General features: G+C 55.5%; 3 protein-coding genes across 3 annotated transcripts; 1 reads left to right on the forward strand and 2 right to left on the reverse strand.

Annotated features, from left to right (window-relative positions):
* Positions 1 to 1417: 1417 nt before the first annotated feature.
* ENDOU (endonuclease, poly(U) specific) lies at positions 1418 to 8438 on the reverse strand (the record flags this gene model as incomplete). The annotated part of the gene is made up of 9 exons (XM_080360716.1): positions 1418 to 1532; positions 2343 to 2485; positions 3078 to 3184; positions 3267 to 3380; positions 3638 to 3837; positions 3975 to 4146; positions 4637 to 4672; positions 4872 to 5006; positions 8381 to 8438. The coding sequence occupies 9 exons, from the start codon at positions 8436 to 8438 to the stop codon at positions 1418 to 1420; spliced, it is 1080 nt and encodes a 359-aa protein (XP_080216842.1).
* Positions 8439 to 13056: 4618 nt separating this feature from the next.
* On the reverse strand, positions 13057 to 30387 carry RAPGEF3 (Rap guanine nucleotide exchange factor 3; the record flags this gene model as incomplete). Its single annotated transcript, XM_080360494.1, has 27 exons — positions 13057 to 13175; positions 14503 to 14574; positions 14661 to 14715; positions 14943 to 15007; positions 15134 to 15221; positions 15585 to 15635; positions 16381 to 16471; positions 16557 to 16738; positions 16822 to 16947; positions 17279 to 17376; positions 17486 to 17632; positions 17706 to 17787; positions 18430 to 18469; positions 18720 to 18802; positions 18887 to 19037; positions 19797 to 19875; positions 20802 to 20890; positions 21105 to 21214; positions 22119 to 22265; positions 22355 to 22431; positions 22637 to 22697; positions 23203 to 23287; positions 23539 to 23713; positions 23821 to 23942; positions 24077 to 24183; positions 24836 to 24889; positions 30130 to 30387. 27 exons carry the CDS (start codon positions 30385 to 30387, stop codon positions 13057 to 13059), a joined length of 2814 nt encoding a protein of 937 aa, XP_080216620.1.
* Positions 30388 to 43037: 12650 nt separating this feature from the next.
* On the forward strand, positions 43038 to 58181 carry SLC48A1 (solute carrier family 48 member 1). Its single transcript, XM_080360502.1, has 3 exons — positions 43038 to 43184; positions 53472 to 53639; positions 55993 to 58181. Exons 1-3 carry the CDS (start codon positions 43046 to 43048, stop codon positions 56127 to 56129), a joined length of 444 nt encoding a protein of 147 aa, XP_080216628.1. The 5' UTR covers positions 43038 to 43045; the 3' UTR covers positions 56130 to 58181.
* The last annotated feature ends 11307 nt before the right edge of the window (positions 58182 to 69488 follow it).

The following is a 69488-nucleotide window of genomic DNA, read 5'->3' on the forward strand; positions in this document are numbered from 1 at the left end:
CTCAGGTGATGCTGGGGAGCTGCTCAGAAGGAACCCCCTCCATGGGGGGCAAGGACGGCCAAGGTGGGCACTTCTCTGGGTCATTGCTGGGCTGATGAGCCCCTTGCCCACATCAGCTCAGGCTGTGGGGGCGTGAGGCTGCCCAGACCAAGGGGGTCCAGGTCGCACCCAGCAAAGCAAAGCAGAGGAAAACCAGCCATCAGCGGGTCTCCCCGTACCCCAAAATCCCTGTCTGCGCTGGCGGAGACACCACAGCATCCTCCACAGTGTCACCCTGCAGCCCTGGAGCCAGCGCATCCCTCTGCATCTTCCCACCCTCGGGTCCATCTCCCAGGACAGGCTCCTTTCAGATACAGGGAGCAGCACCACGGGACCCTCCAGCTTCACCCAAAGTGCCGGGAAATCGAACAAAACGAGTGGAGAAAGAAAGGGAAGGGCAGGAGTGGGGTGGAGAGGAGGGGCAGGTGTCAGCAAGCTGCCTCCAGCCATCTGTTGCCAGCTCGGGGACTCCCAGCTCTGCGCCCGATGGGGACGACGCTCGCTCTCGAGGCAGGGGACACCGCGTGGTCGCATCCCCCACCTGAGCGCAGCCGCGTTGGGGACTTTGGGAGGGGGGTGCTGGCCCTCCCTCCGTGGGGCTCCTGGGTGTCCTCGGCACAGCTGAGCTCATGGGGAGACTCAGGAGACTATTTGCAGGGAATAATGCATGGAGGGAATATTGGGGTATCCCCTCTGTTCCCCCTCAAACTGGCCAGATGTCCCTTCTTGCATAGGGGAGGGGGGTGCAAACCAGCACTGGGGCTTGGGCTCCTCAGGGGACAGGACTGAAAAATACTCCTCAAATACTTGAATCCTGGGGGCAGTTTTGGGACCCTCACAGCAAGAAACACTTGAGGTGCTGGAGCGAGTGGAGAGAAGGAAACAGAGCTGGTGAGGGGCTGGAGCACAATGTGATGGAGACTGAGGGACCTGGGGGTTCAGCTGGAGAACAGGAGCTGAGGGGAGACCTTCTGATCTCTGAACTGCCTGAAAGGAGCTTGGAGCCAGGGGGGGTCGGGCTCTGCTCCCCAGGAACAAGCGCCAGGAGCAGAGGAAACGGCCTCAAGTTGTCACCATCCAGGGTCAGTATTTATTCACTTGGGGGTGCTGCTTTCCATGGCAAGTCCCCCATTTTCCCTCCATCTGCTGTGACCGGGGAACACGACAATGATGGCACCGGGATGCTGCTGCTGTCTCCATCCCCCCATTGCCACCACACTGGGCACGACCACCACTGTCCTTCCCAGTTCCCTGCAGTGCCCTGCACTGGTCCCGCAGCACAAGCACCAGCAGGACCAGTCCTGCCCAGTGCTGCAGACCTCAGTGTGGGGCAGCCCATGGCCCCAGCGCAGGCTTGGGTTCCCCCCCTCTCCCAGCCTCAGGGTGAGATGACATAGGCAGTGGCGATGTACTTCTTGCCATCGCCGTAGGTCGACTTGGTCCAGGTGTAGGTCTGGACGCTGAGGCTGTAGCCACCCAGGCTCAGGTGACACCTGTGGGGACACGGCCTCTATCATAGCCCTGCTCCATCCCAGCCCCACAATCCCATCTCCAGACACTCTTGGTGTCCCCACACCAGCGCTGCTCCATCCTCAGCCCCACAGTCCCATCTCCAGATGCTCCTGGTGTCCCCACCTCAGTGCTGCTCCGTCCCTGAGCCCCACAATCCCATCTCCAGATGCTCTTGGTGTCCCCACACCAGTGCTGCTCCATCCCAGCCTCACAATTCCATCTCCAGATGCTCCTGGTGTCCCCAAGTCAGTGCTGCTCCATCCCCAGCCCCACAATCCCATCTCTAGATGCTCTTCGTGTCCCCACACCAGCGCTGCTCCATCCCTGAGCACCACAATCCCATCTCCAGGATACATATGGTGTCCCCACCCCAGTGCTGCTTCATCCCCAGCCCCACAATCCCACCTCCAGGATACTCTTGGTGTCCCCATCCCAGCCCTGCTCCATCCCTGAACCCCACAATCCCATCTCCAGATGCTCTTGGTATCCCCACCCCAGTGCTGCTCCATCCCTAGCCCCACGGTCCCATCTCCAGATGCTCCTGGTGTCCCCATCCCAGCCCTGCTCCATCACTGAACCCCACAATCCCATCTCCAGGATGCTCTTGGTGTCCCCACACCAGCGCTGCTCCCTCCCCAGCCCTTCCCACCCACACTGACCCAGGGCTAAGCCAGGCTCAGGGGCCAATCCAGGCTCAGGGGCCAACCTGGCTGCTGCTGGAGCTCAGGAGGACACTGCTGACCCCACGGCCAGAGGACAGAAGGACAGACGCACACAGACAAGGTACTTACGCCCTCCCAGGCCGCGCGATGAAGCACAAGGTGTAGAGGCCGAATTCGAACTCGGGGCTGCAGCCGATGAAGGCAGAGCCCACCTCCTTGTAGAAACCGTCCCAGCTGAACTGCAGCCCCAGCACGTCAGGGTACGTGTCCCACTAGAGAAAGGGGGTTCAGGGATCAGCCCCCTGGCTCCACTTGCCCCTGGGTGCAGCAGGGCAGGGGGTTCAAGCAAAGCCCATCTGCACACAAACCCAAGCATCCTCCCGCCCTCTCCAGGGACAGATCCAGAGCAGCTCTCACTGCTCCCAGGGGCCACCAGACAAAGCCCCAGCGTCATATCGCTCACTTCTGCTTTGGGAGCCCCTTTTGCCCATCACATCCTCTATTCTGGACCATCCCACCCATCTTCATCCCCGGGTCACACAGGGAAGCAGAGGGGATGTGGCAGGGTGAGCATCTCTGATGCTTCTGATTTGCCCTGTTCGGGATGCAGCTTATCTGGGATACAGCTGATCTGGGATGCACCTGATCTGGGACAAAGCTAATTTGGAATGCTGCTGATTTGGGATGCAGCTGATTTGGGATGCAGCTGATTCGGGATGCAGCTGATTTTGGATGAAGCTGATCCAGGATGCAGTTGATCCAGGATGCAGCTGATTTGGGATGCAGCTGATTTGGGATGCTGCTGATTCGGGATGCAGCTGATTTGGGATGCAAGCTGATATGGGACCCTGCTGGACCACTTACCGGTCCATTGAAGTTGTGGCTGAAGTAGTTGACGATGCCCTGCTTTTCCAGGAGGTAGAAGCGAATCCAGTTGTGAAATCCCGACACCTTCCCTTTTTTCACCTCCCCTAAACACAAGCAAGAGCCCGGGGTGAGCCCCCAGCCCCCAGCCCCCAGCCCCCAGCCCCCGTCCCACGGCACGGGCTCTACCTGAGAAGACATGCTCGAAGCCGCTGGAGTCCTGCTCGCCATTGCCTCTGGAGTAGAGGCCGAACCACATCTCCTTCAAATCGGCAACGAACTCCTGCTCGGAGCCGTAACGGTCTGCGAGCAAAGCAGTGTGAGGTGGGAGCAGCATCACGGGGTGGGTGCATGGGGAGAGGTAGAGACACGGCTCCCCCATCCCACTCCTCTCCCTCGGGAACATCTTGGCTTTGCCCAAGATTCTCCCATGCTTGGCAGCTCGGTGCATCCCTCCCATGCTCCTCCAATCTGCATCCCTCCAGGTCATCTCCCACCCAGCTGGGACTTTCCTTTTGGGTGCCCAGCGCCCCATTCCCCCCGTCCTGCCCCACACTCACTTTTCTCATGGAGGAAGGCGAAGAGTTTCTTCATGAGCTCAGTTTTCATCACCTCCTTGAGGAAGTTGTCCTGCTCCCTCAGCTCCTCCGCCGTCACCTCCTCCTCCCTGCCCGTTGCCCTCTGGTAATTGTCCAGCAGTTTAATGAAGCTCGAGTAGGTGGGTTTGGAGAAGAGCTTCTCATTGACGTATTTGTAGAGCCTGGGAGAGAGCGGATCCTGCACTGAGCGAAGCAAAGATCCCTTCCAAAACCAGCCCTGCGCCCCACCCGACCGGCTGGTCCCTGCCGGGGTGGCCATGGGCTGCTGGCCACCCCAGGGATGCTGGTGGCCACTCACGGCTGCGGGGAGCGATCCTCCTGGTCACCTGTCTCATCAGGGGACGCCTGGTGCTGGGGGTTGAGGGTGACGTCGGTCGGCTGGGCTTTGTTGTGATCGGCCTTGTAAAGCTGCTCCGAGATGCGCAGGAGGTCCTGGTCGGTGATGGCATCCTGGCTCCTGGAGAAACCCTCTGCAAGGACAGGCGGGAGAAGAGAGGGGATGCAGCACCCGCTGCTGCGTCCATGCATGGGTGTCACGATCCTGTGACACCACGAGACCCTCATGCTCAGCATGGAGGGGTTAGGGGTGCAGGAGTGGCAAGGGGGTCCCAACGCACCCCAGCCCTGGGGACAAGAGCTGGACACAGTGTTGCAGGCACGGGAGTGTTTCTTTAAGCACTGGGGGAGCCAGGAAGCACCAGTCCGGTCTCCCACACACTGGTGAGGCCAAACCTCAAATCCTGGAGTCAGTTTTGGGGCCCTCACACCAAGAAAGAGCTTGAGGTGCTGGAGCAGGGACATCTTCAGCAGCTCAGGGTGCTCAGAGCCCCGTGAGCCTGGCCTGGGATGTCTCCAGGGATGGTTCATCCACCACCTCTCTGGCCAACCTGGGCCAGGCTCTCACCAACCTCGGGGCCAACAATTTCTCCCATATGTCCAGCCTGATGTGGAGCTACTCACCGTGGGTGTGAGCCACCTCCTCGGCCCCTTCTCCACCTGTGTAGAGCCGAAAGGAGAAGCAGCTCAGTGTGATGGAGACATGGGCTGGGGGCTGCCCAGGACCACACACACAAACGCACAGCCAAGCAGACAGACACATGCCTGCAGCCCACCCCCCTGCACCCCACAGATGAGCTCTGGTGGCTTCATGGGGCAAGCAGCACCCCTAGACCCCCCATGGCCCGGGGATGCTCACAGGGTAGGCAGTGCCTGTCGTAATCCTGGCAGCAGTTGCGGTACCTCCGGCACTCGGCGTTGCAGTGGCACTCGTCCTCCTTGTTGTAGGGCTCCCCGCATCGTCCCTCACAGGAGTCAGGGGCCGTGTACAGGTCTTTGGGACAGACAAACACCAGCGTGGTCCGCAGGACGGACTGACCACCCTGCCCATCCCGCCTGGGAGCATCCTCCTGCCCACGCTCCCCTCCTGGACCATATTCCCACCCCGCACCTATTTGGGATCATTCATCAGCGTTTCAAGGTGGCATTTTGACCAGCTGAATTGCCAGGATGCCCATTGCCACAGGTCAGTCCCCTTCGGCCAGGGACGCGCACCCCACCGTGGCCACTTCACACGAGGAAACGCGTTCTTGGCTCCCCACTCCTAACTGCTCCGTCTGATTCACCCTTTTAATGCCAGGTTTGCAAGAGTGTCCCAGGTCCCCGGGCCACATTCCAGACACCCTTATTTGTAACCCACTGTCTCGTCCTGCAACGCTGGGAAAACTGGGAGCTCGTTCCTGAACTATTTATATGACAAATGAGTTGCCGAGTATGTGCTTTATTACACATAATGCAAAGCTAAAAATAACCCAGCAACTCACATCATGCTTTGAATAGTGTAAGTGTCCTTTCTCAGAAGAACGAGGGACACGTGCCATCAAGCAAAGAGAGACTGTAGGGGACCAAGATGTTGGGTTTGAACTAAGCTCAGAGACTATGTGCTTTGGGAAGGTTCTTTTTCCTCCATGTTGTCCATGAGCTCCTGACAGATGAATGGGACAGCCTGGGGGTGACTTTCTCAGCATCACTTTGCTCCAGTCAAGAAGGTGACAAGGTGACAAAGTGCTGAGAAGTCATGTCCCAACCTGTAGAGCCATCCCTGGAGAAAAGGATGTTGCAATCACACAACATCAGGGTCACCAGAGTTTATCTCCAGCCCATGAAACACCCTTTGGGCAAATCCTGATGAGAGTGACTTTCAAGTCACCAAGCTTGCTGGCTTCTTCCTGCCCCCTCATTGCTTGGTCTGTTGTCTGGCCTTGCACCCAAACCATTTGTGCTGTTCAGAATCACGACATCAAGGTCTCCCATGTGCTGATGAGAGGAGGAAGAACCTCTTCATCCACTGGCCAATGCAGCTGGTTGGTTGTGCTGCTGAGTCCTGTTCGGCCACCAGGTCCTCTTCTGAAAATCCACTTTATGGCAAGAGGGAGGAATCAGTGGGAAGTAGTTAATAGGATATTATTAGTACGAAGGGTTTCCTTGAGGTGACGTGCCCTTGGTGCTCCTTTATTCCCACCTTTGCTTGTACTGATGCCTGGAGAACTGCAAAGAGCTGCCGAGGGGAGGAGCACCCGTGTTTTGGGTGGTGGGGGATGCTCGTGGTGTCCAGACATCCCAGTGTCACCAGTCCACGCAGTGCAACCTCAAGACCTGGAGCACCTGAGATCCCCGTCTCTGGGGCAGCATCCCCACTGCTCCCAGCGCAGCTGTGGGGATAACTCAGCCTGAATCATCCATCACGGCTCATTTTCCAGTGGCATTGTGCAAGGCGGGAACTGCCCACACATAAGTCACCGCCAAGACCTTCCCGGAACTGGGGAATGTGCTGCCGGAGCGTGTCCCAGCAAAGCACCGATACCGGGTGTGCGGTGACTCAACCCGTGTCGGAGCCACAAGAGCCCTTGGGGAGCGAGATCAGTGTCGCCCCAGCCCCTGGGGATCAGGAGGGGGTTTGCTCCTCTACAACTGCCTGAAAGGAGCTTGGAGCATGGAGGGGGTTGGTCTGTGCTCCCAAGCGATAAAACAAGAGAAAACGGCCTCAAGTTGCACCAGGGGAGGTTGAGGTTGGATTTAGGAACAATTTCTTCCCCAAAGGGCTGTTGGGCATTGAACAGGCTGCCCAGGGCAGTGCTGGAGTCACCATCCCTGGAGGGCTGGACAGACGGACACGAGGTTCTCAGGGACATTTTAGTACCAGGGGTGAGATAATGGTTGGACTCCATGGTCTTGAGGGGCTTTTCCAACCAAAACGATTCTATGATTTGGCTGGCCCAACTAGCAAATGTCTTCTGGCTGTACAAAGCCAGAAAAATATTTCGTTCTCATTTTCAGCCCTTCAGCCTGATCCATCCTCCCCGAGCACAGCTTTTTGGACAAGAACAAACTGATTCTCCTTGCTGCCAGAAGAGTTTCTGACCCAGGAAAATCGGGCTGTTTCCTGAGCAGCTCCATTCACCAAGGTGTGGGGAAACGCCTGAGACATGACAGAGCCCTCCCAGCGGCTCTTGGCTCCATTCAGTCCACGAACATGAGTTACAGCTGGTGTCAGAGCAGCATCCGCGTGTCCCTGGCCTGACTCAACACCTCTCTCCACTGTGCAAACACCATCCCCAAATCAGCCCTGCCTCTACAGAGACCCATTTGAAGGACAAGTTAACTTGCAGCAAAAGATCTATTGATAGCCTGAGCTCCCCAAATATTTAGTTACATGCTCCTGGCCCTCAAAACCATCCATAACCCTGGGTGCACAAGCTGCCTGTGAGATAACCAGGTAAAATCTCCCACTGTTGTCCTGCCTGGATGAGGACAAGCAAAGTCATTGCCCAGCAGAGGTGTCACAGCTCTGATGGGTCCATCAGGGTGATGCTCTGGTCCAAAGCACTGACCAAGGATGACCATGACACAAGCTGCTCTGTTTCCCAGTTTCTCCTTCAAGCAACAATAACTTCATGATTGCATCAAACAAGGTGAGACCACAACAAATCCACCTGTTTCAGGACAACTTTGCAGCAGAAGCAGCTCCTTGTCTCCGCTGGTCACCTCACGTCTGCTCTGAAACATCAGCTACAGCTTGTTGGCAGCGTCAGGAGTGACGAAACTCCCTTCTTGCACATAGATCAGCGCTCGCGTTTGGCACGAGGAGATGGTAACAACAGCATCGAGTCACAGGCCGGATCCTGGTCAACCGGGAGCCACAACCTGATGCCCGCAAGCCAGAGCTGTTCTTTAGCACCTCTCCTTACAACCACAATGTCATGAAGGGCAAAGCACCTGAGTTCACGCTACATTTCCCATTGCATCTGATTGGCTCCTCCGCTCACCTCCAGCGCCCACGGTGGGATTGGGGATGAGGTGTTAGAGAAGTATTTCCCTTGGTGGAGGAGCCAGAGGAAGGTGGGTTTGCATGATGAACGCACAGCAGGACACACCAGGACGCAACTGGTGGACCAGGCTAAAGACCAAGGGAAGTCTCAACCCATCGAAGAGAAGGATAAACCACCCTCATCACCACCTGGAGCTTAAGAAATGTTAAATCATCCCTCACTCTTTCCCCTGTGAAGTTCTGCTGGTCCACCCTAATGTGGAACCAGCTGTCCCCATCCAGCCGAGCACCCCCCAGCACTTCCAACCCATTGCTGGCCCCTTCCCACGGACGCACCGGCTGGCTGGGCCCCTCTGTCGCCGCCAAGCTCCATTACTCACGGCCAGACACGCAGCCCAGGGCTATTCCTGCCCCAACAAGGAGAATCCAGGGCTTCATCGTCGCCTCGATGCCACACCGGCTGCTCCGGAGCGTCCCAGATGGCAATGCCGGTGCTCTCTGCTATATGTGGGTTCCCTGGGGAGGAGGAGCATGATGCACCCACACTTCACCAACTCTCATTATTTGCACAGCTTAATTATAGGTTGCCCAGAGTGGGAGGAGGGCTGGTAAATCCAGTAACCCGGTATTGCTCCATTCCTCCCATGCACAGCCCTGGGGGGAAATTTGGGAGCATTGGGAAAACTTCTCCGTGGGGTTTTTGGCCACCCGGAGCCCAGCAGGTCCATCAGAGACTTGAGCTGGACATCAGGGCCATAAGCTGGTCCCTCCATGTACCACACGCTCCCGTGCAACTGGTGTGAACTGGGGGGCAACTTTCTGCTCCCCAGTTCATTGGAAGTGAAGATCTCTCCTTCCTCCGCTGCTGTCCCTGGATGTTGTGTCCCCCTCCAAGGACAAACCAGTTTCATTGGAGGTTTCAGGTCCTCCAGCAACACAAGGAAACCCTGAGACACAGCCACAAGCCAGGTTTTAGCACCAAGGCTGCTCAGGAGCAGGTTTTGTGGGCTGTCCCAGTGTCCCAGCCCAGAGCTGGTCCATCCCTACCCTTCTCCAGGAGCCCTCGTGGCCTCAAGTAATGCCAAGAGCCACCAGCCCCGACATCCCAGGCTCAATCCAGTGTATCCCAGTGGAAGATGCTGCAGGATGGGGGGGGTTGGGGTGTATTGGGCAGGAGAGATGCCTTCCCCTGCTACTACAGCTTGGAAGGGACCTGGATCCCACAGGTTCCCAGTCCTGGAGCATGTGGGACATGCTGACCAGTATACACAGAGGCACGAGGGTGACCAGCCTGGGACAGGTCAGTGTCCATCTTGCCTGCAAGGGCATCTTAATGCTGGCTCTGAACCCCAGAACAGACCCCCATTCTCAATGAGCATCGCAACCATCCCTGAGCGCATCTCCATCCATGTCCCTGCACCACCCGGCTCAGCCGCTCCAAACCACACCAGGAAAAGAACAGTGAGGAGCAGGACAAGCGACCAGGAGTGGGTATGAACCTCCTCACCCCATTCTGCTGCTGGAGGATGAGGAATCGTCGGATCATAGAATCATTCTGGTTGAAATGGACCCTCAGGATTGAGCTCAACCATAACCCACCCCCGGCACCATCCCATGGCCCTGAGAACCTCATATCTGTGTCTGCTCAACCCCTCCAGGGATGGTGACTCCACCACTGTCCTGGGCAGTGTCCACTGCTTCATGACCCTCTCCGTGAATAATCTTTTCCTAATATCCCATCTGAACCTTCCCTGAGGCCATTTCCTCTCATTGGGGAGATTCCCCAGCCAGCAGCTCCTGGACGTTCCGTAAGGAGCCCCGGGTGCTCCAGACTCCCATGCTCATGATGCTTCAACCCAGAAGCAGCAGGTCCATGACAGGGTCTCCCCACCCAGATAGGGGTCACCCCTGTGCATCTCCCCCTCAGTGGGCAATAACCAACCTCCCAGCACCATCCGAGCCAAGGAGAGACAATTTCTGGGCATGGGCAGAGCTGGCAGGAGCTGCCTGCAATTCCTGCTGCCAACACAGCATTGCGACAGCATCAACCCCCCCGGGGTGTGTTAGCTGGCACAGCAGAGCTGGGTTTGGTGTCACAAGGACCAGGTTTGGGTTCTTTGTCACTCCTCAGTCACTTCCTACCCTCCGCCCTGGGCTGGGGACCCTACTGACCTGTCTTTCTTGAAAACCGCCTTGTGTTCTCCAAGAGCTTTGAGTCACCTGGTGCTGAGGCTGCTCTGTGAGTCCATCCACCGGATCAGGCATAAGCCAATCCTTTTTCAGCTCAAGCCCTGTTGGGTTGAGGAGCTCATATCGTTGGGGTTGGATGTTGGGTGGATGGCTCCAGCAATTGTGCATCCCTCTTGCTCCTTTGAGATGCCCAGGAAGAGCAGGAACTGCAGTGGGAGATGGAGTAGGTCCCACGACGCCTGGGGAAGAAGGTGAGTGCCCACAATGGAGGAGGATGGAGATGGAGCCCATCCCTTCTTGCAGGTTTCTTTCCCAGCCTCACCATGGAGGATGATGCCTTTTGTCTTGGGATGAAGTGGCAGCATCACCTCCAGCCCAGGTGGTCAAAAAGGCCACCAGCATCCTGGCTTGTCCCAGTGCTGGTGTGGCCAGCAGGATCAGGGTAGTGACCAAACCTGTGCTGGGCACTGAGGAGCCCAAACGGCTAATCTTGAGGACAGTTTTGGGCCCCTCATGCCAAGAAAGAGCTTGAGGTGCTGGAGCGAGTGGGGAGAAGGGAACGGAGCTGATGAGGGGCTGGAGCACAAGTGTGATGGAGCAGCTGAGGGACCTGGGGGGTTCAGCTGGAGAACAGGAGCTGAGGGGAGACCTTCTGATCTCTGAACTGCCCTCGATGATCTTGAGGGGCTTTTCCAACCAAAATGATTCTGTGATTCTAACTCCTCCTTCCTCTCCCATGTCTCTCCACCTCCCTCTGCTGTTGGAGATACAAGACCAAGAGATGTCCCCAGCGGGCAACAAATGAGCGCTGCCAAGCCGGCATCACTGGGGGCTGCCTTGTCTGCTGAGCACTGAGCTCTTAGCACAACCCTTTAATTTTCCTCTATCATCATTTTGTGATTCTATTACCTTTGTTCGAGGAGGCATCCAGCCTCTTATTTTCGCATGGTCTATTCTTCGCTACAAGCTGCCCAACACTGAGCTTCATCCCCATCCTCACCCGCCATCCTCCTTCCCTGGACTCCTTGCTCTTTTCTATAATATTTCTCCAGCTCTTCCCTCACCCTCAGGACCTCGCGGAGCTTCTGCAGCTCCATGGACATCGCTGGTGGGGCTGGACCTTTATGCTCCTGGCTCCCAAGGGAAACAGCTTGTGGAGGACACGGGCTGGTGGGTTGTGGGGCTGCATGGACCACGCTGAGCCCCTAACAGGATGCTCTTCACCACCTGCGCCAGGAGAACCACACAAGGGTCAACTTTCCCACTCGAGAGGAGATTCCTCCAGCCGAACCAGCATCCCAAGGAAGGGAAAACCCCAAGACACATGCATGGACCGGCCAGCCAACCTGAAGGCAATCCTCAGGCCTAGAAACATCTGGAGAACATCCAGCTCCAGTTTAACCCTTCCTTCCCCACACACGAGCCCCTTCAGTTCAAGGCTCTTTTGGATCTTGAGGGCAAATACCTTGGAAAAGGCACCAGATTTGGGTCCAGATGCCAGGGAATTGCCATCAACTTGCTGCTTTGCATCGTCTTGTTGGACATGTAGCTGGGAGTTAAAACCCGGGAGATGTTTGGCATCAAAACCATTGAGCACGGCCACCCGCTGCCTTGCAGAGAACCACAAAGCCCAGTTTTATACTGGGGGCGACTGGGGTGGACATGCTTCATGCCAGGAACCTGCATTGATCGCAATGTTATTTAGGTGCAACGGGGACTCTTTTATTTGAAGCGACCCGTTCATTTGCACTGCGAGACTGAAAAGCGCAATTAATGCAGCAGCGCTTGGGTCCCTTGTCGCCCAACCTGGGGCAAGGCTGGGGTGGCTTTGGCTTTGCTGTGGCTCTGTGGTGTCCTGGCTGGGGAGCTGTGAGCCCCCCCATGCTGGTACCCAACAAATGTGGGAGCTTTTGGGGTGGCGATCGGCCCCCAACCCCACAGCTTCATCCCGGTTGGGAGGTTGTTGCTAAAACTGCTCCATGTGCATCCAGAGATGCTCTGGGGATCCTCACCCCTGGGGTCCGTCAGCTCTGTCCTCTTTGAAGACATCTCCCCCAAACCTCTGCTCAGGGCTCAGCAGCAACTGGTCGCTGGTTGGGGAGAGCCCAAGCAGGTCATCATCTCCATCATGAGGCCACCAGTGTCCTTCTATAAGAGCTGCTGTCCTGCCTCTGTGCCACAGCTGTACACAGCTATTCCTGCCCCATCCATGTGGGGAAACTGAGGCACAGAGAAGGTTGTGATCATCCCAAGCTCTGGCAGCACACGTTGGTTTAAACCCCATCAGTCCTGATGGGGATAAAGTCACTTTTCTCGTGGCTCCTGGGGTCGTGGGGGACAGGGGATGCAGCCAGCAGCCCCAGGGGACACACAGGACAGAGGGAAGGACAGGTCCCCTGTAGGGCTGCCCCCCAGATCTGTGAGTCAGCAGAGCAGCATGAGCCAGACCCTGAGCTCAGCCTGGGTGTCTGCGCCCCAATGGGGACAGCCACGGTGTCCCCCGTGTACAGGGATGCTCTAGCTCAGGACGGGACCTCTCCCAGGGTGGGCAGCACTAGGGGGGCAGCCAGGGCTCCATTGCCCCCCGGCTGGTGTGGGGAGGGAATTCCGGCTGCTGCACGGAGACAGGAGAGCGCAGCCTTGTGTACAAAAATATCTCTATTGCTCCCTGTGCCCACCCGCAGCCCCGCGGGCTCCCGGCTGCCTCGCGGTGCCGGTCCCGGCACCCACAGCACAGCTGAGCAGAGGCGGCTCCCGGGCGGCTCCAGCGCAGCCCCGTGCCCGGTGCCACCGGGAGCAGAGCCGCAGGGCTGGCCCTGCCACCCACACAGGGTGACGTGTCCCTGCTCTGGTCCCCTCCGGCCTGTCAGGACTCCAGGTCGCGGGAGAGCCGCAGCAGCTCCTTCTGACTGTCGATGGCTTTCAGGTGCTGCAGGTACGCCCAGGTGGAGACGGGGCTCCGCACGCTCAGCGACTGCTCCGAGCCTGCCGGGAGAGCCGGGATCAGGGCTGCGCTCACTGCCCAACCTTCGGCTGGTCAACCCCCTCCATCATCATTGGCCAACCCTCCCCATCACCTCTGGCCAGCTTTCTCCACCACCACTGGCAAACCTTCTGTATCACCACTGCTCAACCGTCTCCATTGGCCAACCTTCTCCATCACCACTGCCCAACCCTCTCCATCACCGCTGGCCAAGCCTCTCCATCACCGCTGGCCAAGCCTCTCCATCACCGCTGGCCAAGCCTCTCCATCACCGCTGGCCAAGCCTCTCCATCACCGCTGGCCAAGCCTCTCCATTGGCCAACCCTCTCCATCACCGCTGGCCAACCCTCTCCATCACCGCTGGCCAACCCTCTCCATTGGCCAACCCTCTCCATCACCACTGGCCAACCCTCTCCATTGGCCAACCCTCTCCATCACCACTGGCCAACCCTCTCCATTGGCCAACCTTCTCCATTGGCCAACCTTCTCCATTGGCCAACCTTCTCCATCACCACTGCCCAACCCTCTTCATTGGCCAACCTTCTCCATCACCACTGGCCAATCTTCTCCATCACCACTGTCCAACCCTCTTCATCACCACTGGCCAACCCTCTCCATTGGCCAACCCTCTCCATCACCGCTGGCCAACCCTCTCCATCACCGCTGGCCAAGCCTCTCCATCACCGCTGGCCAAGCCTCTCCATCACCGCTGGCCAAGCCTCTCCATTGGCCAACCCTCTCCATCACCGCTGGCCAAGCCTCTCCATTGGCCAACCCTCTCCATCACCGCTGGCCAACCCTCTCCATCACCGCTGGCCAACCCTCTCCATTGGCCAACCCTCTCCATCACCACTGGCCAACCCTCTCCATTGGCCAACCCTCTCCATCACCACTGTCCTACCCTCTCCACTGGCCAACCTTCTCCATCACCACTGGCCAACTCTCTCCATCATCACTGGCCAACCCTCTCCATTGGCCAACCTTCTCCATCACCACTGCGCAACCCCCTCCACTGGCCAACTCTCTCCATCGCCACTGGCCAACCCTCTCCATTGGTCAACCTTCTCTATCACCACTGCCCAACCCTCTCCATTGGCCAACCCTCTCCACCACCACTGGCCAACTCTCTCGATCACCACTGGCCAACCCTCCCCATCAGCAGCATCCAGACCAACTTTCACCCACCACAACCAGGTTGACATCCTCAGGATGTCCCTGTGGGACCCCCCCACCAAGGACAGTGGGTGCATGCTCTTCTGGGCAGGCCCCACGGGGTGGGGGTCCCCCAACACAGGGGTGGGAGGGCAGATGGGTGACCCCCAGACCTACATGTGGAGATCCTGACGGACTTGGGGTCCTCCGGCCGGTGCGGGGAGCGACTTCGCAGTGGGGACAGTGGAGCTGGATGTGGACAGAGAGCAGGAGCTCAGCCCCATCCCCACAGGAGCGTCAGTCCCCAGGGTCCATGCCCCGCCAGGGACACTCACCGTGCGCCTGGCCTCGGCAGCGCTGCAGGACACGCAGGGTCTTTGCCATCATGTGCTGTGGGCAACGCACAAAGTTCACTTGCTGTCACCTGGCCCCACTTTGCTGCTAAAACACTGTCCCCTCCAGCTTCACCGGTGGCTGCGGCTGCCCTGGGGGTCCTGGCTGGGGTGGGGGGATTCTGCCCTAACACCGCGGGGATGCTCTGGGTCTGCATCCCAGGGGACGGGGACACAGAAGGTGCCCCAAGGGGGGTCCCCGGGGAGCCAACCCGCCCCACTCACCATCTTCTCAAAGTTGATGAGGTTCTCGGCCATCGTGCGGTTCCCCTCATGGATGAACGTCATGTCTGCGAGGGGGGTTTGGGGATCAGATTTGGTCTTCTGGTCCCTGAGGTGGGCTGGGTGTCCCCAAATGGGTCCCTGCCCCCCACCCAACCCATTCCCAGCCTCACCCCCCAAGCCAAGACACTCACCTTTGAGCAGGAGGGGCATGAAGGGGATGATGGGGGGGCTCAGCTTGGCGACGGCCAAGCGATAGACCCTGTGGTTCCACGATGGGTCCTGGGGATGGAGAGGGACCTCAGCGCAGGGCAGGCAGGGGACGCAGTGTCACCCCTGGGACCTTGTAGCTTTTGGGAGCCCCAGCAAAATGGGGTGACCCTGTGTCACAAAACTCCCCCCAGTCTGCCCTCTGCTCCCCCAAACCCTCGGAGAAGGGGGATATGAGGTGGGAAGGGGACATGGGGCAGCAAGGGGACATGGGGAGGGAAGGCAAGTACAGTGTGAGAAGGGTGACATGGGGCAGCAAGGGGACATGGGGCGAGAAGTGGGATACGGGGCAGGAGAGGGATATGAGGAGGGAAGGGAGACGCGGACAGGAAGGGGACACAGGACAGGAAGGGGGACATGGGGGGCTGCGCTCACCAGCATCCGCTCCAGCGCTGAGTGCAGCTTTCGAATCTTGTGGGGCAGCCTCTGCGCAGAGAGAGGGTCATGGGTGCCGGCACCCCTGCTCTGCCACCTCCGGCTCCCCCAGCTCCGCTGGCACCTCCTGCTCTGCGTTCACCCCTTTGCACCCCTGGGCTCTGCTGCTCCAGGTACCCCATGGGCTCAGAGCTGCTCCGTTACGGGGGATTGTGGCCCCAGGCTGGGTCTAACTGGCCCCAAGGGCCAGTCACAGCTCCCTGCCCTCAGCAGGACCAGAGCTTTGGGCTGTAGAGTCTGATGGGACCCCAGCACCCGAGTCACCCCTGCCCAGGGGACCTGGCAATGGAGCTGGTGAGGGGCTGGAGCACAAGTATGATGGAGCGGCTGAGTGACCTGGGGGTTCAGCTGGAGAACAGGAGCTGAGGGGAGACCTTCTGATCTCTGAACTGCCTGAAAGGAGCTTGGAGCATGGAGGGGGTTGGTCTGTGCTCCCAAGTGATAAAACAAGAGGAAACGGCCTCAAGTTGCACCAGGAGAGGTTGAGGTTGGATCTGGGGAACAATTACTTCCCCAAAGGGCTGTTGGGCATTGAACAGGCTGCCCAGGGCAGTGCTGGAGTCACCATCCCTGGAGGGTTGGACAAACGGACATGAGGTTCTCAGGACATGGGGCAGTGCCAGGGGTGGCTTAACTCAATGATCTTGAGGATCTCTTCTAACTACAATAACTCTCTGACTCTCTGATCCCTGCAGAGCTCAGGGGAGCCGGCAGCAGCGCGCAGTTGGTTTGTTACCTCCCAGGTCCTGGCCAGGCGGCTGACGGCCGTGTTGCTCACACCAAACATCACCGCAAAGAAGGAATTCAGGTTCTTCTGCTCCTTGAGGCTGCAGGTGAGGATGGAGTTAGGCAGGGAGGTCACGACCGGTTCCACCCTCGCGGGACCGGGTGGCAGATGGTCAGGAGACTCACTGTGCGGCCAGTTTGATGAACTTGCGGAGGAGCTGGGCTCGCCGGCCCACCTCGGGGCACAGGCACAGCTCGGTGGCCACCCAGTACTGCAGCTCGTTGAACCGCCGCATCACCCGCTCCAGGTTGGCCGTGGTCACCTCGTGAAACTTCTGCGGCCCCACGATGTAGTGGATCATTTCCACCTGCAGAGCCCCAGGCGGTGGTTGAAGGGGACACCCAAAAGCCACCACCTTGGAGGTGTCTCCCACCCCCACACTGGCCCTACCTGGTGGATGCTCTTGAAGAGGTTCCAGTCGTAGTCGGTGAGGTGGCTGGCCAGGTCCTTGGAGCTGATGAGGTCCAGGGTCTCTGAGGAGCCGACGTGGGGGCCCAGCTGCTCAGGGTGGGGGGTCTGGGGACAGCAGAGGGGACGTCCAACCCCTCCTGCCATCAGCAACCACAACGGGGACGGTGACACCAGCCCCTTCCCCAGGGGCAGGGAGGGATGGACTCCCCCAACCCCAGCCCCAGATCCCACTCTAGGGGGGCCCAGCCTGGTGCTGCCCATCCCCAAACCACATCCCATCCCTGGAGACATCCCAGGCCAGGCTGGACGGGGCTCTGAGCACCCTGAGCTGCTGAAGATGTCCCTGCTCATGGCAGGGCTGGCACTGGATGACATTTGAAGGTCCCTTCGACCCAAACTATTCAATGATTTATGATTTTAAGACCCCCAGGCTTACCAGGCTGCCCAGCTCCTCCACGCTGACGGCAAAGAGCCGCTCGTTGAGCCCCAGTGCTGTGAACACCCCCACGGCGTCCGGCTGCAGCCCCACTTTATCTGCGGGAGACAGGACGGTGGGTGCGGGGACAGAGAAGGGACCGGATCCTGGCAGGGCAGGGGACATGGCCACCACGGCACGGTGACATCCCCGCGATGCCGTCCTCACCTCCGGCTGAATTCACCTTCACCAGGACGTGCTCCCCGTGCCGGCCAAGCCGCGGGGCGAGCGAGCGCAGGACGTCCCGCACCGAGGCGTTCACAGGCAGCACGGTGACCAGGCACGAGTGGTCGGCTCTGTAGATCTCGTAGGGCACTATGGGGGATGGAAATGGGATTTTGTGTCCTGCTGCTGGGGAGGGGACGGTCCCCACCCTGCGCGGCCGTACCTTTGTCCTGGGCTCTTAAGGCACAGCTGCTGTTCAATGTTGCCTCCTCCTGGCTCGCCAGCCAGCTCGCTGAGCTCCGAGCCTGCGGCCAAGGTGGGAGAAAGTGGGGAAGATCACAGAGTCCCAGAGTGTCAGGGGTTGGAGGGACCTGGAAAGCTCATCCAGTGCAATCCCCCCATGGAGCAGGAACACCCAGATGAGGTTACACAGGAACCAGGCGGGTTGGAATGTCTGCAGAGAAGGAGACTCCACAACCCCCCTGGGCAGCCTGTTCAGGCTCTGCCACCCTCACCATGAACAAGTTTCTGCTCAGATTTAAGTGGAACCTCCTGTGTTCCAGTTTGCACCCATTGCCCCTTGTCCTGTCCCTGGTTGTCACCAGCAGAGCCTGGCTCCATCCTCCTGACACTGCCCCTTTCCATCTTGATCCCCAGCAATGAGTCCCCCCTCAGTGTCCTCTTGTCCAGCTCCAGAGCCCCAGCTCCCTCAGCCTTTCCTCACACGGGAGATGCTCCACTCCCTGCAGCATCTTGGTGGCTGCGCTGGACTCTCTCCAGCAGTTCCCTGTCCTGCTGGAACTGAGGGGCCACAGCTGGACACAAGATTCCAGGTGTGGACACAATATTCCAGATGCCACCACAGTGGCCACCCCTCTGGCCAGAGGTCCCCAGAGGGCAAGAGGTGACCCAGAGCTCTACACCCACCCCGCTAGGGCCACCCATACCTTGGGCTGGGGAGAAACGCTGCCATCTCCGTTCTCCGTTCTGCAGAGAGAAGATACAGGTGCTGTTAGAGCCCCGTGATCATCACCTCGTGCTGGAGATAAAACTGGGTTGTGCAGCCTGAGCATCCCTGTGACCCCGGGCCCTGGGGTGTCCCTGTGGTGTGTGACACCCTCCCCGTGGCTGGGGTGCAGGACACAGGGGGTGCAGGACACGGGCACCAGTGGTGGCACTGGGGGACAGAACCAGACTCTGTTGGTTGGGGACACGTCTCCCTCCTCGGGGGACTCACGCCCAGGGCCGCCGCCGCTCCTGTCCTTGCTCCTGCACCATCCCGCCCAGGCGGGGGTCCCGGCTCGCCAGGTCCGCCAGGTTCTGCGGGAGGAAGGTGCCCAGCAGTCAGGATGGGGTTGTGACAGCCAGACCCCCCTGGGGACATCCCTGTCCCCCTTCCCGTACCTGCAGCAGGGCCGTGGTGCTGCGGTCGCCCTGCAACAGCCGCCCATAGAGCAGCACCCACTGGCTCACCAGCCGCAGGATCTTCCGGCGCTTGTGCAGGGAATAGGTGGCCTTATCCTGCTCCGACCCCTCCAGTGGCTCCGCACGGAAACTGGGACCAGTCAAGGACACCAGTGTGCGTATGGGGAGCAGGCAAGGACCCGCAGGATGGGATTGGAGATGGGGATGTGCCCTGTGCCCAAGAGCATGGGGGATTCATGGAATAACAGGAGGGTTTGGGTTGAAGCGACCTTTCCAGCCCCCCCAGTGCCCCCCCTGCCATGAGCAGGGACATCTTCAGCAGCTCAGGGTGCTCAGAGCCCCGTCCAGCCTGGCCTGGGATGTCTCCAGGGATGCTTCATCCACCACCTCTCTGGCCAACCTGGGCCAGGCTCTCACCACCCTCAGGACCAACATTATCCTTATTACCTAGCCCAAATCTCTCCTCTCTTAGTTTAAAACCATCACCCCTTGTCCTATCTCAACAGGCCCTGCTCAAAAGTCTGTCCCCATCTTTCTTCAGGCCCCTTTTAAGCACTAAAAGGCTGCACTAAGGTCTCCCCGGAGCTTCTCTTCCTCAGCTGAACACCCCAACTCTCTCAGCCGTTCCTCCCAGCAGAGCTGCTCCAGCCTCGCATCATTTCTGTGGCTCCTCTGGCCCCTCTCCAGCAGGTCCAGGTCTGTCCTGTGCTCAGGACCCCAGAGCTGGACGCGGTGCCCGGGGGGTCTCACAGAGCGGAAAATTCAGGGCTCCCCTGGCCACCCGCTGAGGTCCCACTGGGGTGACAAGGACCAAGGTGCTGGTCCCTGGTGGGGGGTGCATGGGGTAGGATGGAACCCATTCCCTCCAGTTCCAGCCGCTGAAGGATACTGGTGGAGCAGAGCTCTGCAGAGCTGCGTGGTTGGCATGAACACGGTGTAGGTCAGCAGAAAATCCCCCAACAGCGTGTCTGCAAGAGAGAAGCCACCAGTGGTCACCTGTCATGGTCCCCAGTGTATTTGGGACACAGTGGTCACAGCCAGGCAGCACGGCTGCCCAGGTAAGTGTCACCCATGCCCTGTGTGGGGTCGGTCTGCGGTGTCCCCCTATGGTGACCGTGCTCACTGTGGGTCACTTTTGGCTCCTAAATGTCCTGGGAAGGGCTATGGGCTCTGGGGGATGGAGGAGAATTAAGGGGTTGTGCTAAAGCTCAGTGCTCAGCAGACAAGGCAGCCCGGGTGACGCCGGCTTGGCAGCGCTGATTTGTTGCCCGCTGGGGACATCTCCTGGTCTCGTATCTCCAGCAGCAGAGGGAGGTGGAGACGTGGGAGAGGAGGGAGGAGATAGAATCGCACAATCATTGTGGTTGGAAAAGCCCCTCAAGATCATGAGTCCAACCATAACCCACCCCTGTCCCTGCCCCATGTCCTGAACCTCATGTCCGTCTGTCCAACCCTCCAGGGATGGTGACTCCAGCACTGCCCTGGGCAGCCTGTTCAATGCCCCACAGCCCTTTGGGGAAGAAATTATCCCAAATTTCTAACCTCGACCTCCTTCTCCAACTCCTTCCCCAGCTCCGTTCCCTTCTCTCAACTCATTCCATCACCTCAAGGTCTTTCTTGTTCTGAGGGGTCAAAAACTACCCCCAGAATTCAACATTTGGTCTCCCCGGTGCCCAGCACAGGGACGGTCACTACCCTGGGCCTGCTCCGGGCACTGGGGCTTCTTCCCTCTCCTTGCCCCAATGGGGCATTTTAGGGTGAGAGGACCAGCTTTTGGGGCTGAACATTGGTAATAAGGCGGTCTCGCAGGGTGCTGGTCCCCGTGCCAGCGCCCTGTCCCCACAGTTGCTCTGGGATGTGGTCCCTGGAGCAGGAGGGGACACCCCCCACCTACCCACGGGGTCATAGAGGGTGGCATCCAGCCTCATGAACTCCAGCAGATGCTCCAGGATCTTCTCCGGCGTCCCAGCCATCACAAAGTACCTGGCGGGCAGAGCATGGGGGACATCAGGGGAGGACGCAGCACCGCGACCATGGGCAGGGCCAGCATGCTGGGCCACCGGGCCACTCGACACAGCTCGTCAGCATGGCTTGATGTCCCCGTTCCCCTCTGGGGACACAGTCCTCCCAGCAAACTCGCTGCGGGAAGCCCGAGCGTGGCAGAAGGAGCAGGGGGATGGGGACAGGCTGCTGTCACCTGCTGCTCCGTGCTGGGGCTGGCTGGTTGCTGCCACCTTGCAGGTTCTTCTGCAGGACCAGCACCACCTTCCCATGCTCCTTCAGGCGCACAGTGTTGGCCTCCACGTCCTAGAGAGAAAAAACCAGCTCTTATAGTCACGGAATCACAGAATCACAGATGGTTTGGGTTGAAGGGACCTTCAACTGTCACCTTATCCACCCCTGCCATGAGCAGGGACATCGTCACAGCTCAGGGTGCTCAGAGTCCCGTCCAGCCTGGCCTGGGATGTCTCCAGGGATGCTTCATCCACCACCTCTCTGGCCAATCTGGGCCAGGCTCTCACCACCCTCAGGGCCAACAATTTCTTCCTCATGTCCAGTCTGAATCTCCCTCCTTTAGTTTAAACCATCACCCCTTGTCCTGTCTCAACAGGTCCTGCTCAAAAGTCTGTCCCCATCTTTCTTCAGGCCCCTTTTAAGCACTGAAAGGCCGCACTAAGGTCTCCCCGGAGCTTCTCTTCCCCAGCTGAACACCCCAACTCTCTCAGCCGTTCCTCCCAGCAGAGCTGCTCCAGCCTCGCATCATTTCTGCGGCTCCTCTGGCCCCTCTCCAGCAGGTCCAGGTCTGTCCTGTGCTCAGGACCCCAGCGCTGGACGCGGTGCCCGGGGGGTCTCACAGAGCGGAGCAGAGGGGACAATCCCCTCCCTCCACCTGCTGCCCACGGGGCTGGGGATGCAGCCCAGGGTACCACTGATCTGGTGCCAGCAAGTGTTGCTGTTCATGTCCCATCTTTTATCCACCACCGCCCCCAAGTCCTTTCCCGCAGGGTTGCTCTCCATCCCTCCATCCCAGCCTGGATGGACATCATCATTTGTCACCTCAGCCCAGCTCGGATCCAACAGGCAATGCTCATCTATCTGGTGGCACCCCAAACCCCCACGCTGTCACACAGAGAAGCGTCCTCCCCTTCCAGCACCCTGGGGGTGCACAGCGTGCCCCGACTGGCACCCAGTCCCCTATAGCCCCCGTCACCTTGAGGATGCGGTTGAAGTCCTGCTTGTCCACGCGGAGGAAGTGGCAGTTGTCCTCCCGCAGGATGATGGTGGCCGCCCGCGGCGCGTCGTTCACCAGCGCCAGCTGCCCGAAGTCGTCCCCTTCATGCAGGGTGGCCACCAAGCCCTGGCGGGGGTGACATGATGGGTGAGGGATGGGGCGGGAGCCCTTGTCCCCGCTGGGGGACAGTGAGTGTCTGGAGTGGACGTACCCACCTTGCCGTGGGTGACCACGTTCACCGAGCCCTTCCAGATGATGTACCATGAGGTGCCTTTGTCTCCTTGGCTGAACACTGCCAGGGAATGGTGACATCCAGCAGTCAAAGAGGGGGAGCCCCCAAGCACTCCCCCATCCTGAGCCCCCAGCTGAGGTGAATACTCCTGTCCCTTCCACCCCTGGGCCATCAGGAGACAGCAGGAGCATCCACATGGATGACGACAGCTCCAGGTGTTGTCCCCAGGCTGGGGACCCTTTGTCCTGGGACCCGCGATACTCACGCACGGTGCCTGCTCTCGGGTGCGACTCGAACATCAGCACGGACGCCAGTTCCCGCTTCACCTGCGGCAACAGGCACGTGGGTCACCCCAGCCCGGAGCTGAGCGAGGAGGGGACACAGGGGACAAGGTGGGAAGGGGACCTGGGGATGCTCAGAGAGGGACAGGAGAGGATGCCCAGGTGGGAAGTCATAGAATTATAGAATCACAGAAGGGTTTGTGTTGAAGGGACCTTCCCAGCCCCCCCAGTGCCCCCCCTGCCATGACAGGGACATCTTCAGCAGCTCAGGGTGCTCAGAGCCCCGTCCAGCCTGGCCTGGGATGTCTCCAGGGATGCTTCATCCACCACCTCTCTGGCCAACCTGGGCCAGGCTCTCACCACCCTCAGTACCAACAATTGCCTTTTACCCAGCCTGAATCTCCCTCCTTTAGTTTAAAACCATCACCCCTTGTCCTATCGCAACAGGGCGTGCTAAATGGAAGTGATGGGATGCAGGAGGGTTTGGGGACCAGGAGCAGTTTGGGGGGGACACACAGGCCACAGTGGGGACAGACACGGCCGCACTCACCGAGTTGGAGAGATGAGCCACGGCTTTGATGTGCAGCAGCTCCTCAAAGATGAGCTCCAGCTCGTCCTCCGTGCGCTGGGCAGGCCTGGGAGGGCAGCGGGGGGTGAGCAGCCGCCTGTGTCCCCTGTCCCCCCACCCCGGGGCACAGACACCCCTCCCCAGGCACAAACCCTGCCCAGGCAGACACATTCTCCCTCCCCATCTGCCAGCGGTGGAAGAGATGCTCAGGTCACCCCATCCCTTTGGTGCTCCAGATTCCCCCAGAGTGGGGTCCAAACGAGCCCCCCACCCCACTTTGTCCCCTCTACGTCCCCTGGGGACAGCCCAGCCACCCACGGTTTGCGCAGGGCCATGGTGAGCAGCGCGTCGGGGCCCAGCTGGGCTAGGAAGGCCAGTGCCTCCAGCAGCTCCTCCGCATCCCGCAACCCGGCGCTGGGCTCGGGGCTCAGCTCCAGCTCGGCAAAGCGATAAAACTGGGTGTCCTTGTCCTGGAAATGCCACTCCTGCTTCACTGCGGGGAGGGGAGAGCGCCCATCAGCTCAGCTGGTGCACCCATGGGAGAACTCAGGAGCCCCCAGTGCGCCCGTCACCCCGTCACCTGCCACCGCCTGTCCTCACCGTGGGTCAGGATGCCACCGTCCACCAGCACCTGGCAGATGCCGACAGCCTGGCTGCGCGTCTGCACGGCCAGCCCGGCGCTCAGCAGCCAGTCCACCAGCTCCTTCCCCGAGCAGCACTGCCTGCAAGGGGACGGGATGACAAGACTGTCCCCAAAACCAGGCGACAGCACCCAGCAGCCCTGTCGGGGATGGGCAGGACCAGCCCTGTCACCCTGGGAGCCCGTGGTGTCCCCCGGTGTGGCCGTGGGTCCCACCTGTGGTGCCGCAGGTGATGCTTGTGGTCCCGGATGAGGCCGGGGCGGGAGCTGGTGAGGTGGGTGAACAGGAGCTTTCCTGCACGCCAGATCTTCTCCGGGGATGCCTGGGGGGGAAGAGGATTAGGGAGTGGATTGGGAAGCGGGAGAAACCACAGAATCATTTTGGTTGGAAAAGCCCCTCAAGACCATCGAGTCCAACCACAACCCACCCCTGGCACTGCCCCATGTCCTGAGAACCTCATGTCCATCTGTCCAGCCGTCCAGGGATGGTGGCTCCAGCACTGCCCTGGGCAGCCTGTTCAATGCCCAACAGCCCTTTGGGGAAGAAATTACCCCAAATTTCCAACCTCAACCTCCCCTGGCGCAACTTGAGGCTGTTTCCTCTTGTTTTATCACTTGGGAGCACAGACCAACCCCCTCTATGCTCCAAGCTCCTTTCAGGCAGTTCAGAGATCAGAAGGTCTCCCCTCAGCTCCTGTTCTCCAGCTGAACCCCCCAGGTCCCTCAGCCACTCCATCACACTTGTGCTCCAGCCCCTACAAACGGGGAGGGCACGGACCCCAACATCTCACGCAGTCCATGATCCCCACCACCCATCCCCAGGAACAATCCATCCCAAGGGCACGAGCACCCAGGAGCTGAGCCCCAGGGCAGGGGGTGCTCTGGCCCCCCACCCCTCCCAGCCTTCAGGACATGGTTTTCCATCTCCCTCTTCCCCAAACCCATCTCCTTGTATGTTCTCCCAGCACCCCCCACCTGGGTGAGGCTGTGTCCATAGTCCAGGGTGGATTCAGTCTCCAAAAGCGGGGTCTGAAACATGGAAATACATGGGGGTTGGTGGCCGTGGGGGCTCCACTGTGTCCCCCCTCACCCCGCACACCCCACTAGCTGCTCATTGCAGTGGGTTGGACTGGATGACTTAAATGTCTCTTCAATGCAAACTATTCAATGATTCTATGGTGCATTTCAGCCTCATCTGGGCGAGGAGACGAGTGTCCCCGCATACGGGGGCCCGAACCCCCAGACACCCCCCGTGGTTACGTTGAGCTTCAGAAAGGGAAACGCATTCAAACGAGGGCGCCGGGAGATGAAAGGAGTTAAAAGGGATCAAACAGGGATCAAAGACGTCGCGTTTGAGATGGGAATTTGCCACTGGAGGTGAAGGACTTGAGAACGGAGCCCCCGGGGAGGGACAGGTGTCCAGCCTGGGGGGGTTTCCTACAGCTTTGAACCTGGGTTCAAACACAGAGGACATGGAAAAGATCCCAAACTCCTATTAATTGGGGGAAGAGCGCAAGGACCCTCCCCTGCAAGCATCGTATTGGGAGACAGTTCTCAAATCACAGCAGGAATGGAAACAACTACACATCTATATAAATATAATGCTATAATCTCTATATAAATATATCTAATAAAATATAAATCTATGCAATAATTCCTGAGAAATCGGCTGTAACAAACCACCGGGACATGGGGTCCCTGGTACCCAGAGGAGCGCGGCAGCGAAAGAACCGAATTGCTATGGGTGATGCGCAACCTCGCGCTTGGTCCCAAAGAGCTGGTGGATATGAAGCTGTTTTGCCAAAGGATTTTAGGGGAGATCCTGGAAAGGATGGACCAGCAAAGTCACCAAGCACACGAGTGGGTTAAATTCAACAAGAGATGCGCCTAAAACAGGATGAGTGTCAGTGGGAAGGGAGCGAAAGGAAACCTCGTAGATCACGGCACACCCGGTTCACCGGCAATTCCGTGCTCCCTAAAAGAGACAAATACACCCTTGGGGATGGAAAACCCCAGGAACACGCTGGGTTTTTTACTCTGTTTAACTTAAACCTGCACGTGGCGAGTTGATCCAGCGCTCTTTCCTAACCCGGCTCCTCTTTAGTGTCTATTGATCCTAAAAACACATCCCGCTCGTTGGCTCAGCGAGTCCCTCCTGGGGCAACCGTCACCTCAGTGGGGGAAGAGCAGGTAAAGGCAGAGGGACGGAGGGTCCTGCGTGGCCATGGTCATGAATAAATGACCTTTCATGTGCATAAAGCACAGGCTGGGGGGAGCCGAGAGCACCCAGCACCCATCAGACCTGTTGCCCCCCAGCCGAGGCTGTTAAAGCACTTGGAGCATTAACCCCAAGCTGCACCCCCTTCCGCGGGGTGTCTGCACCTCCAAGGGAAGGTTTTGGGGTTCCCCCCATTTATTTCTGGCTGCAAGGACCCTGCAGCACCCTGGGCTGCGGGTGGAGGTGGTGGGGATGTGAAACACGGCGTCCTCTGGGCCAGATGAGACTCGGATTTGCTGGCTATGGGTTGCTCATGGGGGTTGAGCAACCTCAGCAATCGGGACAGCCGGATGAAATCCTCAATTAAGGAAGCCGAGGGCAGGAGTAATTAGCCGCAGAAGCCTTCTTTGCAAATTAATTCAAGGGCAAAAGCACCTACCAGGAGGTGAGGGGAAGCAAACAGCCCTGGCGCCTTGGTGCAGGCAGGAGGGTGATGGAGATGGACACCTGATGGGTGCTCAAGTGGGTGATGTGTCCGTCCCAAACCATCCCTGCCTGTCCTAAACTGTGTCTGTTCAGCCCAAACCCTGCCTGCCTGTCCTAAACTGTCTGTTCATCCCAAACCCTGCCTGCTCATCCTAAACCCTGCCTGCCCATCCCAAACCCTGCCAGTGCGTGCCCAACCCTGCCTGTCCATCCTAAACCCTACCTGCCCATCCCAAACCCTGCCTGCCTGTCCTAAACTCTATCTGGTCATCCCAAACCCTGCCTGTCCATCCTAAACCCTACCAGTGCATCCCAAACCCTGCCTGCTCATCCCAAACTGTCTGTTCATCCTGAACCCTACCTGCTTGTCCTAAACCCTGTCAGCCCATCCTAAACCCTGCCAGTGCATCCCAAACCCTGTCTGCCTGTCCTAAACTGTCTGTTCATCCCAAACCCTGCCTGCCCGTCCCAAACCCTGCATGCCCATGCTAAACCCTGCCTGCCCATCCTAAACCCTACCTCCTTGTCCTAAACCCTACCTGCTTGTCCTAAACCCTACCTGCTTGTCCTAAACCCTACCTGCTTGTCCTAAACCCTACCTGCTTGTCCTAAACCCTACCTGCTTGTCCTAAACCCTACCTGCTTGTCCCAAACCCCTGCCTGCTTGTCCTAAACCCTACCTGCTTGTTCTAAACCCTGCCTGCCCGTTCTAAACCCTACCCGCCCATCCTAAACCTGCCAGCCCATCCCAAACCCTGCCTGCTCACCCCTGCCTGCCCCAAGCTGCCCCCTCATTCCCTCCAGCCCTTTCCAAACCCCCAGGGCTCCCCCATCCTGCTCCAGATGCTGCCTCGAGCCCCCAACCTGCCCCCCGCCATTTACAACCAGCTCAGGAGCGATTCGGGGAGCAGATGGCAACAAGTGGCTCCGCGAAGGCAGCCGGTCCCTGGGGACACTCCCGAGCCAGCCGCGCCGCCGCTGCGCTGGGGACACGGTGACTTACTCACTCTGCAAACTTTCCTGAGCCTCGTGACCGCCCCGTGGAACAGGAAACACCACGGCGATCGCTGAGCAAATGTTTGCAAACCGGAGCCGGGCTGCGGCCGGAGCGCGGAGCTGCCTCCCGTGGGACACGGGGATCGGTGTCACCCCCTTGGGTGCAAGGGAAAGCTGCTCTGGTCCCCAAACAGCCCGTAAGTGAGGTCTGTCCTTGAGGGAAGGAGCCAGGATGTGTCACAGTCCTGCCCCAAGCCGTGCTCACAAGGACACCGATGCAGACTTACAAAAACCCTGACCCAGGATTAGCGCTCAGAGCGATTCCTCCCTCCTGGGTTTTTCTCTTTGCCAGACCAGCTCTGAACCACGTGCAAAATCTCACGGATGGCCCCAAAAACCCCGAAGCATCCTTGCTCTCCATGCACAGGATGCCCTCCCCACCCTCACCCCGTCTCATTGTCGCAGCATCGCGCCCGCCGTCTCCAAGCAGCTTCCTAAGGAGTTGCCTTTTCCATCTTCCTGCTGCCGGGACGCGCGGCGCTGAGATCCTGCCTGTCTCCAGGAATCCGGCAGCGCCGGGCAGCCGGCCAAGGCCGCCCGCGACCGTTCCGCGCTCGCGCGCCGCTTTTGTTTGGGATCCCGAGGAAAAACAACGGGAGTTATTTTCAGGCTTTACGGCTCCGGAGAAAGTCCTCGCCCATCCGCAGCCTCCAAAGGCACGGCAGCTGGCCAGGGGTTTGCCGTCCCCCCGCCCCGGGACACGTTCTGTCCCCTTTGTCCTCTGCAGGGACGCGGTGAGAGCTGGCACAGCAGCACTTGTGCTTGGGAAGGGTGAAGGATGGAGCTCCTTGGGGACATCGGGCTGTGATGTTCTGCTGATGCCAGCGAACGGGAGCCAAGACGCCAGGAGGAGCTTCCATGAGCCGTAGCCTTGCAGCGATGGGGACAAGTGACAATATTGTTGCTCCAAGGCACAGCCGGCCGGTTGCCTGCCATCTGCCTCTCCCGCACCTGGTGGCAGCACCCTCCTACCTGCAAAAAGTGGGGAAAACACCCCCTCTCTGCAAAGATCAGAGCCCCTCCAATGGCCAGCGGTTGTCCCCAAGAACAGAGGAGCCACTCGGGGAGGGGACACTCGTGTCACGCTGTACGTGACTTGATCAGGTTTACCCTAATCAGTTCAGCGTGGTAACGCTGCAGCCCGCGGCTTTCCTGCTCTCTCCAAAATTAAGTTCCTGAAAGTTCTCGGGAGAAAATAAATCAGGAAGAAGGGGGGAAAAAGAGAAAAGAGCTTTCTTAAAAATGCTGAAAGGGGGTTGCTCCCTTAATTTCACTTTTGTTCCTTAAAAGCATTTGTCTCTGTTGTGAGAAGGGGAAGGTCACCCAGCTCAGCTGGGGCAGGGGAGGAGGCTCCAGGGTCACCTCTCAGCACAGAGGGGACAGCGAGAGGCTGAGAACAGGGACCAGGTGCCTTTTATGCCACAGAGACCCCCAAGAGACCAGCAGCTCCCGGCCAGGGGATGGCACGGACCCAGAGAGGAAGGACGTGATGTTGAGCGTCGTCCCGCTGCCAAGTGACAAGTTTCTCCTGCAGAAACAGCCCGATCCGGCGGGGAGGGAACGTTTGGAACCCCGTGTGCCGCGGGGCTGAGGGGGAAGGTGTTTCCTGTTCGCACGCTCGCAGTTGGGGTGTGCTGCCCGGCTGCCGGCTGCCCGAGCACAATAGCACCAGGCTCATTTCATGCCTGGGTGCCAGCTCCGCCTGGAGAAGGGGCGAGAGCAGAAATGCGCTCCCTGCTCGCCTCGCCTTGCTCCTGCACACTTCGCTTTGCTCTGTGCACGCTTTGCTTTGCTCCGTGCACACCTGGCTCCCTGCACACCTGGCTTTAGTCTGTGTACACCTTGTTTTCTCCCTGCACACCCTGCTTCCTGCTCACCTGGCTTGGCTCCCTGCACACTTTGCTTTGCTCTGTGCACACCTGGCTCCCTGCATACCTGGTTTTACTCTGTGTGCACCTTGCTTTGCTCCCTGCTCACCTCGCCTTGCTCACCTTGCTTTGCTCCATGCACACCTTACATTGCTCCACACACACCTGGCTCCCTGCATACCTGGTTTTACTCTGTGTGCACCTTGCTTTGCTCCCTGCTCACCTCGCCTTGCTCACCTTCCTTTGCTCCATGCACACCTTACATTGCTCCATGCACACCTCACCTTGCTCACCTTACATTGCTCCATGCACACCTGGCTCCCTGCTCACCTCGCCTCACTCTCCTCAGCTCCAGCGCTCCCGGTCCCTAATCCCAGCCTGCTGCCAGGTCCCTGGGAAGGCAGCCAAGGGCCAGACCTGCCCTGCCAGGCCGTGCTTAGTAAAGCGGGACTAGAGGTGGCGTTAAGCCTTAAGGGGCCCCACTTGGCTCTTGCTCCAGCGAACCCCATCCCCAACCAAGCACGGACGCCCAGAGCAAGGAGAGAGCCGGCAGCGTGGGGGCTCCGCGGCTCGGGGTCCGTCCCCGGGGGCTATCGGTGGTGGCCGGGGGGGGGGGTCCCTCCCTCCCAGCCCGCACTCACCCAGCGGATGCCCTGGATGGGGGGCCGGCTGCCCCCCTCGCCCTCCAGCCGGATCTCGTAGCTGCAGCTCCGGAACAAGTGCATCTTCTTCAGCAGCACCGGGAGCCGGTTACCGGCAGCCCCGGCGGGCAGCGGCGTTGCGGGGGTCGCAGCACCGCCCTCCGGCTCCAGCCCGTTTCGCTGCCGGCTCCGCGCTCCTGGGCCCCCCCGCGCCGCCTCCCCGGCCGCTCCCGCCGCCCCGGCCCCGCGAACCTTCATGCGGCGGCGGCGCGGGGGGGCGAAGCCATCGCGGCCGCAGCTCCGGGGCGGCTCCGGTGCTGCTCCGGTGGCGGCTCCGCTCGGGCCAGGACGGGGCCGGGACGCGCTCGGCGCCGCCGCCGCCGCCGCCGCGCCGGGTTGGGCTCCTCCCCGGGGTGGGATGGGGCCGGGAACGGGGAACCCCGCCCGCAGCTCCCGCCCTCCGCCCCGTGGGCTTTTGGGCCTGAGCATCTTGGGGGGAGCAGCCCCGACCCCCGCCCGCGGGGCTCCCCGTGCAGCCTGAACCCTGCATGTCCCCCTGGGACCCCGGTCCCTGGGGTCGGGGTGTCCCCAGGAGCCCCTGCCCTTCCCCCGAGCACCCCAATGAGACCCCAGGGACTGGGGTGACTTGAGGAGCTCCTGCCCTTCTCCTGACTCCCTATTTGTCTCCCTGGGGCCCCAGTTCCTTGGCACTGGGGTGTCCCCAGGAGCCCCTGCCCTTCCCCCAAGCACCCCAATGTGACCCTGGGGATTGGGGTGACTTGAGGAGCCCCTGCCCTTCCCCTGTGCACCCCAATGAGACCCTGGGGATTGGGGTGACTACAAGAGCCCCTACCCTTCTCCTGACTCCCTGTGTGTCCCCCTGGGACCCCAGTTCCTGGGCATTGGGGTGTCCCCAGGTGCCCCTGCCCTTCCCCTGTGCACCCCATTGGGACCTCAGGGATTGGGGTGTACCCAGGTGCCCCTGCTCTTCCCCTGCACACCCCAATGAGACTCCAGGGATTGGGGTGTCCTCAGGAGCCCCTGCACTTCCCCTGCATACCCCAATGTGACCCTGGGGATTGGGGTGACTTGAGGAGCCCCTGCCCTTCCCCTGTGCACCCCAATGAGACCCTGGGGATTGGGGTGACTACAAGAGCCCCTACCCTTCTCCTGACTCCCTGTGTGTCCCCCTGGGACCCCAGTTCCTGGGCATTGGGGTGTCCCCAGGTGCCCCTGCCCTTCCCCTGTGCACCCCATTGGGACCTCAGGGATTGGGGTGTACCCAGGTGCCCCTGCTCTTCCCCTGCACACCCCAATGAGACTCCAGGGACTGGGGTGTCCTCAGGAGCCCCTGCACTTCCCCTGCATACCCCAATGAGACCCTGGGGATTGGGGTGACTTGAGGAGCTCCTGCCCTTCCCCTGTGCACCCCACCAAGACCTCAGGGATCGGGGAACCACAGGGACCCCCTTGCTCCAGCTGGTCCTGCAGGGCCCAGCCTGATGGGGGGAGAATGGGGCCCAGAGGAGCTGGAAGCAAGAGGTGGTTTGTACTGGGGAGCCGATCCCAGCCTCTGCGTGGGGGGACAGCGGAGCAGAGCTGGAGCGTGGCCCAGTGGTCCTGGGAGTGGGACTTTTGGCTAAAAATAACGGGTTTTCTGCCAAAAAAAGAGGTTTAGATTTCGAAATAAACCCTATTTTTCATTTTAAAATATATATATATATTTGAACGTTTGTATTGAAATAAACCCCCACCCCAACCAGCAAAGCGATGAGAAATGTCAGCTGGATACAAGCGGTTTGGAGTGGCATCCTTGAGGCGATGCTGCTTCATCCCTCATTTAGGTGCCCCATGGCTTTGGGGGTCACGTCAGGCTCCCCGGGACCGTCACCCCTTGGGGCCACCCCCCGTGGGTGGGGAGATCAGATCTCCCAGCGTGGCCTTGGGCGAATCCTTGAGCAGCCATGCGGGATGGGGCCACCAACCCTTCCTCCCCCCGGCTGCTCCTCCCGCCAGCGCCCCGAGGCAGAAAAGCCCTATTTTGTATTTCTCCTGGAGACCTTGAGGCTCCGGGTGCTGCTGCAGCCGGATCACAACAAACCACCCCCGCACCCAAGAGTCTCGCACCGGGATCCGTCACCACTTACGCCGTGCCCAGAGTTGGCTCTTGTCTGCGGTTATTTGGTCCAGGATCTCCAAGGTGTAAAAATCCCTCCCCGATCCCACTTGTGGCAGGATGCAAACCCTCCCACTCCCCCCTCCCTCCCTCATCATGGAAGGAGTAGACACATCCCCCTACAGCTTTTGTTTGTCCCCAGAGCCCCCTGGTCAGAGTCGTTAAGAGAAGCGAGCGCCGAGGCGCCAGGGAGCCGCTGGGCACCCGCGGCCAGTGTGGGGGTGTTTGGAAGCTTCAGGGGCACCCACAGCCAGGATGGGGGTGCGGAGAAGCTTCTGGAATGCCCACAGTCAGCTCTGCTCAGGCTATAAACCGGGACTCCCGTGGAATTGTCGCCGGTCTCTCGGAGCACGACCGAGATGCTGCCGCCGAGACCCCCCCGGGATGGAGACTCCGCCTGCCCTGCAGCCACGGGGGTGAGTGAAACTTCTCCTCGTAGGATTGCGAGTGTATCTCTACTTTCCTGCACATTTGCACGCGTACTTTCCGTGCTCGATACAAGCGCGTGTAAAATTAATCCTCGCATCATCGCGGGTGTATTTTCCTCCCGTGCTTCCACATAAAAGCACATTTAACTTTCCGTGCACGTTTGCACGCGTACTTTCCGTGCTCAATACGAGCACGTGTAACTTTCGGTGCTCAATATGAACACGTGTAATTTTCTGTGCACATTTACACGTGTAACTTTCGGTGCTCAATACGAACAAGTGTAACTTTCCGTGCACATTTGCACGGGTAACTTTCCGTGCTCAATACGATGCGTGTGCATCCTCCTGCATGTGCAACTGCTTATGTGCATCCACCTGCGTATGCATCTCCCCGTCCGCATGTGCACCCCTCCCGTGCCGCACTGAGGACCCTGGGCAGGCTCTGTACCTGTCATTTCCCCCATATCCCTCCATTCCACGTGGCACCAGGTGTGCAACACACATCAACTTCGTACTAACTGAACCTGTGCTCCCAGCACGGGGTTTCACAGTCCCCAAGCAACTTCCAAAGGAACTCTCCCTGAGCGCAGTCGTGGAAACAAAGTTTGGCACCAGCAAAGGTGTCTCAAGGTTTGACCAACCTCCCTCCTGCTCTGCTGCCCATCCTGGGCTGGCAAAGCCCAGCTCAGCTGCCCATCCTGGGCTGGCAAAGCTCAGCTCAGCTGCCCATCCTGGGCTGGCAAAGCCTAGCTCAGCTGCCCATCCTGGGCTGGCAAAGCTCAGCTCAGCTGCTCTGCTCTCCAGGAGCCGGTGCAGCGATGGAGCCGCTGGCGGGGCAGCGGGCCAGGGGCCGGCCCTTGCGCTGCGCCGGGGGAGGATGCTGGCCCGGCTGCTAACAGGGAGGAACCTTTGGAAAGCTCCCCGGCCTGGTGGAAAGTGCTCTGGGCTGCCTTGCGCTTTGCACATCAAGGATCCGCTCCCCTTCCGCGGGCCTATGCATCTCTGCTGACACGGGCGAGGGATCCCTGTCCCTGCCTTGCACAGACATGCCCCCCCGCCATGTAAATTAGAGCCAATTAAGAGGAGGAGGAAGAGGCCTGAGGAAGGCAGGAGGCTCTTGGAGCTGCGTGGCCCCCAGGGCAGCCGCGCCCCAGCGGCTGCGTGTGAAGATGCAGCACAGCACGGCGAGGATGTGACACCTGCCTTGGCCCCAGTAAGGGCTGCGGGCGGTTCCTCCCCTTCCCCCCGCATCTTGGCTGATGCTGTCCCCACCCCACCCCATCCCACCCCACTCCATACCCAATTCCATCCCACCCCATCCCACCCCACTCCATACCCAGTTCCATCCCACCCCATCCCACCCCACTCCATACCTAATTCCACCCCACCCCATCCCCACCGTCCCACTCCATCCCCAACATCCCACCCCATCCCCACCATTCCACCCCATCTCATCCCACTCCATCCCATCCCACCCCGTCCCCACCACCCCACCCCTTCCCATCCCACCCCACCCCAATTCCATACCCAATTCCATACCCAATATCATCCCACCCCATCCCAGCCCATCCCACCCCACTCCATATCCAGTTTCATCCCACCCCATCCCATCCCATCCCACCCCACTCCATACCTAATTCCACCCCACCCCATCCCCACTGTCCCACCTCATCCCTACCATCCCACCCCATCCATCCCACCCCATCCCATCCCTCCCCATCCCCACCACCCCACCCCTTCCCATCCCACCCCATTCCACCCCGTCACCACCATCCCACCCCATCCCATCCCATCCCCACTATCCCATCCCACCTCATCCAATCCCCACTATCCCATCCCATCCCCATTATCCCATCCCATCCCACCTCATCCAATCCCCACTATCCCATCCCATCCCATCCCATCCCACCTCAGCCCAGTTTAGACCCAGCAATGACAGGTCCCCCCCCAACAAACCGCTCTCCCTGCCCCTCCACTACTGTCTCCGCTTCCTCCCACCCTGCATTCCTGGGAACGGCTCCCAGCCCGGACGGAGTTTAAACGACTTTCCGAGGTCGTTGCTGGTTCAGCTCTGCTGGCCAAACAGCACCGAGCGGCCCCGCTCACTCGGGATGCAGAACGATGTGTGGGGTGGTGATTCTCCACATGGACCCCACAGCCTCTGTGGGTGTTCCTGGAGGTCCGAATCCCTCAGGAAATCAGGTGTTATCATCCCGTCATGGAGCGGCGCACAGCCCAGCACCTCCAGGATGTGCGGATGTCACTCAGGTGATTCGGAGAAGAGAACGGAGCTGGTGAGGGGCTGGAGCACAAGTGTGATGGAGTGGCTGAGGGACCTGGGGGGTTCAGCTGGAGAACAAGAGCTGAGGGGAGACCTTCTGGTCTCTGAACTGCCTGAAAGGGGCTTGGAGCATGGAGGGGGTTGGTCTGTGCTCCCAAGTGATAAAACAAGAGGAAACAGCCTCAAGTTGCGCCAGGGGAGGTTGAGGTTGGATATTAGGAAGAAACTCTTTATGGAAAGGGCTGTTGGGCATTGAACAGGCTGCCCAGGGCAGTGCTGGAGTCACCATCCCTGGAGGGCTGGACAGACGGACATGAGGTTCTCAGGACATGGGGCAGTGCCAGGGGTGTGTTTAATGGTTGGACTCTATGAGCTTGAGGGGCTTTTCCACCCCAAATGATTCTACAACTCCATGATTCTACAATGGCAGAGGTGTCTGGACCAGTGTGGAAGAACCCAGCACCCAGCACCCTGCTCCTGCACCCACACTCCTCCCCTGCGGCTTTTCCAGGTGCAGAATGCCGGAGGTTTCCTGCCATGCCGGGTCAGCGGCGGCGGCCGCAGGGACACGTTTCCAACAGGCTGCACCGGCTGCCCGGGTCTGGTTTGCTTCGAGCAGCGAGCTCCTGCCTCGCCGTAAAATGCAAACAGAGCAGCTCTGCGTTATCCAGCTCCTTATCGCTGTATTTAACTTGCTTATTTGATCCGTGCTTGAATAATAATTAATCTCCCGGAGGAGGAAAGCCCGGCCCTGTGGAAATGCGCCTTCCGTGTGGAGCGTGTTCAGCCGCAGGGACCTGCTGGTGACTTTGTAGAGGGAGAGTTTTGGGCTGCTGCTCCTGGGTCATTCCCAGTGAAACTGGGGGTGCTGGTGTGGGTGCAAATGGCTGCTTGACCCCATCAGTGCTCAGACCTTCAGTGGGGTGTGGTGGGAATGATGCACATCCCTTAAAATCTTTCAGATCTGTGTGTTTCAGGACTCGGATAATTCATAAGAACGGCTGTTATCGTCCGTGTTTTGGACAAAAGAAATCCCACTTTTATGAGTAGTTCAGGGTACAAATGATTTAATGTTGCTTTGTCACCTCCTACCTCCTTGCGATTTACTGCCTGGTGACGGTGTCCCCGGTGTGGGCACCTCAGGCTGAGTCCCCCCTTGTGACGCTGGAGACAAGCGCTCGCTGCAACTGCCCAAACCCCCTTTGTTCATTAGCACAAATCACTAATTTCAGGGCTACTCTGACATGAACCCGCTACCCCTGCTAACCAAGGGACCGCGGTGGCAGCTCCTCGGAGCTGAGGACCCAGCAAGACGTGCCTGTTCCCTGGGAGATGTGAAGCCCCGCCAAGGTCTGGGAGCCGTGGCCAAGGCTCCTGTTCAGCATCTGTACACCAAACCCCAGCAGCGGGACGGGGAACCCTCCCTGGCCCCTTCCCAGGGGCTGTAAATCAGTGCAGGGCTGGCAGGGGACAGGCAGGGGACCGATGGGACAGGCAGGGCTGGCGTTGCCTTCCCAGGCTCACCCCAAAGCCATTGCCCACTGTGGGGGAGTCAGCAGCGGGGCTGGGGGCAGCGGCCACGTTTTGGGGTCATTTCCCTGGTTGAGGGACTCGACATTCCCAGGGCGAGTGCCCAGACGTTGCCTCCAGCCTGAAGCTTTAAATAGCTGAGCATAAATAAAGGTGGCAGCAGAAATAGTCTGTCCCGGGGCGATGCTGGGGCTGGGAGGAAGGGGTGATGCTCGGGACGGAGAGGATGGGATGATGCTGGGAGTGGAAGGACGAGGTGACGCTGGGACTGGGAAGATGGGGCGATGCTGTGGACTGGGAGGACGGGACGATACTGGGGACCAGGAGGATGGGATGATGCTGGGAGCGGGAGGATGGGGCAATGCTGGGGACCAGGAGGATGCGGCGATGCTGGGGACTGGGAGGATGGGACAGTGTTGAGAACTGGGAGAACGGGATGATGCTGGGACTGGGAGGATGGGCTGATACTGGGACTGGGAAGACGGGGTGATGCTGTGGACTGGGAGGATGGGATGATGCTGAAAACTGGGAGGACAGGGCAATACTGGGACTGTGAGGATGGGGCGATGCTGGGGACTGGGATGATGAGGTGATGCTGTGGTCTGGGAGGATGGGACAATACTGGGGACTGGGAGGACGGGGTGATGCTGGGAATGGGAGGACGCAACGATGCTGGGGACTGGGAGGACAGGCCGATGCTGGGACTGGGAGGATGGGATGATGCTGGGACTGGGAGGACGGGACGATACTGGGGACTGGGAGGACGGGGCAATGCTGGGGACCAGGAGGACGCAATGATGCTGGGGACTGGGAGGATGGGGCGATGCCGGGGACTGGGAGGATGGGGTGAAAGCAATGGGAAGAGGCTATAATCAGGGGGTGCTGCTGTAGGGCTGGGTTGCAGCTCTGCCAAGGGCAGGGGTCCCCTCTGAGCCCCCCACCGTGCCTGCCCCGGGGGCTGCTGCTCAGTGCTGGCAGCTCAGGCCCCTCCAGCCCACCCTAAAATCCTCACTGGGCATTTTCTGGGGTGTTTTCCCAGCATTTTCCCTGTGCCTGCGAGATCAACAGGGCCAATTTAAAGCTGCCTCTATCTCCAGGCTCCTCTCGGGCTCTTTCGTAAATCAAACTGGGGATAAATAGCATTCCAGGAACGCGGCGGGCCGGCCCCGGCTTTCTGTGGGAAAAGCAGCAAACGCCCAGTGTCAGCACTGAATAAAGCTCACGAGACATCAGGGTAAAGCTCTTTATAGCTCCAGGGCTGGTTTTTCCCACTGAGGAGCGGGTACCGCGGGCCGGCAGCTCCTGGGGGATTCCCCATGTGTGGGGGGACCCCAGCACCACAGTGTTGTTGGGGTTCAGGTGTTTGCAGGACCAGGGTGGTGGGTTTGCATGGGCAAATGTGCAGAAAGCCGCGGGCAGGGGTGCGTTGCAGCCTCAATAAGCAGGTGGGATGGCTTTGGGTTGAGTGGTTGACTGTGCTGCTTGTTGGTCGTGCAAGGATGGGATTTATCACCCATGGGTGAGACAACAATCACGGGTTTGATTTCTGACTACACTGCATGTCTTCTCCACCATAGAACCACAGAATCATTTTGGTTGGGAAAGCACCTCAAGATCATCGAGTCCAACTGTTCACCCTCTACCCCATGTCCTGAGAACCTCATGTCCGTCTGTCCAACCCTCCAGGGATGGTGACTCCAACACTGCCCTGGGCAGCCTGTTCAATGCCCCACAGCCCTTTGGGGAAGAAATCATCCCAAATTTCCAACCTCAACCTCCTTCTCCAGCCCCTCACCAGCTCCGTTCCCTTCTCTCCACTCGCTTCAGCACCTCAAGCTTTTTCTTGGCATGAGGGGCCCAAAACTGCCCCCAGGTCCCAGCACAGGGACGGTCACTGCCCTGGACCTGCTGGCCACACCGGTGCTGGGACCAGCCAGGATGCTGGTGGCTTTTTGGCCACTTGGGCACATGCTGGCTCATGTTCAGCCGCTGTCACCAACATCCCCAAGTCCTTGTCCCCTGGGCAGCTTTCCATCCGCTCTTTGCATCTTGGAGCACCCCCTGGCCAGCATGGGATGCAGAGTCACCAAGGTCCCTCCTCTGTCCCCAAGCACATACCCAATGGCAGGACCCGCGTTCTCACCGCTCAGACACAGCTTTGTGCCGACTAATGAACAGAAAATCATTCTGCAGCAACCAGGGGCGACGCCACAGACCCAGATTTGCTTATTAAGTGCTGAATCGCAGCATTGGAGATTTGGAGCTGGTTGTTAATGACCCCAGGAACATCCTACAGAGGAACCACAGGCGCAAAATGCCGGAAGCTGCGCTCCCTCCTGTGACCATCACCCCAAATTAAAATTACCATTATCATTACCATTACCATTACCATTACCATTACCATTACCATTACTATTACTATTACTATTACTATTTATTACTATTGCTATTGCTATTGCTATTACTATTTATAGCTATTGCTATTGCTATTACTATTAATATTTATTGCTATTGCTATTGCTATTGCTATTTATTACTTATACTATTGCTATTACTATTACTATTACTACTGCTATTACTATTACTATTAATTACTATCACCATTAATTGCTATTACTATTGCTATTACTACTACTACTACTACTACTACTATTACTACTACTATTACTGTTGATTACTATTACTATTAATTACTATTACTATTACAGTTTACTATTAGTATTACAGTCTTACTGAGACACTTGGCATCAAATAATCCTCGGATTTATTTGCCATGATTTGTAATTTCATAAGAGGTTCCTCTTCTGCATTTTATCTCCTAATTGGTGCAGAAATTAGCAGCACTTCTAGAATTAACACAAGCTATCATAGGCTTGATTTTTGTTGTTGAAAACAGCTATCGATATTATTTTAGCTGTTTAGCTGTGACTATAGCCATATAATCCATTTTAGGATCGTGGGTTGTAGCTTGAGCAGGACTGTTCTGGCATGGAAGTGATGGTGCTGTGTAAGGAAGGAGATGAGGAAGGGAGATCTGAGTCTCGCAGGCAGTTGCGTTTCCTACACCTTTAATTACCCTTTCTGAGCGTGATGCGTCTTGTTCACCAGGTATTTCCATACCCGCTTTGCTTCTCCCAAGTCTTCCTGAAACCCGATGCCCAGATTTGCATCTCGCGGAGCTGTAAACACCTCAGATCTGGCTCCAGCGAGGGTTTAGCATCAGCCCTGCAGAAAACGGCGGCTTCACCTCCCTTCGCAGCCAAAACAGCTCAGAATGAACAATCAGTGATGCTGTTGGTCTAGAAGTGGCAGGTTTCACTTGGGAAAATCAAGATGAAATGAAGTTCTTGGCTACATAGGTTTTTGCAGGCAGATCCCCCAGCTCATCCAAAGCCAGCCTTAAACTCAACCCATAAGCCTAAGCCTAAACCCAACCCTCACCCAGTCCACGTGTGGATTTCAGTGCCCTTGTGCCACCGAGTCCTGGTGCAGAAGACAATTCCAGGTGGGTCTTGTTGTTAATTTATATTTATCTTCCCTAAATGATCCATTTGAATCTTGGTTGTCTCTAAAAACCAGACTTTCTTGTTTCTGATGAGCTAGGAAAGGTTTTCTACCCATAAAGAATCACTCCACAAAATCTATTTGTCTTTGGCAGCAGCCATGCGGGCAGACTCAGCAGAGACGAGACATTGCAGAAGTCACCTCCAAATTTCTGCTGGGCAATTGGCAGAAAGTAGGTGTGAGAAGTTTGGGCAGAGACAAAGGCGATGGAGCTGATTTTACGTGTTTTGACACAGAATAGCTGACAGGCGTTTGCTGACGCCGCTCATTGTGCGTTCAGGTGTGTGCACACAGCGCCTGATTGACTGCGATCGCTGCGAGAGGTGTCAGGGTTCTGCGGGTCTAAAGGCTTTTATGTCATTAACTTCACGTCCCTCCCCCAGCCAAAAAGGTCTTTGCAGCCATCCATCCCAAGGGCACCCGGTATTTGAGTCTTTGAAGGACGGTGCTCAGCCCTGGGATGCGTCAGGATGAGACCTTTTGCTGCTGAACTCAAACGAGCCGCAGGATTGCCCGTGTTTTCACCAGTGACCGTGACCGTGTTCAGCACCTCGGGCGCGAGGTGTGTGCGGGATAACGTCCCGCGGCTCCTGCGAGCCCCGCGGTGAGCTCCCCCGTGAATTTTCCGGCTCTTCAGCCAAGAATGTGATAAGGTCACGCTGCATAAACCTGTTCTCCGCTCTCAGAGCCCATGACCTGCTCTTGAACTGGTGGAGCTGTGTCCTCAGCCACGTCTTTCAAGCCTGGTGAACGTCAACCGTCATAGACATGAAATGACTGCCCGCATCATTGTATCCTCTAAAAAATGAGGACCTTCCAGATAGGATCACAGAGTAGTTTGGGTGGGAAGGGGCCTTCAAAGCTCATCTAGTCTTGTTCAACCTAAAGAAAAGTCTTAGGGATGCGTAACAGCAACCTTGAGCACCTACAAGGAGAAGATGGGATAAGGTTCTTCATGGTGGTTCAGGGCAGGAGGTTGAATACAGGGAGTTTCACACAGGGGTTCACCTCAATTTCTGGGGTCAGTTTTGGGCCCCTCATGCCAAGAATGACCTTGAGGTGCTGGAGTGAGTTTAGAGAAGGGAACGGAGCTGGTGAGGGGCTGGAGAAGGACGTTGAAGTTGGAAATTTGGGATAATTTCATCCCCAAAGGGCTGTTGGGCATTGAACAGGCTGCCCAGGGCAGTGCTGGAGTCACCATCCCTGGAGGGCTGGACAGACGGACATGAGGTTCTCAGGACATGGGGTAGTCCCAGGTTTGGGTTATGGTTGGACTCCATGATCTTGAGGGGCTTTTCCAATGAAAACGATTCTCTGGTTCTGTTCTACGAGTTTCTGGAAGGGAAAGCAGCTGCTGCCATCTAGAGCAGGGACTTCTCCACGGCCGGTTGCAGCGGCCAAGCTGCACTTCCCCAGGTCTGGAAAGATCATCTCGGTAGAGTCTGAACCCGGAAAATTAAGGAAAGAACATTACGAGCTGGACTAGAGCAAGTAATGGGTTCCTAGGCCCTGGGCAGAGCGTCCGTCCTTGAGTGGCAGACGATGCGTCACTTGCATAAGTGCAATTAATAATTGATTCGAAATGAGTGGAAAACACCCATTCTCGTCTCCATCCCCGCTGCAAGTTTCTGCCCCCTGAGTGTGAGCGCGGCCAAACCTGGCTGGCAGAAAATGAAAAAAAGGTTAAAAAAAACAACCAAACTCCTCCAAAAATGGAAAAAAAGAGAACAGAAAACCCCCAAAACTATCTAAGAACTTTTATTAGGTGTCCTCAAAACCACAATCCCACAACCGAGCAGGACGGTGCTGGGGGAAGAAGGAAACTCCCCAAGAGAGGAAGTGAAAGCTGCAAGACAATGTCCCCAACCCCATCTCCCAGTGTCCCCATGACCTCGTGCCTCCTGTGTCCCCCATTCCCCCCCATTTCCCCCCTGCCCATGTCCCTCCCAGTCCCCCTGTGTCCCCCTTCGTGTCCCCAATCCCCTAGGTCCCCATGCCCTCCATGTGTCTTTTGTGTCCCCTGATGTCCCCACACCTCAACGTCTCCATGCCTCCATGTCCCCAACTCTGTGTCCCCATGCCCCCATATCCACCCCATGTCCCGCCGTGTCCCCGCGCCCCCCATGTCCACTCCGTGTCCCCACTCCCTCCTATATCCACCCTGTCCCCTCAACCCTGCGTCCCCACACCCCACATGTCCCCCTGTGTCCCCCATGTCCCCACACTCCCCGTGTCCCCACTCCCTCCTATATCCACCCTATCCCCTCAACCCTGTGTCCCCACACCCCACATGTCCCCCTGTGTCCCCCGTGTCCCCACACTCCCCGTGTCCCCACTCCTTCCTATATCCACCCTGTCCCCTCAACCCTGCGTCCCCACACCCCACATGTCCCCCTGTGTCCCCACACCCCCCTGTGCCCGTATCCCCCCGTCCCGTGTCCCCCCGTGACCCCACACTCCCCGTGTCCCCACTCCCTCCTATATCCACCCTGTCCCCTCAACCCTGTGTCCCCACACCCCACATGTCCCCCTGTGTCCCCCGTGTCCCCACACTCCCCCGTGCCCGTGTCCCCCCGTGACCCCACACTCCCCGTGTCCACCTGTCCCGTGTACCCCTGTGTCCCCGGGTCCTGTGTCCCCATGTCCCCATACATTCCCCGTGTCCCCACACTCCCCGTGTCCGCCCATCCCGTGTCCCCCTGTGTCCCCGTGTCCCCCTGTCCCCATACATTCCCCGTTTCTCCACACTCCCCGTGTCCCCCCGTGTCCCTACATCCCCCATATCCCCTCGTGTCCCCACACCCCCCATACCCTCCGTATCCCCCCGCCCCGCCCTCCCCACGCCCCCCCTGGGTCCCCCCGTCCGCCAGGGGGCGCGGTGTGGCGGGGCGGGGCTTGTGCGGCGCGCTGGGCGGGGCCGGGCGGCTCAGCGCTCTGATGGCGGTGAGCCGGGCGCTCGCCGTCCGTCTGGCCTACGCGGCCACCGGCGCCCTCATGGGTTTCTCGGTCTTCTTCACCTGGAGCTTGGCACCGGCCTTCCGCCAGCCCGCCACGGCGGCGGCCGGGGGGCTCTCGGGTACGCGGGGGCGGCGGGAAGGGCGGCGGGAAGCGGGGGGGGGGAGGTCGGGGAGCCGCCACCTGAGGTAACTCCTGCCTGAGGTAACTCCCGCCGGGGGTGCTGAGGAGGGTGTGAAATGGAGGGGGGGGCACCCCTATTAGCGCCTTTCTGTGGGGAAAACGGGCTGGGGAGGCGGGGTGGGCTTCGAGGGTTAATATTATTAAGTGACGAGCAATTAAGGACAGTAATTTAAGTTCAGGTACCCCCCCACCCTGTGTGGGACACGTTAACTGCATCTATACTCATCCCTTAAGAAACAAGAAAGTATTTGGGTATTTTATAACCTCGATGCTAGTGAAGATGAATTTATTCTGGTCTTCACCTTGATCCCAATAAGTTTTTTGCAACATGTAGCAAACTTGTTGTTTGTGGTGGGGTGGCTTTAGTTCATAGTTGTGTGTAACTCGCAATGTTATGGAGGGAAAACCTCTGGAAATTTGAGGCTTAAATTGTGTGTGGCCGGTGTTGGTAATGAGAAGGATTTTATTTTAAACTTACAGTTAAAAGCTTTTCCTGGTAAAAGTTTGGTCTGGCAACCTATATTTACATGTGCTTTGTATTTCCAGGAAAGATAAATACCAGCCTCCTGTTTATACCCATTGAAAGCGTCTGTGCCAGGTGGTTTGAAATAGGGATTTGGGCTACTTGTACAGGCCAGAAGCTGTAAACTGCATCTTAAAATCCACTGAAATCAGTGAGATTCAGATCCCCCGTTGTTTTTGAGTCTTGGTTAATTAGTGGGTTGGAGCAGAACATCATCCTCTCTTGGTTTGTCAGCAACTCGTGTGTTTCTCTGGCTGAATGCCTGGAGGAAGGGCAGAAAGTGAAGTTAAACTTTGTCAATAATCTGGCTTATTTTTGGTATATGAGCAGCACCAGCGCTCCCATGTACGTCGAGGTATTTACTGCACCATCAGGTGCAGAGTTGTGGTTTTCTCTCTGCTTCCTCTCCTTCCAAAGAGCTTTAATTCCAGCTGGAATTTGACACTTGGTGGCAGGAGGAAAGTGGGACTTTTGTGCCCCAGAAATGCACATGAAAATAACAAATAGTTATTTCATGCCACATGCATGTGCTGCCTTTGTGTTCACAGAGGAAATTCGGAGGTCTGTGCTCTAGAAGGGGGCAGGTGAGAAAGCAGAGGGATGAACCACCCAATACTTTCCGAGCTGAAGTTTAGAGTGTTGTCTGCAGGGAGAAGGAGGTTTGTGCACTTGTTAATTCAGTCTAGTTAAGATAATAAGGAGAAAGGTAAGCAAGAAACAAAAAAAAATGCTCATTCATTAAGTTGGACTCTATGAATTTGTGCGATTTTTGCTCTGAAATGGCTATAGGTGGAGTCGCAGTAGGATCAGAAAGGCTGAAGAACAGATGAAGAAATGTGTGTTTTGGGGTCAGACAAAGCTGATATAGGGGCTTCCTGGTGTGTTAAATTCTTGGCTGCTTTTTCCTGCCCTTCCACTTTTTCACAGCTTGCGTGGGTAGAAATAAGTGGGTGCTTGTTTAGTCATGGAGGAGTAGCCAAAATAAGAAAGAAATCTATACTTTTTTCTGTGTATTGAAGCTAAGGCCACTTATTCGCCAAAGAAAGATTGTTCTAAGGGAAAAATCACAGTGCATAGGAGGTTTGTTTTATGCTCAGACACTGCGGATACTTCAGTCTCAGGTATTCAGGGCGTTCACTGGGTTTGTTTCTGGCATTAAATCATCCGTTTTTTTATTGTCGTGTGCTAATTCATACTTATTTTTACTGGCAGAGGATGTTTGCACGTGTTTATCTGGTTTTAGCTCTGTTTTTTGCATCCCCTGTGTGTTTGTTGTTGCTTTTCTCTTGCGTGTTGGTGTTGATGGGCCTTTGGTTTGTCTGGGACGTGTGTTTTAATGTGTTTATCCATATATTTCCTCTCTTTAAGAAAGTCCCACTGATTCCTGTCTCATTAGAAGTCTCTTTGTAATCAGTTTCTTTATCTTTTGCTTATCCTCTAGAGAAGATTTCCTGCTACATTTTGCATTGAAACCCGCCCTCTGCTGCAACTTATATGAACTCTCCCTCACTCTGATACATCTAAAGTAAAGCCTTAGGTATTTCTCTACTCCAAATTCGAGCATTAAAGTCCCGTGGAGGGAAAATTGCCACATCCTGATGAGTCTGTAACTAGAGCCCTGAGTTACCTCTAGTTATAAAACCAGAACCGTGTAATTTAGGGTGCTGAGCAAACGACCCTTCCAGTCTTTCCAGTTGGCTTTCGTAATAATAAACTCGCCACACAATGCTGAATAAAGTCAACTCGCGCATCCCCCGCATCTTAAACGTGCCTCGGGGGGTGCATACTTGGGAATTTGGGGATCTTCCTAGATTAGACACAGACCTTGTGTATCATACCCTTGTTTCAAGCAGAAACACCCAGTCGAGTACCCTGATAACCTGAGGGACAGCAGCTTCTTCATTGACTGATCGCAGGACCCTGAAATCATTCCAGACTTAATACCGACTGTCTCAGTGCTTTGCTGTTTCATTTTGATCCAGTCACAGTGACTTTTATAATTTACTGCTTGTTTGTATGTTTGACCTTTTCCCCTCGCTGCCTTAAATTAATATTTTTCATTTTAAGTAGGTCATGAATCTCTGAGCAACTGATGTTTTCATTCTGCCAGAGGCAGTTTAAAAGAGAAGAAAGCAATTAAATTATGTGAGGATGTATCCAGCCCTTTCCTGAGTGGCTTTTAATGTTCTTGTGTGTGTATCTTCTCTTTAAATGTAATAGAAAATGGGGGGAAGAATTCTGCTCTAAACAGACTTTATTGGCTGTTTCCAAGCTGCTCAGATATTTCTGGTAAAATACGGAGCTTGTGCTTTGCAAATATAAAGTGGAGCAGATATTAAAGCAGCTGCAGAGGAGATGAAACACAAAACGCGCTTTTCAGATGCTTGAACCTTCAAAAATATGTGATCAGTGAAAGCAGTAAAAGCTCGTTTATGCCAAACACAGTAGCTGTTGTATATAAAAGCAGGGACGCTCTGAAGACTCTGATAATTAATCTACATTGCAGATAGTTGATATATTTATGGCTTATTCCCTCTCCAGGGCTGGACTCACATGGCCAAAAAGCGTGGCGGTTATGTAAAGCAGTTTTAAATGTTTGGATTTGCGTATAAACCACGGTGTATTGTTCGATTAAGGGTTGGTTTGTGACCGCTTGCGCTCATCCTCTTAAGGAATGGAGAAAAGAGAAGAAAAGCACGTTAAAAAATGCAGAAAAGCCCACGCGTGGCTCATGCTTCATCAGAACTCAGTGAAGTTGCGAGGAGAGAATGAGTCCCCCGCAAGTGCTGCTGATGTGCTGGAAAATAGGTTGTTTTCATCTTGAACGTGGCTGGTAGAGGCACAAAGCGCCCGAAATCTCTCAATCTTGTTTCCTGCTTCCGAAAGCGGCTGCGCGCAGCGAGCGGCTGCACAACAACAAGCTGCAGCGCCAGGTTTCTCTGTGCTTTATTTCTTCTCCCGAGCTGCTTTCCTCCAAACCCAAACGTCCTGGAATAGCAAAGCCCTCGCTCGCATGTGTTCAGAGGGAAATATTGCCAAGCGCAAACCAGTTTTCACTAGAATGCTCCAAAGGCTCCTTCTCCTCGGAGAGCTGTTTTCCTAAAATATAGTGTTGATCCCCAGCTATTTTGGCAGAGGAGCTGGTGAAGAAAACCCATTTTTAACCTCTTCCAAATCCAGCTGGTTTGGCTTTAGCTCCCGGAAGAAAACATTTTACCCTTTCAGGGAATCAACCCCACAAGACAAAGTCTTAATAATGTAGAAATAGCAAAAAAAATTGAATTAGCAAAGCTCAGGTTCCTTTTAGAGTCGGTATTTCTAACATGGAATAGTGTGTAAACAGCCGGAAAATGACTGAAGGCTTTGTAAGCGCTCTGAAAAAGTTACAACAGATCGTGCCAGACTTTATATTTTCCAGGGCTATACAAGTTATTTTTAATCTTAATTTTTATTGTCATTTTGTTTGCCTTCATCTTCCGCCATCAATGCACATTTTGAGCTTCAGAAGGGTGTTATTGCAGAGCAGCTTCAAGTATGTGTTTGCTTGGGTGTTTTCTCTATGTTTTGGCCTCCGTTGCACATTTGTTGTCTTTTCCTAGAATCTGCAACACCCGTGTGCGTTGTACACGCTGTCCTGGCACGTTCGGCCGCTCCCACAGCTGGGCTGTTGTTCCCCGTCAACAACGCCGCTTGTTTGGGAGCTGAGAATCGCTCCGTGCTGATCGAGGGGCTGAGAAAACCTTTTGTTTGTCACACTTGGTGGTTTTTCTGTTGGGAGAAGAGGAAAGTTTTGTTTCCCCCGAGCTCGCATTCTGCCAAACTTTCCGAAGAGCTTATCAAAATATTTAGATATTAGTGGTTTTCTGTGCCAGGCGAGACGGCTTTTGAACTGGCCTTTTAGAATTTATTTCAACTTGTTCCAAGTGTGCTGTAAGGTTTTTTTTATGTTATGTCTTTACAAAATACCTGTTAACTGGTGTTCAAAAACCCCTTCTGTTTAAAAACCCACATCTGTCCCTGTGTTTCAGATGCACTCGTGGTTGTTGTTCGGGCCAGTTTCCTTTTCCTGGAGCTTTGTGTCCTTGGGATAATTAGTTTTTGATTTACAAGTAATTTTCCCTTTGCGCTGGAGATCCCATGATTGTGTCTTACTGAGCGGCTCTTATTTTAGGGTAATTCCAGCCATGATGTGTGGGGTAAATGCTCCACGACAAACGTTTCTCCGATTTTTTTGGATGTTATTTTAAGCAAGTGTAACCGGAGCTACCAAAGCACCGTTGCTGCTCTAGAGCTACATCTGCCGGTTCAGGTTTTGCTTCCATTCTACTGGAGAATACAACAGTGGTTGTGGAGAAGGAGGGGATTTGGGGGAATAATTTGAGGGGAAAATAACCAAGAACCCCCCCTAAACCCACCAACAATACCCCAGTTAATAATTCCAGACTTTAAATAAGGCAGAGCTTTTATTTCCTATTCTAGTCAAACCCATTTCAGTTGTTCAGCTGGACAAGTTGTTCCTGTGTTACCCATGTGGGTTTGTGTTAAACCTTTGGCTCTTGGGGTCTACAAAGTGCGAGATTTCGCATTAAATAAAAACACTCGCGCGGTTTTCATTTCTCTGTGATAATGAAAGTCTTCTCTGGAAGTCTACGACTAATTTGTTCTTCTCTCCCCTTAGCTTGTGTACGTTGGTGAACAAGAGGTGATTTTTCTTTTCCTGAGCCCAATTTCACTTAAATTAAATGTGAATCAAGTGTTCCATTCCAGCGCTCGTGGGCACTTTTCCTCTGGAGTTAATGAGAAATAGTGTGGTGGTGGTGTTTTGTTTTCTTTTCCATTTGATTTTTAAATCTTCCCTGCTGAATGCTCTGTGTCATTGATCAGTTAGCTTAAAGAAGGCTTTTTAGCACAGGTATGTTTTCACATATTTAAGCATTTGGTTAATTTCTGGGAGGAGTGGGTGACACTGGGAGCTGTGCTGCCATCAGAGACCTGGACAGGCTGGAGAGCTGGGTGGGGAAAATGTAATGAAATAGAACAAGGGCAAGTGTAGAGTCTTGAATCTGGGCAGGAACAACCTCAGGTTCCAGTGTAAGTTGGGGAATGAGCTGTTACAGAGCAGCGTAGGGGAAAGGGAGCTGGGGGTCCTGGGGACAGCAGGGTGACCATGAGCCAGCACTGGGCCCTTGTGGCCAGGAAGCCAATGGGACCTGGGGTGGGTTAGAAGGGGGTGGTCAGTAGGTCAGAGAGGTTCTCCTGCCCCTCTGCTCTGCCCTGGGCAGACCACACGTGGAATCTTGTGTCCAGTTGTGGCCCCTCAGTTCCAGCAGGACAGGGAACTGCTGGAGAGAGTCCAGCGCAGCCACCAAGATGCTGGAGGGAGTGGAGCATCTCCCGGGTGAGGAAAGGCTGAGGGAGCTGGGGCTCTGGAGCTGGACAAGAGGACACTGAGGGGGGACTCATTCATGTTTACAGATATATAAAGGGTGAGTGTCAGGAGGATGGAGCCAGGCTCTTCTCAGTGACAGCCAGTGACAGGACAGGTGACAATGGGTACAAACTGGAACACAAGAGGTTCCACTTAAATTTGAGCAGAAACTTGTTGGTGGTGAGGGTGGCAGAGCCTGGCCCAGGCTGCCCAGGGGGGTTGTGGAGTCTCCTTCTGTGCAGACATTCCAACCCGCCTGGTTCCTGTGTAACCTCATCTGGGTGTTCCTGCTCCATGGGGGGATTGCACTGGATGAGCTTTCCAGGTCCCTTCCAACCCCTGACACTCTGGGATTCTGTAATTATAACTATATTCAGCAACAGACTCTGTTAAATTAGATTCCCTGCAGTAATTGTTTTTTTTCCTCACGTATTCCCTCTCTGAGCTTTATTTGCCACGTCCCACTCACAAATACCTTCACCCCACTTGAGTTTCCCCTTCTATTCACACGCATTTGTCAACATCTGGGTGGTGGTTTCCCTATTTTGGGGCTTTTCCCTCTTTCTGAGCAGCGCTGGTGGGTTTCAGGTGTGATCTCACAAGCTCATGACAAGCAAATTAGGCAATTCAAAAGCACGTCCTCCTACTTGTCCATGAACACCTCATGCTGATGCTTTTTGTGCAGGTGTTGATGTTTTTCGGTGTTGCGAGCTGATTTAACTTGTTGGGATGCTTTTATACTATTTTAGAACAATAAAAAGAAGAAGAATCAACTGAGAGCCTCACCAAAGGACCCAAGTGCTGTAGGGATGCGAGGGAGAGGAGACAAACGAGCTGGAGGAAACTCCTTTTCCCCCAGTTTCACGGTAACGAACTTGACATTGGCTGAGCTGCCCATGAAAGGACACCCCATGTTTAACAACCATGCGAGTGAACTCCGTGGTGAAGTTGTCACGAGGTTGTGGGTTTTTTGCTTAGTCATGTGTGAGGCAGCAAGTGAAGAATTAACCGAGCACACGTTTCCCAAATAGCTAAATTTTGAGTGCTGCATCAGGCTTTTGGGACAGGGGAAGGAGCAGGGTCAGGTCTGGCAGCGGGGGGACAATCAAATGACAGCTCATGTGGACCTGTCACAGCACTTTTGGTGGGGAAACACCAGCAACTTGACTCAGCAGTTCCAATGAAATGTGCCAAGTCATCTGAAAGCACTCAGGCTGGGGAAGCAGCTGCTTTGCTGACTGCAGAACGCAAGTTCCCCGTTTTTTTTGAGGTCGAGCTTGCTAGAGCACGAGCTTAAAGGTAATACCCAGCGGAGGAAGTGGTTGTTTAAGGAGCTGAGCGCTGGGCTTTTCTACCAAATCCTGCGGCAGGATTTTTAAACATGAAAATTTCTGGAGCCAGAAAACACACTTAGATTTTGCTTAAATACAGCGAGTGTGGCCAGATGAGGTAACGGGCTGATTCTGCTTTTCCTATTTGATAAGAAGTCCGTGAGCTCCATTTGTCCTGGATATCAGCACTTTCCCCCCGAGCTTTTTAGTTTTTTAGCTTTTGTCTTTGCTTTTATTTGGTTCTTCTTTTGAAGGTTTGTCTTTTTCCCACCCATCTCTTTTGTGGGCGGCTCCAGAGTGTATTTTAACATCCTTTGGCCCATCCCAAGACACCAAAATGCCAAAAACATCGTCAGGATTCTTCTGGAATGGATTCCGTCTGTCCTCAGCTCAATTTGAGGTGCCCCAGCTGTTGTCTGTATGAGAAATGAGCTGAGAGGTCCTTGGGAGCCAAAAATCCAAATCCAGTGGGTTCGTGCAGCTCTGCTCATCTCTCATTTTGACACAGTTGTTTTCCTCTGTGCTCTGTTAAGCCTTGGGAAGCTTTGCTTATAATAACCGTATCCAGTATCAAATGAGCTCTGGCAAGACTTGACTGTCCTTAGTATTAAAATATTTATCTTGTAGTGGGCAAGGCTGAGTTTTGCTGCCTTTGATGTCGAGAAGAAGCCGCAGAGGGAGGTCTGTGTTATTGCAGGGTACCATATAAAGCAGCCTGGCATTTTAGCAGTGGCATAATTATTATTATTATTATTATATTTATTTATTTTTTTCCCCTGCTGCCTTTAAAATAAAATCTGGAGAGGCGGCAGCAGCGAAGGAGAAACACAAACCAGTTCGTTGCGCCACTGGAGGTTCTAATTTCAGAAGCGCCGCCGCGGTCTTTGCCAAAATGAGTCAAATGTTTTAAGCCTGGAAATGGCTCTAACTATAGATTGGGAGAGTGGCTTACAGAATCACAGAATGGACTGGGTTGGAAAAGACCTCAGAGACCATCGAGTCCAGCCCTTGGTCCAACTCCAGTCCATTGACTAGATCATGGCACTAAGCGCCATGGTGAGTCTCAGCTTAAAAACCTCCAGGGCCGGTGAGTCCAGCACCTCCCTGGGCAGCCATTCCAATGCCTGACCACTCTCTCTGCACAGAATTGCTTTCTAATCTCCAGCCTAAATTTCCCCTGGCAGAGTTGAAGCCCATGGCCCCTTGTCCTATTGCTGATGCCTGGGAGAAGAGCCCAATCCCCACCTGGCTAGAACTGCCCTTCAGGTAGTTCTAGAGAGTGCTGAGCTCACCTCTGAGCCTCCTCTTCTCCAGACTAAACAAGCCCAGCTCCCTCAGCCTCTCCCCATAGGGCTTGTGCTCAAGTCCCTTCCCCAGTCTTGTTGCTCTTCTCTGGACCCGCTCCAGCACCTCAATCTGTTTCCTGAGCTGAAGGGCCCAGAACTGCCCACAATACTGCAGGTGTGGCCTCCCCAGTGCAGAGCACAGGGGAAGGATCACTGCCCTTGTCCTGCTGACCACACTGGTTTGGATACAGGCCAGGATCCCATTGGCCTTCTTGGCCACCTGGGCACACTGTTGGCTCATGTTGAGCTTCCTGTCCATTAGTCCCCCAGGTCCCTTTCTGCCTGGCTGCCCTGCAGCCACTCTGTGCCCAGCCTGGAGCGCTGCAGGGGGATTTAGTAGCGCTTAAGGAGATTCGGTCCTAGTCTTCAGCCCTGCGACTTAAGCAGAGGAGCAGCTTGCTCTAATTGGAGGTGGTGATGGGATTGTAAATGGGGAATGACAGGTGGGTTATAAAAACCTGGGGCTTCGAAACACAAACAGTTTGTACATTGAGCACCTCTTGGAGGTTTTCTGAAATGTGGTGAAAAGGTAGCAGGTTTTAGGACAAGTTTAGGGAAGAACATGTTGTTTTGCCCTATATCAGGTGCTATTTATTGTTACTTGGATGGTTTCATCCCTTTTATTCCTCCTTTTTGATGAGAGAGTTGGGATTTGGTTACGGACTAGTCACCTAAGCTTAGGCAAATGCCTTTTGCTCTTCCTACTAAAGCCGTAGTAAATCTGACTCTTCTTAAAAAAGAATATATTTGTATAAACTGTACATGCTCAGATATTTGTCTGGTTGTGTAATCCAGACATTTTTGGCCTAGACCCAAAAGCACAGCGTTGGATTTAGGCCACCTTAAACCCTTAGTGCTTTGTCATAAGTGGGAATTGTACATACAAATCATCTGGGAGGTGAAATTCTGCCGCTCGTTATGTGAAACTCTTGAAGCATTCGGAGTTTTGTCTAAATTGACTCTTTATGAGGTTAATTAGGGGTATGTTGGAGGTAGTGGGTGTGATGTGAGTGCTTAACAGGTCCTGGATGTCTTGATTTGGGTGCCTAAAATGAGCCGTGCTCTTTGTCGTCGTCTCCGTATGTAAAGGGGCCGCCCGGCTGTGGGGGAGAGGTGCAGGAATTCTTGGCTTGTGGCGTGTAAGGTTGTACGGAGGATTAAATAAAAGCACACTGAGCGTACGTCAAATGGGTCTGCGTGAAACAGGAAAACCAACAAGTTATTCCAGGGAATCATTTAATGAGCGAAGTCATTGACTCATTTTGGTTGGAAGGGCCCTGTAAGATCATTGAGTCCAACCGTAATGTAACTCCAGCGCTAAACCACATCCCTAAGAACCTCAAGGCCTTTCTATGCTCGTCTGGGATCAGGATTTGTGTCTTAAAGCCTAAAAACTGGGGTATGGGGTGGTCGGGAGAGCGGTGCCTACGCAGAGAGCAGTTTACTCTGTATTTCCCCTCTTTGTGGAGGACACGGCCACAAACATTGGCATCCCTTGGCACTTCGGGTGGGGGTTTTTAATGAGATTTACATTAATTAGCCAAGTTTGGGTGTTGCGGTGCCCAGTACTGATTGCCCTTGCTGTCTGATCGAGCAGGTGTTCTGGCGCTCTGGGCCCTAATCACGCATGTGATGTATGTGCAGGATTACTGGAGGACCTGGTTAAAAGGGCTGAGGTTCTTCCTCTTCATCGGGATCCTCTTCTCAGCCCTCTCCGTGGTGGGATTCTGCGCATTCCTCGTTCTGGCCATCACCAAACACCAGTGTAAGTACTTGGGAAGAGGCAACGGGGAGAAACAACTTTTTCCAGTGTTGTTTTCCTCTAGGAACTTCATTATTTACATGTTCATTAAAGGCTTCATCTTGCACAGTAAACTTCACAACAAAGGGCAGCTCCCGTTGCATCCTGACTGAAAAGAGGTTGATTTGGATTTATTAGCAGGGAAGGAACACTGAGTATGCTAAAACTTTTTATCAAGTTGCAAGCTTGCTTCTGTGTTCTGTTCCAGTAACCACGGCAGGTAAGTGTGAATCACTTGTGAGACAGACAAACTCTTATTTATGCCGAAGTTATTACATAGTCCTGCTACATCAATGCATAACTCAAATCTTTTAATTGTGCCTCTCAGTTTTGTTCTTTAGTTGTTTGGTTATGTCTATTATGTAGACTTATAGTCAGCTTTAATCCCTCTGCCTTCCCGAGAGTCAAGTGTTGTGCGTGATCCTTTCTTCACTTGTTATAAAAACATGTCGACGCAGGTCTAACCCTTGTGTAAGTTGTCTGCATTGTAAAAGCTGAGCAGAAATGCACTGAATTTAGGGCAATGAAGATGTTGAAGGGAGTGGAGCATCTCCCGTGTGAGCAAAGGCTGAGGGAGCTGGGGCTCTGGAGCTGGACAAGAGGACACTGAGGGGGGACTCATTCCTGGGGATCAATATGGAAAGGGGCAGTGTCAGGAGGATGGAGCCAGGCTCTTCTGGTGACAACCAGTGACAGGACAAGGGGTGATGGGTACAAACTGGAACACAGGAGGTTCCACTTAAATCTGAGCAGAAACTTGTTGGTGGTGAGGGTGGCAGAGCCTGGCCCAGGCTGCCCAGGGGGGTTGTGGAGTCTCCTTCTGTGCAGACATTCCAACCTCGCCTGGTTCCTGTGTAACCTCATCTGGGTGTTCCTGCTCCATGGGGGGATTGCACTGGATGAGCTTTCCAGGTCCTTTCCAACCCCTGACACTCTGGGATTCTGTGATTCAGTGAATTTCTCTACAGTCTTAAAATAAAGCAAGGACCAAAAAGAAGGTGAACATTTGCGGAATAACATGTCAGGGAGAAAAGTTACTTCAACTTTCACGTGCTACTTATTCAACCATTATCCCCTGTGCGAGCATTTATTTTCTGTGCTTCTCTAAAGAGAAATACTGGAATTTACTTCTTTTTTGGCCATAAAGCAGGTGGGTGAGGGTATAGAAATCCAAACACAAGTCAGCAGGGTGAAAATTCCTTCTGCACTTAGCGCATAAAGCCACGCTGCTATAAAATATTTCACATTATCTAAGGAGGGCTCATGTAATTCCTCCCAGTATTTGCTTGACAACAGAGCAGAGAGAGAGCTTGAGGTTTGTATATTTTTCATCCCTTCCTTTCTTGGAGATACAAGGGAAAAATGTCTTGAGGAAGATTTATTCTTATTAGGGAAACTGAGGTATTCTAGGAGAAGTCCTAATTTGGGGGGGGAAGTAGAACATCTGCAATGGTTATTTATGTCTGGAATGTTTAGGAACGGCACTTCTAATGAGCAGGATTTACTAAGTATTGCTTTGTATATTCTTCAAGAATGTATCTATCTGGATTTTTTAATAATGACAAAGCAGCTTGTACTTGGAATTGTTTTATGCATTAGATTGCGTGTGTTTCAGAATCATTGACTTCTCTAGAACAAAGAAGAAAACCCTAAACATTGGAAATAAATAGGAAGAGCGCTGATGTGTACTGAGACCACAGAACCATCCCCACTTGACCTCAAAGCAATCCCAGTTTTATAATAATACAGAAAAAATGGGTTAATCCACACAAATTCTCTAAAAAGAGGCCGTTGGGTCATTCACTACCATGGTTGTCATAGCACCTGCACTACAGGTTGAAGCGCACCAGTGTTATTTATTAAGTATCAGTCGCGATGATCGATAGAAGCATTTTTAGGAGGAAGATGTGTTTTATTTCCTCTGTTTTCCTCCCAAATGTGTAGATTTGTCTCCCCTTGCTGTGATGGGGGAGAAATTAAGGCCTGGGGGTTGAGGTTGGTTTCTTGAGCCGCACGTTTCTGCGATGCAGGAATTTACACCAACTCCATCCTTTGGGCCCCAAGAAAGGAGGTTTTGGGGTGGCCAAGTGGGTGATCTTCAGATCCTGAGACATAACAGTGACTTTGTGAGGGACCAGAACATTCTCCTGTGGCAGAGATGGGGAAATTTTACAGTCGGAGTCGAGAGCGCTGGGATTAAGACACAAGATCTTTATGTGCAGCTTGAAAAGCTCCCAGGAAGTGCGGGGCCGAGTTGGGTTCTTTCCGGTGGGATAAATGGGATTTTAAAATGTATCTGTATCCTTTTCTCCCCCAGCCCTGACTGATCCCAGGAGCTACTACCTGTCGTGCGTCTGGAGTTTCATGTCCTTGAAATGGGCCTTTCTGCTCAGTTTGTACGCGTACCGGTACCGGAACGAGTTCGCGGACGTCAGTATCCTCGGTGACTTCTAACACTTGGACTTCAATCCTTGCGGAAGGTGCTGGAGGTTCGAGTTGCCCCCCGAGGGCATGGTGCACGCGAGAGGTTTCCGAGAGGCGGCGAAGGAACCCACGCAGGGCTGCTTGGTTTGTCTGTCTGCAGTAGGGGGCTTTTCCTAATTGCTTTTACTCACCTCTTTAGAATTTGGCTCACAGTGTCAGTCTCGTCTTTCTGTAACGTCCCGGGGAGTCCCTGTGAGGCGCCAAACGCCGTCTGCTTGCACACGGCACACGCTTAGCGCTGCGACAAAATCCAGGGGGGGGGCTTTTAGGTGGAGGGAGGTCCCGTAGGTTCATGCAGCACACAAAACATCTCATCCTGGGGAGCAAAGCCGGTGGGAGCCACAGATGTGTGCGGCAAAGAACCCTCTGTGTGAAAGTGGGTTCCTTGCGTTGCTTCTTGAAGAGGGAGATGAGCTTTTCTTTGCGGCAGGAGGTCCCTGTGTACCTGCCAGCCAGTGCCCCGCGTCATCCAGGGGGTTTTTGACCCATTGTACACAAAGTCATCTTTCTCTCCTCTGGATGACCCCCGATGGACAGACCAACAACAGAGAAACCCTCGTCACGTCGGGGCTCTGTCAGAGGTGGGCAACATTGGTTCTGCCTGCTGCCCAGGAACATTTTTAAGAAGGAACTTCATACCATATTTAACACTTCAGCGTGTAGTCAGGTGTTTGAGTGAAAGATGTGCCGGGCAAAACCTCACCTACCCGAGCCTCTGCAGAAACGTGAATATGATTCATCATCTTTTGGTAGGCAGGGCTGTGTTTCCTTTTTGCTCAGTCTGAAGGAGTCTCCCAGTTCTGCGCATCCCCGGGCGCTGCTGGAGCCTCCGCAAACTCCTTTTTGGAGGAATTGTTTTGGAGTTGGGTGACAGGTCCTGCTCAGGTGTTTGTGGCCGTGTGAGGTGTGAGCGGAACATTCTATGCACTGTTGCCAGCCCAGCTTGTTCTTGTGCCACACAAAACCCAGCCTGTCCCTTCTCTTACATATCCCAGCATCGCGCTCTGGCTTAGCGGTGACCAAACCCCTCCCTGCACTCAGAGGTTCCATCCACACCTGCTCTGCTCCGTGTTTTGCGGTGGAAAGTGAGTTCTGCAAGCACACGGCAGTTCATTCAAGCTGGGGAGAGACTTGGGGAGTGTTTGACAGCACCTCTCCATCGCATCCCCCTGTTTCTTGGGTAGGAAGATCCTCGAGTGACTTAACTAGACCGAGGAACATCTTTAGGTCAGTGTATAACCTGAGGTCAGAGCCAACTTTTGCCAGGGGACCTGCTGGAGTCACTAAACCCAGACTAAGGCTGCAAATGCAAAAATACTCTTAATTAGGAGATTAACACTCAGCTTTTAAATACTAAAATCTCCCTTCCTGCTGACGTGGGGCTGCCAGCCTGCCCGGCCAGGGACGAAATAGCTCATCTCTCCTCTCTGAAGTTTGCAAGTGGTTTTAGCGTTGGTCGTTTCAAGAAGCCATCTCTTCGCTCATGTTTCCCCCACACAACGCTGCCCACGCGTTTGCGGGGCCGGTACAAGCCCCGGTGCCGTTATTGGGGTTGTGGTGTCCTGGTCAGGCCGATGGAGCTCTGCTACACCTCACAGCAAAACATTATCCCTCTTTGTCATTAAATGATGCCACTGGCATCTCGTAGCAGCTCCTTTCTTGGGCACATGTCCCATCAGCTCACCCCGGAGTGTTTTAAAGTTGAGTTTGTGACTATAAACAGCTCACTGAATCGAACCTGTTTTCTCCCTGACGTGTTTTAGCACTGAAATTTGTACTAGCATCTCAGCTTTTTAAAAGATGGTGTGTGTAAATATCTATTTTTACATTGTTTCTGCTTCATTTGCAAGCTCAGTGTCAGACCCGGTCCTGCGGTGGGGTGGTGGAATTCACAGCGGGGCTCACTTTTGTGTATCCCAGTGTCTCCTTGTACTAAACGACACTATAACCTGTACGTGACACCACAGTGAGAGCAGAAATACAGCGTCTTTCTCACCAAACCGGCGTCCGGTGTGATTTTTCCTTCTCAAGCGGTTCAATTCTGGCTCTCTCCTTTCCTCGGTGTCGGTCTGCAGGACCATCGCTCTTTGTGGGAAGGACAGGGGTGAGTTGTACAGCATATTTTGCTTTTTGGGGCTCCAACCCTGTCACACTCTGTATTTGCACCTTTATCAGCACCCTCAGCATTGAAATCCACAGGTGGTGATGGTTTTCTTCTGTCACAAATCCCTTTGCACTTTGGGACTTTCAGCTATTATTTTTGCTGTTAGAATGACACAGTCCCGGTCTCTTTTATCCTTCTCACAGTCTCTCTCAGAACGTGCTGTAACTGTGTGTTAATTAACCTGGTGACGATCCAGCCACCCGAAGCAGCTCTTTGGTTTATTTTCCTCCGATTTCTCTTGCCGTGTCCGCAGCCTGAAGAGACAGCGCAGGCGCTCGCTTGTCTCATCCGGGTGGATCAGCCACGTTTCAGCCGGGCTCTGTCCATCTGGAGGAGGAGTTGGAACTAACCCATCGATTTCCCAAAGGGTGGAGAGAACGGGATGCTGGAGCTTGTGAAGAATGATTTTTTTCGTGGGATTCTAGTAGTCGCTGGCTGTGGTGAGAGCCTGTTTGGTGCTGGTGGTATCTGGCCAGGCTCAGATTGGTGGGGATGATGCATTTGCTGTCGCAATCTCTGAGCACGGGGTCCTGTACTGGGGGCATCTGCACAGCCGGTGGTGCTGGTGGAGGGACCCGTCCTGCATAGAGTCACAGAATCATTTTGGGTGGAAAAGCCCCTCAAGATCATGGAGTCCAACCATTCCCCACCCCGTCCCTGCCCCATGTCCTGAGAACCTCATGTCCATCTGTCCAACCCTCCAGGGATGGTGATTCCAGCACTGCCCTGGGCAGCCTGTTCAATGCCCCACAGCCCTTTGGGGAAGAAATTGTTCCCAGATCCAACCTCAACCTCCCCTGGCGCAACTTGAGGCCGTTTCCTCTCCTCCTCACGCTTGTTCCTTGGAAAAAGGGAAGGACCCATCCTGTGTGGAGGGACCCAGCACCGTCACCCAAGGGTGGAGCAACCTCTCCTGGATTCACACAGGTGTAAATCCTGGTGCCTGTAGGTGAGATTCCCAAATCCTCTCCAGCTCTCGGTGCACAGAGACTTCAGCCCAGAGAACAGGAGCTGAGGAGAGACCTTCTTGCTCTCTGCAACTGCCCGAAAGGTTGGAGCCAGGGTGGGTCGGGCTCTGCTCCCAAGGAACAAGCGATGGGACGAGGCCCGGAGCACCCATGGGTGCAGGGTGCGCAGTAGCCAGTGGAGGGCAGCAGTGGCCTGGCCATGGCTTGGGCAGGGGGGAGCTGGGGCCACCCCCAGGAGCAAGATCTTCATCCCTGTGACACCCACGTCACTGGGATGTTTGTCCAGCTGAGGGGTCTTTGGGGCTGCACCCCTTTGGGGACCACCAGCTCCCACCCTGGTGACCCCACTGTCCCTTTTCCTGCAGCCTGGGATCTGCAGAAATCTGTGTTTCACACCTGTGCCCCGGCCCAGGGTGACAGAAGGGTCTGGAGGGACAATGAGCAACCACCACGGGACATTTTGAGGCTCCCCTTCCCTCGCCGGGGTCTCGCAGATGGCTCTGGGAGCTGCTCCTGGCACTGCTCCCAGCTCATTTGTGCTGAAATCCCAGCTGGTTTTGTTCTGCTGAGGAGCCACCGAGTCTCTGCCATCGACCGGGAGGTAACAAGGCTGACAGCATGGTGGCACGTGCACCCAGAGACCCCACGTGAGCCCTTCCCGGGTTGCACACCAGGGGATTTCTCCCACTAGCCCCGTCTCCTGCGTCAGATCCAAGGGCTGAACTCAGAGCTGCAGCAGGTCCAGCACTGTGTCACCACAATCTGGGAGTGTCCCCTGCGCTGGAGGCTGCGTTGAGGCCACATAGGATGGTCTTGCAGAGCCTCTCGCTGGCTTTCCTGCCATGGGATGCTCAGGAGTGCAAGTGGAATCTAGGACAAGAAGAAACGGCCCCAAGTTGTGCCAGGGGAGGTTGAGGTTGGATCTGGGGAACAATTTTTTCCCCAAAGGGCTATCGGGCATTGGAACATGACCCAACATGGCCCCATCAAGCTGGGTGGGTGGCCATCCCCAGGGGAACAGGGACCTTTGAGCCTTCTGCCCGCACGGCTGGTCTCTGCCAGCCCAGCCATTATCAGGACCATCCGTGGCCACCTCACGGGTGGCTGAAGATCCCTTTGGATGGAGCTCCAGGCACTGCCCCATCTCTTAGGGCTTTTGGCCACCCGTAAGCACAGCCCCAGCGCCCGCTTGGAGGACACGCAGCCAAAATCTATGGCCCCAACACGCTGAGGATGGCATCACCCTGGCCAGCGGGTGCCGAGCACCCTCCTGCACCCAAACCCACCTCTGAAGAGCCACGTCCAGCAGCTCCGGCGAGTCTCATCTGCCGAGGCCTCCGCGTCTGGCGGGGCTGCAGCCCTTGAAGCCTTTGAAACGCCGCTTCCGTCCTCCCCACATCTTGAAAGCAGATTGCCAAAATGCGAAAAATCTGTTGTTTTTGTTCGTCTTGCTTTGAATATCTTCAAGAGCTGCTCAGGCAGGAAGGTGGGATCAGGGCCACCGATACGGGCAAGTAACAGACCCTCTGGGAGGGGCCGAGACCCTGATCCCAGGACGGTGTTAGAGACCAGCACGTGTGCGGGGACTGGGCTGCAGGTAGAGCTGTGCATTGCAGCAGGCTCCTTCCCACACCAGAGCTCCTCTGTGTACCCCAACCCGTGTGTCAGACCCAGCAGATGCTGCTTTGAATAATTCCTTTTGCTGCCAGGTGATGTGAAACCTGCTGCTCCTCCAAGTGGAAACCGGGCAGTTGCCTGAAAAAGGTCCTGTTGGATGGTAAAGCCTGGCCTAACCTGAGTGGGTCTGGGATCACTAAGACTTTGGGAGCCTGCAGGTAGAGAAGGGATCTTGTGGCACAATGATGGACTCAAGTCTGACCGGCGGGGGCTGCTCAGGCTTTTAGATCCATGTGAAACCTCTGTTCTTGTATCCCCGCATCGGCAGAATGAGGAGGTAATTCGGGTTGGGCTGCTGCCCTGCCAGGCTTAGAGCAGCGGCTGGAAACCTCCCCAGGGAGGAGAAGCTTTGTCCTCCTGGTGAGGCCAAACCTCAAATCCTGGGGGCAGTTTTGGGCCCCTCACACCAAGAAAGAGCTTGAGGTGCTGGAGCGAGTTGAGAGAAGGGAACGGAGCTGGTGAGGGGCTGAAGCACAATGTGATGGAGACTGAGGGACCTGGGGGTTCAGCTGGAGAACAGGAGCTGAGGGGAGACCTTCTGATCTCTGAACTGCCTGAAAGGGGCTTGGAGCATGGAGGGGGTTGGTCTGTGCTCACAAGTGATAAAACAAGAGGAAACGGCCTCAAGTTGCGCCAGGGGATGTTGAGGTTGGATCTGGGGAACAATTTCTTCCCCAAAGGGCTGTTGGGCATTGAACAGGCTGCCCAGGGCAGTGCTGGAGTCACCATCCCTGGAGGGTTGGACAGACGGACATGAGGTTCTCAGGACATGGGGCAGTGCTGGGGGTGGGTAATGGTTGGACTCAATCTTGAGTGGTTTTTCCAAGCAAAATGGTTCTGTGCTTTCACAAGTGTTGCGGGTCGGGGTCCTGAGCGGTGCGGTGTCACCACTCAGCAGAGCAGCCCAGCCCTGCAGACCCACCCGCATGGCCATTCGCTGCAGTTCCTTGCAGCAGCGCCGTCTGCCCCGTGAGGAGGGAGCCGACTCAGCACATATTTGCTCTTTGTTTACTGGCTGTTGCTTGTAAAAACAGAAAATCCCCCAAATAGCATTTTAATCGCTGCAGCCCTTGCACGCAACATCGCGCTCGGAGCAGGATGGAGCTGGATGCCACCGAGCGCTGGTGGGGTGAGGAGCAGCAAGTGTGGGGTGGGTTTGGACACCAAGGAGGGGCTGGGTAGCGCTGGATGAGGCTGATGCAGAGGTGGCGGGGATGGGTCAGCATGGAACAGCATCCCTGGAGGGCTGAACAGATGAGGTTCTCAGGGACATGGGGCAGTGCCAGGGGTGGATTAATGGTTGGACTTGAGCTTGAGCGGCTTTTCCAACCAAAATGATCCTGTGATTCTATGGGACAGTGCTGGACGGGATGGCAGAAGGTCACAGTGGATGTGGTGAGGTGTGTTGGCCTTGGATGAAGCAGGCGGGGATGGTGTGTGGCATGGCCAGTGTAGGTTAAAACAATAAAATAAGGCCAGAAAAGGATCTTTTGGAAGTCTTTGGTCTGGCACCTTCCTCACAGAAGGGACGACTATCCAGCTCCATTCCCGAGTCTGAATGGGATGGAGAGGACAGGACAACCATGGCAAGGAGGAGCCCCTGCCTGAGATCTCTTTGCTGGATCACCCAGAGGTGTCCCCTTGCTCCCAGAGGCCACATCTCAAGCGGGTTGGGTGCTGGATGTGATCCCAGGCCAGGTCCTCCTGGGCATCACCCATGTCCTGCCAGGCTGATGCTCTTCCCAAGGGAACAGATGATCCTGCTTGGTGCTCCTCACGAGCCAGCAGGCAGAGCTGGCAGTTGGTAAAAATTAGCAGTGGGATTAAAAGTCCCCAGCTGAGTTGATTGAGTGTTGGGCTAAGCTCAGCAAAGCCAGAGCTGGGAGGCAGCCATGGGCTGAGGGGGGGAGGTTGAACATCACACACAGAACTGGGAATAGTTATTTTTAGGACATCTTTCAGTTTGGAGAACGACCAAGCGAGTAAAACGGTTCAATATGGTTCCAATATTTAACGAGGAGGCTGAAAATTGCCGGGTCGAAGTGGAGGATCTGGGAAGAGCCTTTGAGATAATATTTATGGAGCGCAACGATGTGCAGCCAAAAGGAGCCAAACCTCAGCTTTGCAAAGAGGTTATTGATGGTCCTGGCACCTCTGTGGAGGTTTCTCTGAGTTCGGAGCTGCCTCGAGGACTCTGTTCCTCCCCTGGGCTTGGAGCTGAGCAGCAGCTTCTCATGGAAGAATCATTGCTCGTCTTCCTCCTAAACCAGGAATGAAAGGGCAAAGAGATGAAGAAAGGGCTAAAAAAGCCAAGAACAAGCTGGAATAATCATTGTGGAGTCAAACACAATGGCAAACAAAGCGGTGAGCGATGAAACGGGTGCCCGTCCCCGAGATGTCCCACCAGATCCTGTTTACTCGGCGCGGCTGGAACCGTCCCATGGATCCAGCGCCAGGACGTGGCTCTCGGCCCGCGGCTCCTCCACACGGTTCGGTGGTTTAAAGGCCTCGTGGGGGAGAAATCATTCTGGGAATAATTCTGTTAAAAATCCTGTGGGTTGGTGGCGAGGTCCCGAAGCCAAGGGCTCCAGAGCTGAAAATCAACCCTTAAAGAATTCTCCCTTGTCTGCTCTGATCTTTTGGCGCATCCAGGTCTTGCGCTCAGATGCTCGGATCCTCCTCTCCTTTGCGTTCTAGTGAATCTGCGTCACTTGCAAATCGCTTTTGGCTTCCTCCTGGTTTTCAAGCAAATGCAAACTGTAAGAAAGTCTGTCCCCAATCAGACCCTGGGTGACCCCAAGCCAGTGACAATGGCTCCATGACAGCTTTCCCCTTTCCTCCCATTCCTTCCCCAGTTAAAACCCCTTTTCTCGTTTACCCACAGGTACCTACGGAGCAATTTGTCAAGTGTGTTAATGAAGCCCAGACAGGAGATCTCCTGCATGGCCCGTGTTCAGAAGGCGACTTCTGATCAAAGACAATTATTGAGTGAGCCCAAGGTGATCTGCTTCTCTGCCGTTTTAATCCAGTTATCTGCCTGGTTTTGGAGATGTGGCAGGGGCACGATTGACCCATCCTGGGGACAGAGGGACGCACGGGTTGAACTCTCCAAGTCACCTCAGCTGCAGTTTTATATGACTCAACCTTTTACCACAGCTGAAATCTCTGAATTGAACTCATGACTGATTTGGAAGTGGATGAAGTGCAATGTGAACCGCTTGACATAGACACAGTCGGAGGGACTTGGTGGCCAGTCCTTTCTGCTTCTCAATGCTCAAATCAGCTCGGTAACATCCCTGATTCTTCTGCTACCTTGGGCTCCTCTGCCCATTTAGGTCTGCCTGTGTTTGCACAACTCTGCTGGTATGTCTCCAGTCATTTACCCAACACCTTCCCAGCCTTTATCTCTTGGGCAGCCACGCAGATTCATACACCCTCACCAACCCGTTTGATGTTGACTGTGTCTCCATCCTGGGCTCAGACCAGCTCAGGTTTGACGCTGGGTCACCCCATCCCAGACACAGAGTGGGGAGAGGGGACAATCCCGGGGTGTTTGGGGGTACCGGGGCACTGCAGCCCATCTGTACATGTGTTCCTGGACAAGCAGTTTGGTCCCGTCCTCCTCCTGCTGTGCAGCACATCTCCTTTTTTAATAAACCCCTTGAAGTCATCTCCAGATTTTGCAGCTCATGCCCTCGCCTTTCCCTCCTTTAAATCTGACTTGGAAGCTTTTAGCTGATACATTAGCCCAATAAAGCCCAACAATTGGAGAGAAACCCAATCCTACCCCCACCCTGCCCCCTCCTTCTCCATCGAGATCAAACGGGTTTTAATCGGAATAGAATTTCCTTTGACCAAATGAGTAAAATCTGTCGCTCGCATCCGCCCAGCCAGCCGCTCAGCCCTGGGCTGTGTATCTGTGCTTGGTGCAGGACCCCAAATCCCCCCTTTCTGCTCATCCCATCCCGCTGCCAGTCCCGGCTGGACAGAACATCCTCACTCGTGGCTTTGTCACCTCCGAGGGACAGTGGGGTCCTACTGAGCCACACCCAGAGCCATCCCCCTGGTGATACAGAGGATGTGAGCACCATCCTGAGCTGCTGGAGGATCTGATGTCCTCATGATGTGCTCAGGGATGGGGACACGACATGCTGTGGGTGACCGGCACATCCTGGCGATGTGGCTACTTAGCAAAGTCCCTCTGCAAGGGAAAGCTCCTGCCATGGCGCTCAGGAAATGGGCCTCAAACCCGGCTCCAAAGCACCAGCAACTCGTTCCAGGCGCAGAGGGGAGAGTTTCCTTTCATCTCCAGCCAGGAGTTTAACCGGCCCTTTCGTCTCCCCCCCCAGACGGAGCTTTGAAGGTTTGCAGGGTCCTCCCACATGTGCTGCTGGGGCTGGGAGCGGGAGGGTGGAAAGCGGCATGGGAGAAAAGTGTCCTTCCCATCGGGAGATGCCCAAATGGGGCAACCCGAGGGGTTCCTGCAACCCATCCTCACCCTGGATGGTCATGAAGAGTGGCCAGGGACTGGGGATGTCCATGGGCTGGAGCAGCGGGACACATCGTCCCATGAGTCTCCTGGTGGCTTTGAACTTCGGCAGAGTCTCTTCCTCAGGCAACTTAAAGGTCTTGGAGCTCTTGGAGGCTGAGATGCCACCTCCTGCTTCACCAGGCTTTTGGAGGGTCTTTGGTTTGGTCAATCTGCTTCCTGACCATGAGTGTGCTGTGGGGTGGTTTATAGGGGTTGCAGAGATGGAGTTTGGTTCTCACCAGCAGCAAAGTGTCACTGACGTGGGGCAGGGTCGCAGCTCTGACCACCCTCTGCTCCAGCATCGCTCAATCTCCCTTCTCCAAAGTCCTTCACCCTCTTTTTGGCCTTCCATGATAACCGACCAGGACACAGGGTGGTGGTGACGGAGGGTGATGCTAATGGGTCTAAGAGGCTATGGGTGGGAGGGGGCCCATCCTGTCCTCTCCCATCCCACCCAAGTCTGTCCTAAGATGTTGCTCTTAACTCTGCTCTGCCAAGCATGGCCCAGCTGGGACCTGTGGGAAGCCACCAGGCTCTGAAGTTCAGCCACTAACTCGCTCCAAGACGCTGGTGGTTTCCATGAGCGTGGACTCGCATGCAGAGCCGCGTGATGAAGACCCAACGTGTTGGCTTTCCCAAGACCCCTTTTTCCTCCATCCCTTGGCCTGGCACGGCTCCGTGTTGGCCCATGGCTCCAAGGGAGGAGATGCAGAGAACTGAGTCAGCTTTGAGCGCTTACAGAGTTGCTCACACGAAAACAACTCGGCGTTCTTTGGGATGTGCATCATCGGTGTCGTCCGTCTGTCTGATCTGGGCTTTTGTGGCCTTGTCCAGCTGGTGGGCTTTGCGACATTTAGAGGAAAACTGTTCTTAAATGGTTGTATATTGAATGCGTCTGTCCCTTTTTTGCTTCCCTGGCCCTGCTTGCCCCCAGGAAGAAAAACACGCATTTTTTTACCCATTTCCACTCCTTCCCAATTCCCGAACCTGAATCTCTGGTTGATTTACTGTGAGCAGGAGCACAAGGGACCAAGATAGTTTGGTTGCTGCTTAGGAGTAAGACCAAGTGAAATGTCTCCTCCCATCTGGGGAAGATGCTCTGGGACAGGGACCCACTGGGGCAAATTCAACCTCTGCTCTTCTAACACCTTCTTGCACAGATTTTTCCTGAGGCTGTTTTGCTCACAGATGAAACAAAACCTGCCATAAATGTTTGTCTTGTTGCTAACGGCAGTTTCAAGCTTCGCTTTCCCACAAATACCTGTGCTGATGCTAGAGGATCGCGTGGCTCTCTGCATGGGACAGATGGAGGTCGGGATGGCTTCGAGTTGCTGGATCTTCTCCAGTTCTCTGCAGAGGGAAATAATTGTAGAGGAGTAGGAGAAGTAACTGGGGGAGGAGACCTGTGGGACACAACACGTCCCTCAGCATCAAGGCAAAGTCCAGCACCTACACAAGGAGCCTCCCAGTGCTTCCTGCTCCATTGAGACCTACATTGCACCGGGGGAGGTTGAGGTTGGATCTGGGGAACAATTTCTTGCCCAAAGGGCTGTGGGGCATTGAACAGGCTGCCCAGGGCAGTGCTGGAGTCACCATCCCTGGAGGGTTGGACAGACGGACATGAGGTTCTCAGGACATGGGGCAGTGCCAAGGTTGGGTTAACGATTGGACTTGATGAGCTTGAGGGGCTTTTCCAACCAAAATGATTCTGTAATTCTATGATTCTATCTCCCACACCTCTAGACCTGATTAAAGCCAGGCCTGTCCTGACCTCCCAGGAGCTCATCCGGCTGTGACACGGCTTTTCTTTGCTGCCACCCTCCTGGCACCCAGCAAACAGGGCGCTCGAACCCCCAGGATCAATGAGAGGTGCCCAGAGAGGTGGTGGATGAACCATCCCTGCAGACATCCCAGGCCAGGCTGGACGGGGCTCTGAGCACCCTGAGCTGCTGAAGATGTCCCTGCTCATGGCAGGGGTGGGTAAGGTGACATTTGAAGGTCCCTTCAACCCAAACCATTCTGTGATTCTGTGATTCTATGAAGCTGGATGCAAGATGGCCTGAAACAGAGGCATGAGCACGGGATGAGCCACAGATGAACCATCCTAAGGGTCAGGAAAAGCGGGAACGGGCTGTCACAAACCCAGGGGTGCAGCCTCCAAAAAGAAGAATGACTGAATTTCCTCTTGTGAGCTCCCACACTTTGGAAACTGCTTTTGTGGCGTTCACAGCTGCAAGACGGGGCGTTGCTGCCTTTGTGGGGTGAAGCAGACCTGGAACAGGGGGCTCAGGTGGCATTTATACATTCAGAAAGGATTAAGCCATGAAGCTCCATAGGAGCAGAAGATGAGCCTTTGGTTTCCCTTCCAGACTGGACTGGAGGCTGTGGCATCTCCCGGCTGGAAGTGACTCATGGCAGGAGCAGCTCAGCTGATGCACGAGGTGATGGGGAGATGCTGCTGACCCAGCCACAGCCCTCAGAGTCCGTTTTCCATCTGACAGTGAGTCACTGGCTTCTCATCCTTGGGTTAATGGTGCTGGCCCAGGTTCAGCTGGGTACTGGGAAGCACTGGAGTGAAACGCAGAGCTCTTGGTCAAGCCCTCACCTGCAAGGTGCCCACAGCACGTGTTCCCTTGGCCTCAAGTGCATGGAGCAAATCTGGGGCATCACGATTCACCACCCAAACCTCCTCTTGAGTCACGAATCTCGGTGCCTCCAGCTGGAGCCAGGAGAATCACAGAAACATGGAAACATTTTGGTTGGAAAAGACCCTCAGGATCATCAAGTCAAACCCTCAACCCAACACCGGCACTAACCCATGGCCTCAAGTTGCACTGGGGGGGTTGAGGTTGGAAATTTGGGGTAATTTCTTCCCCAAAGGGCATTGGAAGAGGCTGCCCAGGGCAGTGATGGAGTCACCATCCCTGGAGGACTGAACAGATGGAGATGGGGTTCTCAGGGACATGCGTCAGTGCCAGGGGTGGGGAACGGTTGGACTCGATGATCTTGAGGGTCTTTCCCAACCAAAATGATTCTCTGATTCTAGGAAGAGCAACAGCTTGTGATGACCTTTTCTTACCAGCAGGAAAGCAGATCCTGGGAGGGCTAAGCTGATTCTAGGAAGAGCAACAGCTTGTGATGACCTTTTCTTACCAGCAGGAAAGCAGATCATGGGAGGGCTAAGCCACTCTGGCGTTGCCTGGGACTGATGCAAACTCAAGGGCAGAGCAAGGTCACGGTCACAGGCAGCGCTGGGTTTCCTAAGCAGGGCTGTGGAGGGTTCGGCTGGGCTGTGGTGCCCAGGGGGGACCCCATGGCGCTTGGCTCCCCCCGAGCACCAGGGCTGGGCTGGAGGTTGCCTTGATGGGAACAATTCGGCTGGTGGGGAGAGTGGGGAGGCTCTTGGCAGTGGGACCCAGAACACGGCGTTTTGCTCCTTTGATGGCCAGATGGAAACAGATGGGGAAGAAAGGGGGAAAAAAAACCAAACTCAAAAAACTTTCACGTGTAAAAATTAACTGGAACAGGCTGGTCGTCAGTGTGGGGTGGTAGTTGGCATGTGCAGGCGGCACGTGGGACATCCCTCCATCGCTCAGCCCCAGTGCTGCAGCTCATCCCATCGCCCCGTCCCACGGCTCCGCTCCAGCAATGGGACAAATCCACGGAGAAAACACCACGACTCGCTCCCAGTTTCCCCAGTCACACCACTGGCCAGCCCCATCCACCACCCCCGTCCCTTCTGCCCCCCTGCTCGGGTTGCGTTTTGCTGGGGAACATCTTTTAGTTCTTAAAAAGTTCAGCGAGTTCCAGGAACATTATGTCACTTTGACAAGGAAATGAACGGCGAGGCCATCAATCAGAGCTGCCGGCGCGGGGATCAAAGGACCCCGCAGCGCTCGAGCCGCCTTTTACAGCCAGAGCCCTGCACGATCCCCCTCGCCCATATTCCCCGCGGTTGCTGCAGCAACAGCACGCTACAGCGGATGCTT

The sequence above is a fragment of the Nesoenas mayeri genome (assembly GCF_963082525.1).
Source record: "Nesoenas mayeri genome assembly, chromosome: 28".
NCBI classification, from domain to species: Eukaryota; Metazoa; Chordata; class Aves; order Columbiformes; family Columbidae; genus Nesoenas; species Nesoenas mayeri.

Bases quoted from the DNA above. Each gene is read 5' to 3' on its own strand.
- SLC48A1 (XM_080360502.1), top strand. From the start codon at position 43,046: ATGGCGGTGAGCCGGGCGCTCGCCGTCCGTCTGGCCTACGCGGCCACC. The intron at 43,185-53,471 runs GTACGCGGGGGC...CTGATCGAGCAG, and splicing joins GGCGGCCGGGGGGCTCTCGG to GTGTTCTGGCGCTCTGGGCC. The intron at 53,640-55,992 runs GTAAGTACTTGG...TTTCTCCCCCAG, and splicing joins GGCCATCACCAAACACCAGT to CCCTGACTGATCCCAGGAGC.